The following is a 72089-nucleotide window of genomic DNA, read 5'->3' as shown; positions in this document are numbered from 1 at the left end:
AGTGCCTGAAAATGTTCTCAGATTGGAAAACATCTTAAAGATAAAACTTCTTATTTAAGCTTGAAACAAACAAACAAAATGGTTAAAAGAAAGTCTCTCTCTACTTTTTCCAACCTGTTGGTTAATTGACAAAATGAGTTGGACACAGTCACTTCCTCCATGACACTTCGAATGAGAAACGCGCTGAGAACTTTGAGAGGATATGGGTGGGGGAAGGGCCTCTAGGATGGGGGAAACGCTGTTTTCTGATTTGAGCAGTGAGTACAGGCATATTTCAATATAATTCATTGATCTTCTGCATTCATGTTTTTGGCACCATCCCAGGAATGTGTGAGATTCCCATAAAAGTGGTATTTAAACTGGTTGCTGGTGGCTCTCACCCGTAATCCTAACTACTTGGGAGGTTGAGATCAGGAAGGAGGATCACAGTTCAAGGTTAGCCTGGACAGGTAGTTCATGAGCCCCCATCTCCAAAATAACTGGAACAAAATGGACTGGAGGTATGGCTCAAGTGGTAGAGCACCTGTTTTGCAAGGGCAAAGCCCTGAATTCAAATCCCAGTCTCATCAAAGAAAAATGTTACTTAAAACACTAAACACAGCTGAACTTTCAGAGTTACTCTGTGCTTTTGTTAAGGTCAATCACTTAATGGCAGCCAAGTTCTTTCTGATTAATATTTCCAGTTTTTAGATGTGGATTTACAAGAGTAGGAACAATTAGAAGTTGTGCCTAGAATGCAAAAGATACTACGGCCTGTGGCAGTTCCTGGTCCATGGGAGATCCATACAGAGGCCCAGGGATGGAGCCTCAGACTGCAAAGCAGATCTGACCAAGTTTCAGTCAACTCAAATGGAGGCCAAGGGCAAAGACTGTCCACTGGAGGAGTCCTACTCAGAGCAGCAATGGCCAGCTCCAGGCTCCAGTGTGTGCCATCATAGGCTGTGGGACCTGGGGGAGTATGAAGCCATTCTAGTCATAGTTTTAGCAGCTGAGTGGCCATTATTCCTTGTGATACAAAATACAAAATGGCACAGCTTCATGATTGTCATCAACACTCTATAATGGGCGAGGAGCACTCTTTTTGTAGGGGAGGGGATTGGCCAGTAAGCCTCTTTGCCAGAGTAGTGGAGGCTAGATTTGAACTTGACCCCTGTGCCGTGTTGACCTGACTTCCCTCAGGTGCTGAGCTGCCTTTCACTGTCCTGAGAGGTCCCCTTGCCCCATGTCTCTGGGCCACTGTGAAACCATATAAATTTTATTCTCCAGCACTCACTTTTTTTTTTTTCTAATGAAAAAGTTCCATTTTTTGTGTATGGAATTTTAGTCCATGTGGTTTGGTTGGACCTCCCCATCTCCACCACTTCAGCTCCCCTAGCCAGGGAGAAGATTTCAGCTCTGGGCACATGCCCAACCAGAAATTTCTGTTTGGCGTGAAGGGGAAGAGAAAAGAGGCAGGGCTGGAACTGTGCAGCCATCTTGCTACCATGAGGGGAAAGTCTGAAGCAATTAGGGCTATTGTGGAAAGCATGAAGGTGAAGCTGACATAGTAGAAGGCAGGGCCTAGAGATGGAAAGAAACAGTCTAGTGTCTGTGCTTGAAATCTATACCTGAACCCAGACCTGAGCTCCTCAGATATATCTGTCCAAAAAATTCCTTTTTTCCTAAAGCCAGCTTGTGTTGGTTTCAGTCCCATCCAACTGAATGTGTCCTAACTAAAGTCCAGCCATCAGACTCAAAACACACTCGATTTGGAAATATTTATTCTCTTTTTATTTATCAGGTCTCTTGAGTTAACCATCAAATCTGACCCAAATGATTTATTTATACTAGCCAAGCGCTTTTAAAGTGAAAAGTAGTATTTTTGTTTTAATTAAATCCACATAAAGTTCCTCTTTCCTATAACCCCACCGTAACCTCCAACAATCTCTCTCTCAATCTCTAGCACAATTTTTTTCTCTCTCCTCCCTCTCTCTCCCTCTCTCCCTCTCTCACCATTTCAGAACTGAGTGTTTTAACTGAGTTCTCCCTTGGAGAAACCTAGTAACAAAACTATTTTTAAGTCTACTTTCCAAATGGACTCTGTCTGACTCCTTGAAGGCAGGGATTGGAGTATCTCATGGTCCCAGAGCCCAGCACAGACCAGGGCAGGAAGGGCAGTTTGTGTGACTTACACTTGACAATGCCCAGCTGGTACCCAGCTGGGAACGAGAAGGCAGACCCCTTCCCATGCCCTGTCTGGCTGCTTGTGACTCACTGGGTTCCTGCAGAGAGAAGTCTGGTCAGGACCACCTAGAACTAAGTCAGCAGTATGGGGGGCAAGCCCCAGGTCACCTGGCCTGGCCTCCTCAGCTGCAGGCCCCTCTCCTCTGTTAGTGCCCCCACCATTTCTCATTCCAGCTGCTCCTCTTCCACTGCTGCTGCTTTCTTTTCTTTTCTTCCTCCTCCCACTCTTGCCCTGTGCCTCTGCTGTAAACATGGGGTTCCTCCACAGGCCTTGTGCACTCTCATAACGGTCCCCAGGTGATGCAAGTCCTGTTCCACAAGTCAAGACATGTGACCAAGCAATTCCAAGTGAGACAGATTTCATGAGCAAGAACCCTTTGATCTTGAAAACAAAGACTAAAAAGTGACATTCATGAAAAGTGTGATAGGTTAGCAGTTCTTTGATTCTGTGAAATGAATTTCTCCAAAATTTAAGACTTAAAACAACAATAATTATTATTACTTCTCATTTTGGTGGTAGATGGGGGTGGAGGGAGAGTCAGGAATCTGAATAAGGCACAATGGGACAGCTTGTCCCTAACCCATGATGTCTGGGGCCTCTGCTAGGAAACTCCAAAGATGGTGGCTGGACTCATCTGATGGCATGAGATGGTTTGCTCACATGGTTGATGTTGACGCAGGCTGTGAGCAGAAACTTTAGTTGGAGAAATTTTGGGGAACATCTGAGTATTGCTTCTTCAAGTGGCTTGGGCTTCCTGAGAGACAGAGAGAGAGAGAGAGAGAGAGAGAGAGAGAGAGAGAGAGAGAGCTAAGCACCTTGCTAGGCACCAGTCCTAGCTCTGCACCTTGGCCAGTAGTTTACCACGGACACATGGACAGACCCCTCAGGCCCCCTACAAGGCAGTACCTCTGGAGCCAGGTTTGTTGTGGGCACAATGAGACAGCCCTGGCTGTGTCACAGAGGCCCTCAGATCCTGAATTGAAATTTGGGTTCTCTTTCATGGCTGTGACTTTAGAAGAGTCATTTGAGTTCACTTGGTCCCAGTTTCCTCATTTGTAAAATGGGTGATCATCATAATACTTCTTCCTGTGGGTATTAAAGAATTTTAAAACACTTTGGAAATAGCAAACTACTACCTAAACATTGGCTGTTATTACCCATTTTAAATAATGATTTGAAAGTAAGTTTTCAGAAATAATTAAATCGTAGGAAAAATATTAAAGTGTGATCATTCCCAATCAAAATGTGATTGTTCCTAATCAAACCCTGTATTTGGGCTGGGTTGGTGGTACACACCTGTTATCCCAACACTCGGGAAAACATTGCAGGAGGATGGAAAGTTCAAGGCCATCCTGGGCTACATAACAAGACCCTGTCTCAAAGAAACCAAAATAAATAAATAAATAACTCAACCCTCTGTTTGCTCACTTCCTTCCTAAAAAGTACAAAGAAGGGCATACTAATCCCAAAAGAAAGAATGGAAAGAGTTCTTGGGGAGAGAAAGGAACACCCCCACATACACCATGGAAGCATTTGGGGTATAAAGAGAAAGAAGTTTATGATACTGTGGACTCAATCTTTGCTCTCTAACAGATGCAAATACAGGATTTTAGTTTTATTTTGCATATTAGACTATGAATGTAACAGTGTTCTTAGCCTGGACCACATGGCTCTCCAAATGTATAAGGGAAAATGACAACCAATTCCAACAGTAGTAATAATCTTGGTAACGTGATAGGAAAGTCCTACCACCCAGCTCATCATGCTCAAAGTCAAATCTGCGATGAGATGGGATGAGTTATCTATGACAGAGTGACGGTCTCCGGGAGTTTTGCTGGGTGAAGCGGTAGGGCCCGTGACCATGCAGGGCTAAAGTGAAATCCTCACTCCTCTGTCCATCTGGGCCCTTCCCCTGTCCCTGAGAACTCTTGAGGTACAGTTGAGATAAACACAACTTAAGCTTTTGAAAAAAAATACAATGTATGGCAATGACGGAAAATTTTTAAAGGAAAATAAACCATCACACTGCTCTGTTTCCATGGCATTTTGCCACTGTGAACAAAATTTGGACATTCTTCTGGCTGAACTGAGAACCAAGACTGGATGTCTTCAGTCTTCAGTTTGGGTGGAGAGGAAGAGAACTGGCCGGGAGCGACCTCTCAGCTGTCCTTGGATGAGCTCTGACTCTGCGGGCTCTTGCCTTTGCCCTTTATCAGCAGAGAAGGTCACAAAGCAGCTCTGCTGCTGGCCACAGAGAGCATGTGCTGACTGTGCAGGCCCTGTGAAGGGAAAGAGGTTATTTCCTCAGAATTTTAATGGCACCATCTCAGCTGATAGACATTAGAGCAAACCCTTAGAGGAAGTCTGCTTTTGATGAAACATCTTCATAATTTTGGTGAAGTCTTTGGTTTCTTGTCATCAACAGTATAAGCAACTTCATAATCCCATTGCTTCAAACTTGGGATGTACTCAGACTGACATGAGATCACTCTGAATTTCTATCCAGTCTCCTAAATTTGCCCCTCTTTCTGGGTCTCCCTCCTGGTCAATGGTGCTTTGCAAAAGCCCTGGTCAGTATCAAATCCTCACTCCATCCAATCTGGTGCCGAGGCTGCTCATTCTACCAATGAAGTAGTCCCCACTTCCAGCCTCACCTTGCCACCCTCACAGCTCTGGTTCAGTCTCTCACTCTCGTCAGTGACTGCCACAGGACCTCCAGTCTCCAAGGTCATCTTTCTCCAAGCCACAGGCACTGCTGTGGAGTCCATATACTGTCTCTGCTAGGAACCTTCCCTGCCTCTCTACTGTCCCTGAAAGCCCCTCCCAGCTCTTGCCCAGTTCAGCCTCCATCCTGTGTCTTGAATCCCATGTAGTTTCTTAAACATACATGTAACTTCCCACCTATGGCCTTGGGTTTGATTTTTCTCCCTATTGGGATGAATTCCACCCCACACTCGTTATTCTTTCCCTTGGCAAATGTGACTCCTTCAATGTCCAACTTTACAACTATCTACTCCAGTTTGAATTTGTCTCTCCTTGCTCTATGGTTCCAAAAGCAACCACTTCCCTGGCATTCTTTATAGCATTTATAATTAGTAACTTACATATGGAGAGAACTTTATAGCCTGCATTTCCAAATAACTCAACTCATTTGATTATAACCGAATGAGATGTATGTTTTACAAACAATGAAACAGCCTGAACCGTGACCAGAGTGGACAAGGAGCTGAGCAGTCAGGCAAGGAGAGGAGAAGCCAGCTGCCTCCACTCCAACCCCATTCCTATTGTAGATCACAGTCTGAAGGTGGCCTGAGCTATACCAAGTCTGGAATTTATTGACATCTTGGTCAGAGCATTCTAATTGCAGAATGTAGACTCCATTTGAGACTGACATTGTAATCAAACGTGAGTGGGAGAAGACAAGAAACCTGATAGAATCGGCTAGGGAAGTTCCCTCTACTGGATAAAGTTGAAAGGGCTGTGGGAGTCAAAAAGTAAAGGTGTGTTTTGTTCAATCAGGAGAAATGTTCATCCTCACTCTTCTTAAGAACATGTATCCCAGCAAAGTTTAGAAAAACCTTTCCCGGGTACATTAATGGCTGTGCTGAGAACAAAAGGTTTTCCCCTAGCTTGTTTATTTAGCCATTAAACAAGATCAAAGTGGCCCCTTTATCATAAGACATCAGAGCTTTTACTATGCTAATGCGCGCTTGGACCTCCAGGAGGAAGACTTCATAGACAGCACATCCCTGCTCATCTGATTACACACATTCTTAGAATCTGGAATGTGCTGCCCCATAACACAGCAGTGGAAGTGGTGTCTCTATTTGGTGGGTGAAGGATGCCTTTGTTGCATCTTTTGTTTTGAAAAGAGCAGAGACAGGTCCAGGTCACTTTAGAAGATGAAGATTTTTTAAACGGATAAATGTGGAAATAAGGAAGTCAAGAGTCTCAAGCAGAGGGGTCAAGCCCCATGGGGACTGGAACAAAATCTAAGAATTGAAAAGTCATTCAAGACACAATATCGCTTTTCAGCAATGATTTATTGGATATGACACCAAAAGCACAGACAAAAAAGCAAAAATAGATAAGTTGAACTACATCAAAATTAAAAGCTTCCATGCATCAAAGGATACAATCGACAGACTGCAAAAAGGCAATCTACAAAGTGAGAGAAAATATTTGCAAGTCATATATCAGGTAAGGAACTTTTATCCAGGATACATAAAGAATACTGACGACTCAATAAGAAAAAGATGAATGACCCAATTTCAAAAATGGGCAGAGGATCCAAACAGACATTTCTCCAAAGAAGATATCAAATGGCCAACAAGCAAAGAGACTCAGCATCATTAGACATGAGGGAGACAACTACCTAAATCATAGTGAGATATGACTTCACATCCAGTGCAATAACAAAGGCAAATACTAACGTGCTGGTAAGGACGCAGAGATAATAGAACTCTTATGCACTGCTGGTGGTGAGGCAGGCTAAAATTAGGGAAGGCTTGGGACTCATAGAAACTTAATATTGCATTTCAGATTGACCACGCTCTGGCTCAGGGACCACCCATGCCCCGCCCCACTCATTGATTGTTGGAGAGGAACCATCTGGTTCCTCCCTTCCCATAGGTTGTCGTAGGTTTTAAAAGCACCTGGAGAAGAGAAGTACCCCACCATGCTCCCTTTTGTATTTTGCTTCTCTAACTTTTAGTAAACTCCATTTATACCCACATGTCCTACCATGGATTCTTCCCTGTGGGACACAAAGAATTTGGAAGTCTTCTGATCACAGACTCCACCACTGCCGGCAACAGTGGGAATGTAAAATAGTGGAGCTCCTTTGGAAAACAGGCTGACTGTTCATCAAAAGGTTACCATAAGCCAGGCACCAATGACTCATACCTGTAATCCTAGCTACTTGGGAAGATCATGGTTCAAGGCAAGCCTGAGCAAATAGTTCTCAAGTCTCCATCTCCAAAATAACTAGAGCAAAATGGACTGGAGGAGCAGCTCAAGTGGTAGAGTGCCTGCTTTGCAAGTACAAGCCCTGAGTTCAAACCCCAGTCTCACCAAAAGAAAAAAAGGTGGTGGGGGTGGGGGTTACTCATAGAGTTACCATATGTCTCAGAAATTCCACTCCTAGATATTGACCCAAGAGAAATGAAAACACACGTTCACACAAAAACTTGTGCACAAATGTCCATAGCAGTGTTACTGTCACATCCCCAAAGTAGAAACAGGTCTGAGTAACTAATTGAGGCAAATCTATAGAATGGAGCATCAGTGAAAAACAAGTGGGAATGATGTGTTTTCTGACACAAGCCACTGTGGAGGGACTTCCATCACACTAAGTAAAAGAAGCCAGTTACAAAGGACCACAGTGTGACTCTGATCTATTTATATGGCATGTCCAGTGTCAGTAGTGACTGCCTGAGATTGGAGAAGAAGAGGGGAATGAGGTGTTGGTAGGGGAATGGTTAAAGTGTTCCTAGGATTTCTTTTGGGATAATGAAAATGTTATAAAGTTGACTGTGTATTGAGTACACAGCTATGTGAATATAAAAGTCATTGAATCATGCATGTTAAGTGAGTGAATTGTAGGGTATGTAAGTTGTATTTCAATCAAACATTTTAAAAATGACTAGTTTTTAAATGGCTAGTGACTAGTGGCTACTGTTCTCTTCTTCCCTAACAAGGAGGTAGGCTACAAATAGAAAAAGACAGAGACTTAAACATATAGGACGTAACATTTTGTATTTCAGATTGAACATTTCTTTCTCTCTGAACCTCCTGTTCAGAGTGATCCACCACCCGAGCCCAGAGACAGCCAAACCCTAGTTGGGGAACCACCCAAACCTCTCCCCACTTGCCTATTATTGGTGATCAAAAACTGCCCAGGCCTTTCCTCTCCCACAGGTTCTGGCAGTTTAAGAATGCCTTGAAATAGAAAGAGCTCGCTCTCTCTCTGCTTCCAGCTTCCACCTGGCCCCCCATGGCCTTTTGTCACTATGTTCCCTAACCTTTAAAAAACTCTTGTTATCACCCCCACTGAGGCTCAAGTGGTAGAGAACCTGCCTTGTAAGTGTGAGGCCCTGAGTTCAAACCCCAGGACGCCAAAAGAAAAAAAAAAATCACCCTTATTACATCTCCTTATCTTGCCTGGATGTATCCACATAGGATATAAGAATCTGGAATTTTCTATTTGCCAGTGACCACAACAATAACACAACACTCACTTGACTCCATGTGTTCCACTAATAACCACTAAATGTGGCCATGTTCTTAGTTTTGACCAACTAAATGTAAGCAGATTTTTGTGGAACTTTCTAAAAGGTTACATAAAGGGAACAGTCTGTTAGAACACTTGCACTTTGGTCCTCTTTTTCTTTCTTCTTGTGAGAAATACACTCATCTGTCCAAACTCAAAGGATAGATGCAGAGACATGTGGAGTACAGTGAAAGTGAGACTTTAGTGATGGCCTGACACCTGAGCAGAGGCACCCGAAGCTGTTACAGTAAGCATTGTATTATCTAGTGGATAGCCCCTCCCCCACTTCCTCATTGGCTGAGTATTATGGGGTGTACATTCCTTTCCATGGGCATCACTTGATTCCTACTGGGTTATTTATAAAATATGCCTCTTGGGATTGCTCAACTATTAGAGGCAGGCTTTAGGTGGTTATCTGCCATGTGATATGTGTTTTCTGGCATGTGACCCATTCCCTCACTCTATTGTGATTTTCCCCACCTAGTTTAAGTTACCTTACAGTTGCCCCTCCCCCAACATCTGCAAGCTGATATGCAAGTAAGGGGCTAGGGCTAAATGCCTTGAAAATGGACCGCCACTGATTTTATTCCTAACATTCTGAAGTTGGCTTAAAACTCAAATATGATGCCCAATGACTATTTGGAATCTTGAGTTGACCTTGAGGAGCTAGAAGCACATGCTGAAAATGGAAAAAGGAAAATTAGGTCCTGGTGACCTCCGTCGAGCCATACCCTATCAGTCTTGGATTGTTCATCTCTGGACTTCTTTTATGTGAATGAGAAACAAACTTCTGTCTTGTTGAAGTTTTTGTGTTGCCAATTTTCCTCTAGTCCTGACAGCCTAATCCCATTTAGCTGAGCCAAGGTTGCTCTCAGCACAGCCAGTATCCAAAGGCCTTCCCCCTTTCTTCTCTAGCAAGTAGTATTGACCTTGACTCTTGACGTGGTCTAGAGCAAAGTCTGGGTCTGTCTCCCAGCCTCTGCTTATGGCCACTCAATCACAATGCCTTCTTCTAGGCCAGGCCAATTGTCCTTCACCTTCAGTGGTGGGGACCCAGGTTCCTCAGGGGTCCAATTTGGCTTCTGTCTACTTACTTCTCTAGGTTGTATCTCTGTAGGTTGAATGACTTATGGTTCACAAATGAAGAAATCATTTCATGAGTTTAGAAGACAAGGTTGCCTGAAATTAAAACCTCCTATGAGAAAGAAGTAAGAAAGGATAGGGGAGGGGCAGGATAGGGACAGATGGCAGAGGCTCAAAAGCTGTGTTTTTACTTCATTCTGCAGGTAAAGAGCCACGGAATAGCAGGGTGGAGGGAATGCTTAGGAAAGATTAATCTGTACACATGTTGTACTAAGTAGTTAGATTGAGGCAAGCTGAATTTTCCCAGTGGGAGAAGAGAAAACAAATGTAGTAATGAGCTAGACATTAACTGTTCCAGACACAGAGATTAAATCGCAGCCAACTGTCCTCCAGTAGACTTGGCGAGAATCCTCAAAGAAGGCAATGTGATCAAAACATTTGTTTACACAAATGTGGAGAGACAGGTTTCTCATGAGATGAAATGAAGATTTCTCTCAGCTCATCACCATCATTGTCTCATGGGATGTCCTAGAACATATCTGTCACATCACAGTTTTCTGTTTTGACTCTCTGCATGTCCCAGAAACCTAGAAATTTGTGTAGGTTATCTAAAGTAAAGTTGAATCTTCCTATTACTTCTTTTTTTCCTCCTTGCCTTCAAGACCCAGGTTTTATCAGCTGATTAAGTTCTTATAACTTTCCTGTAAAGTGGATGCAGCTAAAGGGTATGCCCATTTCTCAAAGGGTTTAGTGTTTACATCGATTCTTTGGCATGGCTTAGAGTGAAATCTAGATCTGTCTCCCCAGCCTTTGCCTATGGTCACTGAATCACAATGCCTTCTTCTCAGGCCAGGACAATTGTGCTTCACCCTTAGTGTTGGGGACCTGGGTTCCAGAGGAGCTCAATTTGTCTTTTGTTTCCTTATCCTCTGGGTTGGGTCTCTATACCTCCTTTTTATTGCTCCTGTATAATAATTTTGTGCTTTCTCAAGCCCATCTGCAAACTAAAAAGGCCATGGTGACTGGTGTCAGATTACTGAGAATATTGAGTTATATGGCTTATTTTGTTAAAGAAACATGGGGTTGTGTGAGCTCTGGCATCAGCCCAATCTGACAAGTCAGCCCAGTGACTCATATGCCTGGGTTTCCCCACTTACAAAAACTAGGCTTTAAATGCTGTTAAATGTAGGCCATCATAATGATTAAGTGAGGAGTTGGGGATTTAGCTCAGTGGAAGAGCACTTGCCTGGAAAGTGCAAGGCCCCGAGTTCAGTCCCCAGCACCGGAAAAAAAAAAAAAAGGAAAAATAGAAAAAAAAAGCAAAACAAAAGCAAAAAACCAAAAAAACCAAGGCAACCGCATAATGATTAAGTGAGCATAGGTATGTCAAGCAGCACAGCCCTTGTCTTCAGTGAGTATTAGGTAAGAGGGAGGGGAGAGGGAATGTGAAAGCAGTCTTCAGATATGTAAATGGTGACAGAGGAAGGAGACACAAATTCTGTGTGCCACAACAAAAACCAGAGATTTCTTCTCCAAACAAAGAATATTTGTAGCCAGTGGAGATGTCTAGGCATGGAATCAGTCAACGAGAGAGAAAGAGAACGAAACCCAGACCTCAAAGTATTCAAGCTCTCCATGCCATGGCAGGAATGCTAGCCGGAACCAGAAAAATGGACCATACTTCCAAAGGTCTTTCTGCCAATCAAGGGCCAATTTCAATAGAAAAGCAAGCTTCCAAAGGCTTTTCCTCCCCACTCCAACTTAGAGAACCATTAAGGCAGAGAAAGGCCACCCTTGGAAAGGGGAGAAAATTCAGATGTGAATGGAAAGGGTTCTCTTTGAAGCTTACAAAAGGTCTGACCCTCCCTGCCATTCATCAACTCCTATCCAAAGAAGCCCAGCCACTGCCAGCCTCTGGGAGAGCACTACATCTACTCCCCTTGGCAGCGCCCAGCTCTGAGGATCATAAAAGGTGCACTGGCTTTCCATGCGTTCACAGCCAGCACTAGAGCTTGTGACAACTTGGAGCTGTCTGTCCTAGCCAGCCACATTGTCAGACCAAGAGAAGTTGTTCAAAAAGAAAAAGTGAAGACACAGAATATACCAGGGGCTTGATTTGATGTATTTTTGGTTCTATCATCTGTGAAGATATGTTTTCTTGGTCTGACTGGCTCTTCAGTCACCAGGGGGAGAGGGGAGGATCACCTCTCTCACTGGCCTGTTGGGACTGCCAATCACAACATCTTCACACCTCCCTGTCCCATGAGTAGGCCCTGGCCTTTCCTAGAACTCCTTTTCCTGCCTCCAGTGATTGCTCCAAGAGGAGTGCACTCTATCCACTCAGGACCCATCAGAACCTTCCACGGACATTGTGATAATGGGAACCCTGAGAGACTGTGCTTATTTTCTGGGATGGTGGGTGATTTGGGTCCTGGAAGGCAAGTGCTGCTAGAGATTATTTTTCCCACCTCACAGGGAGAAGAACTTCCCAGAAGGAAGGCAGAATTGAGAGCTGGAAAGAGAATGACAGAGCCCTGTCTCCACCGTGCCCACTATGTATGCACTTAGCTCCAGTTATAACTAAAGTAGCTTGACTCTTGTACTTCTCCTTTACATGAACTAGAAAAACTATCACTTGCAACCCAGATAGTCCTAACTAATACAAAGTCCAGACAAAACAAGGTGTCAGGTCACATATGTCCAAGAAACTCAAGAGGTTTTTTGCTTTTTGGTTTTTTTTCACAATGTCATTGCAAGGGAATGTCAGGTCAACTCGGAACTGGAAAAACATTTGGTGAAAGGTAAATCATAAACACACACAAAAAAGGCTTTTGTTTCTTTCTCTGTCATTCTTGCAAGCTACCTGGGATCAGGATAACTGCAAAAAATCAGATTCTAGCCCAGGTTGGGTGCAAACTAGGTCTCCTGGTATCATATAACTGAGCTAATTTTGAAGGCATAGGCTCTCCTTAATTCTTAAAATAAAAAGCCCCCACACTTGTGTCAATCATGCAGCCAATTAAGAGACCTCAGAATGACAAACCACTGGATTGTCAAGGTACATTAAAGGCAAAGAGGATGTTGGTGGTTGGGATAATTAGATTGTCATCTGCTGCCTGGCGCATTCTGCTTGCCAGAGGGAGGGGTGTGGAGGGGGCAGAAGCATTGTAACGTGGTTTAGGGCGCAAACTACCCTGAGCTCTTACCTGCTAGATCCAGAGCAGAAATTGGTATGCCAGAGTAGGGGTGTGTGTGTGTGTGTGTGTGTGTGTGTGTGTGTGTGTGTGTGTGTGTGTGTCTGTGTGTTCCTGACATCTAAAAATGGCCAAGGTGATCGTTCATCAAGCAACCCATCTGTTTGCAAACCTGAAGCTCCTTCCACAGCACATCTGTTCCCAAGGGACTTAATTTGAGATGGCATTCATTTGCTTCCTTCTCTTTCCGCAGAGTCCCCACAACCAGATTTGAACCTTTGAATGCATGTATCAAATGCACTGAACTCCTCCCAACCCTGGCCTCTTCCTAGGCAGCCCACAGAAATCTCCATGATTACCTTCTTCATCCCAGATACCAAGAAAGCCAAATGAAAGACATCACTGGGCTCCCCTAGACCAAGTAGAGGAACGGTTCCTAATTCAGAGAATTGGGCCCTTCCCACCCACACCCTTCTTGGGGGAGTTGCAAAGCTAAAGTTATAAAGACCCCTATAAAAACATGGGGTCCCCAAAGGCAGTCTACAAGAGTCAATAAAAAATTCTGGAAACACAGTGAGATGAAGAAAATGCTATTTATTGGCACCTGCTTAGAGAGACCTTTGGAGGTTGGGAGAAATATTTTAGCATGCTGCTTGTAACCTATGAGAACATTGTAAGCTACCTTCCTAAGAATGTGGGCCAGCAAGCAAGAAGGCTTTTCTCCTGCAGGGTGCAGTGTGCAAGGTACAGGCCTGGGCTGGAGGAAGATCGCTTTACATGATTGACGAGGAGGTGGGGGTGGGAGACAGGCCTTCCCTCCTGTATTGGTTGCTTATTGCTGCCATAGAAAATGATCAACATAGTAGCTTACAACAAAAATGTATTCTTTTACACTTCTAAAGATCCTAAATGACCTTACAGGGCTGACACCGATATGCACATGTTGGCAGAGCTGTGCTTCTAAAGATTCTAGGAGAGAATCTGTTGCTATACTTTTTATAAATTCTTGTGCTGCATTCCTTGGCTCATGGCCCCACTTTCCAGCTTCAAGTCCTGCTGCATCTTCTCTCTCTGACTGGTTCCTTCTGTTCCCATCACAGGACCTTCTTTTCTTCTGATGGTGCCAAATTTCTCTGTCTCCTTCTTGTAAGTGTTAGAGTGAACAGTAAGGGCAGCCATGTTAAGATCAGATCCTTTCCCCCTCGCAGGTGGCTTTCTGGAAACTCCCCACCGAACCCTCAAAACTGACAAAGGAACAGTTATTAACCTTTACCTCCAGGTGGGTGCCGAGGACAGTTGATCAGACGAGTGACCTAACCACAACTTACCTTCCTTGGTTGCCCAGTAATAGCATTTTTTAGTGACCCAAAGAACATTTTCCCATCCGGTAACCTTCCCGGTACTTTTCCACCAGCTCCCCCCATCTATCCCGAGCCTATAGTGGCAGTGGGCTCTATCTCTGTTGCTGGAGACCCCCTCTGCAGGCTCTCTTTCCCAAAAAAAAAACCGTCTGTGCTGATGTTGAGCTGCCTCCTGCCTTTCCTTCCATGCCTCTCTTCAGTCTAAAAATAAGAACACTGGTGCTTACATTGGGCCCACTTGGATAATTTCCCCATCTCAGAGTATCTCATTTAATAACATTTACAGAGCATGCACCACTTATTTTATAGCATGCACCACTGACAGGTTGCAGAGATTGGGACTGGCATCTTTGGGATCATTGCTCAGCCTGTGACACTTGCTAATACAGGTTGGACAATTATGTCATGTTTATCAATCAGGAGAAGCAGGAGCTCTCAGCCTAGTGGCAAGAGTTCGCATTGATGCACGACAAGTTGGCAATCTCTATCAAGAGAAAAAAAATATACATATATATTTTTGGTGGGACTGGGGTTTGAACTCAGGGCTTCATGCTTGCAAAGCAGGCACCCTACCAGTTTAGTCACTCCCCCAGTCCATTTTGTTCTGATGATATTTGGAGACAAGTTCTCACAAACTAGTTACCTGGGCTGGCCTCGAACTGCAATCCTCTCATTCTCAGCCTTCTAAGTAAATAGGATTGTAGGCATGAGTCACCAGTGCCCAATAAGAAAAATATTTTTTCTTCTTCCTAGTAGTTTCTTCTAGGAATTCATCATAGATATATATTTGAATTGGATGTGTAAAGTTGTTTTTCCAGCATTATTTGCAACAGCTAAATTTATAAACAGCCTCATGGACCCTAGCTATGGGGGCTGAATGGAGTCATTAAGGAACATCTATTGCATGAAATACCGTGTAAGGGAGAACAAGACAGGTCAATATGAGCTGATGTTAGATGAGCCTTCAAGATAAGGGAATGCAGTAAGGTTCAAGACACTGTGCAGAGGATGGAGACCAGAGAAGTGTGTGTGTGTGTGCCTGTGTGTGTACCTGCAACATTGCAAAAGGAGACAAAAAACAGGCTGTCCTTCTGTAGAGAGTGATTGACAGGTTGAAGTATGGAGTAGAAGTGGCTTTTAGTTTTTTTACCATGACCATTTATTACTTTATCAATTAAAAAAATTAATGAAAAAAGAGAGAGTGAAAACATTCATTTGGAAGAACTAGCAAAGTTCTAGAAAGATATGGGCTCAAGGCACCCATAATTTTTAGTCTTGTCTTCCCAATACCAAGGATCTCCCTCCAACACCCTCACAAGCTCTTCTCATTGGCACCTTCCAGGTCCCAGTGGGTATCCTTGGAAGTCAAATCAATTTCACCAAGTTACCACAGGGATGTGAGGTAGGGATTGAGGATAGAAGGAGGATATCAATTTTTTCCTTGGCTGCCAACCAAAGCTGGAAGGGAGGGGTTACAAGAAAAGACTCTCAACCTAGAGTCAAGCAATCTGCAGTTCAAATTCTGGTTTTGTGTCCTTGACCAAATGTGGCACCATTCTGAACCTCAATTTCCTCACCTGAAAGACATGCTTAATCCTGTAAACTCACGCTTGTGGTGAAAATCAAAACAAAAACATGACAATAGAAGAGGTAGTCCTTTGGGAGTGAAGCTCTCATGCACACCCCAAGTGGACGCCCTCCCTGGAGATGGTCCTGATCCCACACTTGGACTCTGTAGGTGGGTAGAAGGTATAGGTCTGAGGAGAGCACACCTCCAGGGTTGGTGTCCAAGACAACAGGACAGGATCTGCAGAGCTCATCAATGTTGTTACCCAGGGTCTGTGTGCCTGACTCTAGTCTATAAAACAGAACTCATGAGATGTAAAGTTAATAGACAAGGCAGTGCAGGATTTTAATTAACTTTATGGTACATGAAGAATCTCTTCATAAACCCAGAGTCTCCCGATTCTAATGCTGAACCCACAGTATAGCTTCAGCTCGAACAAAACCAATGCTTTTTGGCTTGAACAAAACCAGTGCTTTTTGGTTTACACAAAAGCATTGCAAAATGGCATGGCCAGAGTCAGGAGGAGAATGACTACAAAGACAATCACAAGTGTGCACATCAGCTGGGCTGAGATGCCTGGCTGCTGGGGAGTGACCTGGAGCCCAAGCACAGCCACAGGCCTGTGGGCAGGTGACCCTGGCAGCTGGGCCTGGTCTGGCGTAGATCTGGGATGCCAGAGCCTCTCACCACAATACCTTGTCCCCTCCTCGATAGAATGGCCAAGCAGCCAGAGATGTCTGCCGGCTCTAAAGGAGGACAGCAGGGTCCATCTGCGTGTCAAAACCACTCACCATGTGACCTTACAAAGATCAATTTTGTTCAGGTTTCTCAGATCAATTTGAAGTGAAGAATAGTGATGGCCTGAGTCCCGGCCTTGAAAAAGTTATGAACGCTCTAAGACTTAATTTCTTTTTTTACAAAATGGGTATAATACCAAATTTCCTAAATTCCAAGATGGCACTTTGCAACATCGCTGAAATCATGCTGGGCCTAATGATTAAAGTGTATATTTAATTTGCTATTGCTTCTTTTATTCCCATAGGATCTTGTAAGATCACTGACATTTTTAATAGCTTTATTAACTAATGTTCACAGCTTTATTCATATAAATTTAAATGACTCATCAATTTACATAACAGAGTTCAATGGTTTTTAGTATATTCACAAATGGTTTATCTATCACTATAATCACTTGTAGAATATCCCTCCCCTCAAAAACAAAAAACAAACAAACGAAACAAGACCCTTTGACTGTTGCCCTTAGTCTTTCTTAGACTTGCCTTCTGTGGACATTTCATACAAATGGAATCACATGGTTTCTTTCACTTAGCATCACGTTTGCAAGGTCCATCCATGTGATAGCATGTATCAGTACATTCTACTGATTGGAGAAATACCTGCATTTCTTTTTTGGCTGAATTCATAGTCTATTGTACAAATATGCTATGTTTTATTTATCCTTTCATCAGTTGAATGTCGTTTCTGTCTTTTGTCTGTGACAAAAGTTTCTATGAGCATTTGTGTGCAGGTTTTTGTGAGGATGTATGTTTTTCTTTCTCTGGGGTATTTAGCTAGGAGTGGAATTGCTAGGTCATATGTTAATTTGAAAACTATGTTTAACTTCATGCAAAATGGCCAGGCTGTTTTCTTGCGTGGCTGTACCATCTAACCTTCCCATCAGAAGTGTATGATGGTTCTAATTTCTTCATATCTTTTCCAATACTTGTTATTACCTGACTTTTTAATGATAGCATCTTGCAATTTTGGTTTTCATTTTCTTGATGACTAGTGATGTGGAGCATCTTTGCCCAACATTTGTGCCATTTGTGCATCTTCTTTGGAGAAATGTCTATTGGAACACTTTGCTCATTTTTAAATTGAATTGTCTTCTTTATTACTTAGTTATAAGATTATTAATACATTCTAGAAGTAAGTTCCTTCAGATACAGGATTGCAAATGTTCCATCCTATTGTGTGGGCTGTCTGTTCATTTTCTTAATGGTGTCCTTTGAATCACAAATGCTAATTTTAAGGAAGTCCAATTTATCTCTTTTTCTGTTCTTTGCTTGTGCCTTTAGTGTCATAACTAAGAAACGATTTACTAACCCAAGTTCATGACATTTTTTTTCCCTAATAGTCTTAGTGTTTACATTTAGATTTATGATTGTTTTGGAGTTATTTTTGTATATATTGTGAGGTAGGGGGTCCAACTTCCTTCTTTTGTAGTGGATATCCAGTTGTCCTGGACTGTTTATTGGAAAGACTACTCTTTCTCCATTGAATTTTCTTGGGACTGTTCTTGACAATCAATTGGCCCTAAATGTGAGGGTTTATTTTTGACCACTGATTATGTTCCACTGTTCTGTGGGTCTATCCTCATGGAGAAAGTCCCACACTCTAACTGGTTACTGTAGCCTATAATACCAGGAAATGCAAGTCTTTCAACTTTATTCTTTTTCAAGATTATTTGGCTATTCTGGGTTCCTTGCTTTTCCAGGTGGAATTCAGGATCAGTCTGTTAATATCTGCAAAAAAGACATCTGGGATTTGATAGGAAATATGTAAAGTCTGTAGATCAATTTAGGAAGTCTTGCCATCTTAACAGAAATAAGTCTTCCAATACAGAAAATATCCCACTTCTCTAGATCTTCTGCAATTTCTTTCAACAATGATTCTTATGAGGATATATGTTTATACTTTTTTATACAGTGGATAAGGTTTATACTTTTATTGAACTTATTCCTATTTTATTCTTCTTATGCTATCATAAATGGCAGAATTGCCATAATTTCATTTTCAATGTTCACTGCTAGTATATAGAACTCAATATTCTTCATATTGATCTTGTACACTGCACACCTGATGAACTTGCTTGTTCTAATAATTTCCAGTGGTTCCTTAGGACTTTCTGTCTTCAAGCTCATGTCATATGCATCCTTCTTATCACCAGCAATCATTCACTCATTGGATTTTGCCAAATGTTTTTTCTGTAGACATGATAGCAGAGTTTTCTAGTGCACTTTCCATTGTTTTGCTTAGGAAAAAAATGTCTCTAGGCCACTTTGCTCATTTTGGCACCAGCCCCAAGCAAGGAGCACCTAAGTTCTGTCTAGTTGCTGACTTTGGAAGATCTAAGAGGAGATAAGCAGCCTGTTCCATCAGACCGTTAGCTCCTGCTGACTTCCACTTGGAACCTAAAAAAAAGGTTGGCGCCTTAAAACAAAGGCTCAAGGGCTGATTTCTATCACTGTGAGTGATCAGGGCATGGGAGAACAAGAGCTAAATTTCCTGAGAAAGCACATCAGATTCTTTTTTTGCCTTTTGGGGAATGGGGACCAGAATGGGAAGTTGCTTTTTTCTCACCTTGTGCATCATTTTTCTCTAATTTATACTCATGGATGTTTGAACCTGAGCATAAGAGATACCGTCGACTCAACTGTTCTTATAAAATTTTCATAGATTTTTATTTTACCTATGCAGACAAGGACTAAATTCTTTCAGGGCAGAGACCAAGCTTCAAATTTCTCTTGAACATTTCACAGAACCAGATAAAATGTCCCAAACCATAGACTTGATAAACATACGTTACTGGCAATGCCCACTGTTTAGCAAAATTGTCACATGTGAGACTTGACTGACTGTCCACCATTCAGTTCCAAGTGTTTGGAGGATGTGGAGCAGCTGGAGGACTGAGTGATACCAACATTCAGATAAGACAAGAAACTGAAGACGTACAGTCCTGAGGTCATCTGGATACCTGGTTTCAGCTGTCCTGTGTTGCTTGATAGTTTCCTATGTACAAGATGACAGGAGGGTTTAAATAAATGAATTGAATGTGGTGTTGAAAGAGAAGAGACACTGCCATGGTGACACTCACTCAAAACTTCATGAGAAAAGTGAGGCTGATCCAAGAGACGTTGTCAGAACCTCATGTCACAATGCAGATCATTCTTCACAGTATTGCCTGTCCTCCCCTGGGCAGTTTGAAAAGAGATATTGGTAAAGCACAGCATGATGACATCATTAGATGACACTGTCACAAGTGCCCCCCAGGGTATGACAAATACCACCCTGGGCTCAGAGGAGCTGCTCTGCCAGGAGGCTTTTTCTCACCAGTGAGTTAAGACAATGGATCTTCTCCTTCAAATCTCCCCACCCCCACCGCAGGGAAATTCTGATGTCAGGCACCATTAACAGAAATCATAACATGCTGAACAGAAACAACAGCCTGTTTTAGTCAAACTTAAATCTATGTAAATAACTTAGCACACACTAAATGTGCCGCACACATTTACCCTGCTTCCTCCTCTTCCTCCTTCCAGTACTTGCTAGGCAGGCAGTTTACCACTTCAGTCACTTCACCAGCCCTTTTTGCCTTGGTTATTTTTGAAATAGGATCTTGCTTTATGTTTGGGTCAGCCTGGACCACAATTGTCCTATTTGTTCATCCTGGCATAGCTAAGATGGCATATTCACACCACCATGCCCAGACATTGACTGAGATGGGGATCTTGTGAACTTTTTGCTCAAGTTGGCCTCAAACTGAGATCCTCCTGATCACAACTTCCTGAGTAGCTAGGATGACAGGGGTGAGCCAGGGCCTAGCTTGATCTATTATTGTGCTTAATGGAGCTTCCGGGGTGTCTATGTGTGCATTTAAATTCTCAAGCTGCACAGTCCTTTGGGCTGGGTTTCTTCCATAAAGTGAGTGGGGAATTTGTGGGTATGTTTTACAGAAATAAGTGGACACCTGTGAGCCATTTTGCACAAACAGTGCCATTATGCATGCAGGTGAAATTAGTTGCTCATCAGACCTAATGGGCATGTACGTAGCTCAGGAGCACGAGCAAAGCAGGTGCTAATCAAGATTTGCTTCTGAGAAGACTGGGCATAACACATCAGGTGTGGCTCTAGGTGTTGGGAATACAAATGAGCAGAGTCCAGGCTCTTCCTCAGAGTCCACAACCAGCAGAGGAGAGGGTGGGGGCTTGTTGATGCCCTACTAGAGCGGGATGTGAACCACACTGAGTTCTGGGGTCGACAAGACGGTTTCCCAAATGGGTCACATTGGAGTAGATCTACAAGGGTGAATAACTTACCAGACAAAGAGAGACACTTTCAGACTCTCTCTCCCCACCCCCTTCCTTCCTTCTTTTTTTCTATTGTTCAATCCTGGGGTTTGAGCTTGGGGCTTCAAGTTTACTTGAGAAGTGCTCCACCACTTGACCCACATCCCCAGTCATTTTTGTTTTTAGTTTATTTTTCCGATAGGGTTTTCCACTAACTTTGTCCCAGATGGCCTCCAACCATGATGCTTTTACCTTTGCCTCCTGAGTAGCTGGGACCACAGGCATGTGCCAGCATGACTGGCCTGGAATCTGTCTATCTATAATTTAAGTATAAAAAGAACAGCTTTGTCCCAGGAGGTAGAACAGTCTAATGGCCAAGGGTGTGAATTGTAATAACTTCGGGTTCACTCTTGCCCTGTCATCAAGATTTGGGAGAAATAGCTGGGGTGGGGAAGGGGCTGAGGCAGGACAGGAGGATTGCAAGTTTGAGGCTAGCCTAGGTTACATCATGAGACCCTGTCTCAAAAAAAAAAAAGAGGACTTTAGGAAATTAATAATAGTAACAACATTAGCAACTAGCTTTTAAGCCAAATTAGATTTTGCAGTTTTTGTCTGCAAAAGAAGGGACAATAATAGGACACGTGTAGAGCATTTGATACGATGCTTGGTACATATGATGCCCTCAGTCCATGATCATCCATCGCTATCACAGGGAATTTGTGAGGACCAAATCTCTGAGATTGTCACACCAGTTAGGGGCACCACCTCAAGTGAGGGCAGGGAAGCTCGAGAAGCTGGTGCTGGGAATTGAGCCAACTCTGCCACTGAGCCACACCCCCAGTCCTCCGTTATTCCTTAAAGGAAAAGTCCTCGAATGTGGTAGGAAGAAAGGTGTGTGATGGGAAGGGAGGGTGTTTGAATTGAATGATAAAGCCCTCAGAGACCAAAGATCATGTTTTAATTAATCAGTTATGTAATCAAGCATGTGAAGCACACATTGTTAGATGTGGGTGATATTTTTTTCTTTTTGGTGGTACTTGGGTTTGAACTTAGGGCTTCACACTTGACAGGCAAGTGCTTTACTGCTTGAGCCATACCTTCAGCCCATTTTGCTGTGGTTATTTTGCAGATAGGGTCTCACTTTTTGCCCAGACTGGCCTCAAACCATGATCCTCTCTGATTCAGCCTCCTAGGAGATAGGATTACAGACATGAGCCCTATGTGCCAACTATGGTTAACTCATTTTTATTGCTCTATCTTACCCTCTTTGAGGTTTAGACTTAGTTCTAACAATTCTACCTGTAGATACCTCCCTTGAGCAACCTTCTGGTATGGTTAGAAGGCGATATGCCTGAAGAAGTTCACTGCAGAACAGATCTTAATTGTAAAAAGAGATTTGAGAACCTATTTCTGATCATCTACTGCTGTGTACAAACCTCCCAAACATAGTGGATTAAATATATGATGACCATTTATTTATTCTGGTCCTGAATCTCAACATGGGCAGAGCTTGGCTGGGACCACTCAGCTCTGTTCCCTGGAGTAGCTGAAAAGTTGGGGGCTTGAATCATCTGGAGAGTTGCTTGCTTCCATATCTGGGGGCTGATGGCTACCACCTGGGACTTCAGCTGGACTATTGACAGGTGCATCTACATGTGGCCTTTCCATGCGGCTCTCTGAATTCCTCACAGCATGGTGGCTGAATTCCAGGAGCAAGTGTCACAAGAAAGCAAGGCAGGTGGGCATCACATTTTTACAATCTAGCCTCTGGGGTCATGTACCATCACTTCCATCCCTCTCAGCTGGTAGAGGCAGTCACAAAGGTCTACCAGGTTCAAGAGTGCCACAGTTGCATTTGAAGAGGACCATATGGGATGAGATGTATTTGGGTGGCCACTTTTGAAAAATATAATCTGTTATACACCTAACAGTCCATGGTATGGAACACATAAATACACCAAATTTTTAATTTATCTGCTATTGCCATTTTAAAAGCCGTAGAAGAGTAGGTATCTTTCCTCAAGACATAAATATAATTCCAAGCAGAATAAAAAGGATGAAGCATTTGAGAGAGTATCACAGAGACTTCTCATTAGCCTCTGTGTGCAATGAGTGAATACTTCTTCCAGGCACAGAGAACTTCTTCCTCCCATGGAGAACTCTCTGGAACAAGCACAAGAGAATATCTTTTTAAAGTTTTTTTTTCTTCTTTCTCTTAAATAGCATGGATAAAATCCAGTTCTATAATCTCAGGACTTTGATAGAAAGTTGCAAAACTGTATTTCCTTAAGGGTATATTTTTATCCTCTTTGGGCTCCAGAAAACCACTGAGAGGCCCTGGATCTCTTGTCCTCATAAGCAGCACTGCAGTTGAAGGGGCAGCTGGAGCCAAGAAGGTTTGGGGTTTAAATGCTGGCTCTGCCACATTGGCTCTTTGTGACCTCCGTGTAACTGTAGGGAAGCTACTTCACTTTGCTTCGGTTTCCTTGTGGCAGCAATAAGACCAATGATACCATTCAGAATGTTTTTGTGAACAATAAATTGTTAATTCACGAGGTGCTTTAAAATCAGCAGTTGTTATTAGTAACTGCAAGACAGAATCGAGGCAGAAAGCTGGAAGAAACTTAAGCCAAGTCCAGATTTACTCAGGAGCACTGTATCCCAGGAGCACCTGCAGAATCCTCCCAGCAGGGCAGACAAATAAGGTTGGGCTCTCAGTGGAAACCTGTCTGTCTCTATGCCTTCCTCAGGACAATTGGAATTGTCAAGATGGGAAGCTTAGGACAGGATGCATGTCACAGAAAGGTGCCAGGAACATTCCTGGGCTCCTATTTTGCAGACAGGGAAGCAACTGAGAGCCTGTCAAGGGACCCCATGGCAGTTGAGAAGACTTGCTCTGATTAGATGAGTTCTCTTCCCAAATCTCCAGCTTTCCCTGGACCAGTTTAATAGGACCGGCTTTCCCTAGTCGGGGAAGACTGAGGGTGGAGAAGCAAAAGAAACCCAAAGGCCACCTCTCCTTTTAATGGTGAAGGACTTGAAGCAGAGTCCCTCCTGCTACTTATTAACCAGGTGACCTTGGGCAAATTACTTCATCTTTTTGGCCTCATTTCCTCAGGTATAAATTGTCAGAGGGTCTATAACGTTCTTTTTTCAGGGGAGATTAGCACAATACCTGACCCCGATGAGGGGTTTTAACAGTAACAGGGTGCTAGGGATGTTCTAGATTATTGTCCCTCTTCCAGCATCCCTGACCTCACCGGCAAATTCCCAAGTCTAGAGAATGCTTAGCTCTGTCCAGTAGGATGACTTTTGGAATTGCGGACCTGGGACACGGTGCCACAGTAGGTGGCCCTTGTGGCAGAAGGCAGGCTCAGGTCTGACAACTCAAGGGATGCTCTGCTGTCCATCGCTTGCAACTCTGTCCATCCCGGCACCCTCCGGGGGGACCTGCCAGCTATTCCTCCTTCCTCTATGGGGTCCAAGAGTAAATGTAGAATCTGGACCCCGGGATAGGATGATGCCGTAGCCAGAGAAGAAAATGGGCATAACCCCTGTTTTGTTTTGTTTTGTTTTAAACAAGATCAGAGCTCTCTGACAGCTGAGATCCCGACCGTGGCCTCTGACATTAGGGTGTGTGCAGCCAGCGTCACCTGCCGCCACCTAGTCCTGATGTCCCCCTCTGGAGCGCGGTACCCTCTGCACCTTGGCCACACAGAGCAGGGAGGGGACCTCGCCATGCTCCGCCCTCTCTGCACCTGGTAACAAGAACAGCTCCTCCAGGGACAGTGCAAGAACAACGGGAAGGGACGGGACAAGCTGCCCTCTCCACCGCCCTCTCCGGACGTGAGTCGCCTCCCAGGCCACCCGGTTGGTGCAAGATACAGGAGCGCGCCCGCCGCGGCGCTTTGATGTCGCGCGGCCACACGGTGGCGCTGCCGCACCGCCCTGTGGCGGTGTGGCGGACCTAGGGGTCTGGCGGGGACACACCGTGGGGGCTCGTCCCGGCACCAGGCAAGGTGGGGGGCACTGCTCTCCCTCCCCCCACGTTCATTCACGCCTCGAGGACGTTCCCTCACGCCTGCGAGGTCTTCTAGGCAAACATGGCATCCTTTTCAGGTACAGGGCATGAGGCTCCAAAGAACTGGAGTTTAGCTTCAGCTGAGAAGCCTCAGGCAAGGAGAAGAAAGGGGGCAGACTAAGAAGAAGGCAAGGAGCCATAGGAATTTATTCCCAAAAGGGCCATGGAAATCCCTGTAGCCCAGGAGAACGAAGTTAACCCTTTTTTCATGGGACAAGGGGCTCAATATTGGTCCCAACACACTGATCCAAGGTGGTGGCCACCTCAGGGCTTGTATGCAGTCCAATCTGTGAATTTCCCCTCTTCCCCCCAGCCTCTGGGACTTTCAGTCACCTTTATTGGGTTTTGGCAAGTGACCAAGAGTGAGAGCTGTGTTTTGCGTCTCTACCCCATACACATCCATGTAAACGGAATAAAACAGTCTTCCTTAGTGTGACTCTTTGCACTTTCTTTTTGAACCTTATACTATGTATTTTCTACCTTTCTTTCAATGAGATCTTCTAAAATGATATCACTATTCACTAATGGATCCTTAGTCACAGTTTGAAAAACATCATCACAGGTGCTGTCTGGGAAGTTACTTTGTAAGTCCACGATCCTTTGGCCTACTGTTTTGGGGTCTGTGGTGAGGCAGTACTTTATGGTGGGAGCCAGTGGCAGAAGAGACCTGTTCACCTCCTGGCAGCCAAGGAGCAAAAGGAGAGAGAAAGGGATAGGGACCCCAATATCCCCTTCAAAGGCACCCTTCCCAATGACCTAACTACCTCTTAAAGATATCTTTCAATAGTGTTGCAGTCTGGGGACCAAGCCTTTAACACAAGGGCCTGTGGGGGAAAGTTCAGATCCAAGTTACAACAGGGTATATCTGTTACAGCAGCATACCCTGATTTATTTAGGTTCATGTGAGGTAAATGCAACAGTATTCTAATGGCAGAATCGACTCACTTCTGCATCTGATTGGGTAAGAGAATCCTCTGGGAGCAGGGAAGTTGGGGGGAGGAAAGAGAGGTAGAATATTAGATTCTGATGCTGCCTTTCTGCAAGCATGGAGATGTGCCTGTATAGATCTCTCTAGCCATCCACATACCCATTTAGCACCATCTGTTTCACCAAAAAAAAAAATACTTATAGGAGTTCTTAATGAACACACTCTCTGGGGAAGTCTTAGAAAGCTTAAGATCCTTCATGTTTATCTCCCCATGCCTTGGATATTACTCAAAGTTATCCTGCATGCACACATACCTCCTACAGCTACGCTGAGGTATTTTATAATTTTCTTCATTACATTAAAGAGATTTGGCTCCCACCCCCAACACTTGTAAGCCCCTGTGGGGACCCATCATATCCTTGTCACCACCTACTACCCTCCCTGCCACTTCTCACTTCTCCTGACTTCTTGGCTCTACGTTAGAGCCCATGCTTCATGGTGGTTCTCACCCTTTGACTCAATCAACACTGAAGTCATTTGCAGTGGGCTGGGGAGGGACTACATTGTAGGGTGGTGCTGCTAATAATTTAAACATTTAACATTGGTTAGCACTATTTTCAGGAGGCTTTCAGCCATCCTCACTCCAGGATGTGAGGAGACACAGATAGGCAGTGCCAATCCACTGTGTGTCTTCTTAGTTGGATTGTCTCACCTCCTAGCTGGCTTCTTTCTCTTTCTCCCTCTCTCTTTCCCTCTCCCCTCCCTCTTTTTCTGGCTGCATATATCTTATGACTTCTCTCCCTCATCCCTAGCCCTCACTAGTAGAAAACCAAGCACGCCCTATTTATTAACAAATGTCTACAGCCCACTGCCCTTCCCTGTCCTGTACATTGCTCCAGGGTCCATCTTTCTGTATGACCAGTGCTCTGGGGGAGTTCTGCTTAACACATTACACAGAAAGTTCCTTATTGTCCAGGAAGCTCCTTTCCCCTCCGAAGCACACGCAAGTGGGATCCAGGTATTCCTGTGTGCTGAAATCTCTGAGCAACTCTGCTGGCCTGTGCATATCACCATTGCTATGGTTACTGGGTCCTTGGAGACCTGCCCCTGCCCCCTCCATTTCCACTAATCCACGCTTGTCCACAATGCCTCCCCTGCCATCCCTACCCAGCCACCGAGTGTCCTCTGAGTGAGCCCAGCTTGGAACCTTGACTTCACCTTCACACTCCGGCTCTCCTTGCTTGTGATGCCTGGAGGGCCTTTCCCTTTATTTGGTGGCAGGCTGGGAGCTCTCCCTGACTTCTCATGCTGGGGGAAGGGCTCCCATAAACCCTCCAGACTGTCTATTCTAGTACTTCAAATTCATCTTGGGGTTTTAGCTTTACTTTATTTGTCTTTCCCTTAAGGGCAGCAATCCATGCAGTGCAGTTTTGAGTCTCTAGCCAAGCATACAGGAGACAGGCATGTTGCATGTTTGTTAAATGACTGAATGAAAGTGTGAGGCCTGTCACTTGCCTGATGAGGTAAAAACTGACTAAGGGACAGTGTGGGGTCTGGGGGCGTAGCTCAGTGGTAGAGCATATGAGACCTGAGTTCAATCTCCAGCATCACAAAAAGCAAGCAAACAACCATCCTTCCGAAAACAGTTTGGAAGTGGCAAAGAAAGGGACAGAAGTCTTGTTAAGCAGCACGTAGCTATAGCGTTACAGAGGAAGAGGGACGGCTGAGCAGCAGGTTCGCGGCCAATCAAGACACCCACTGGGCTGCCCATTTGTCCATCAGCCAGCCAGGACGTTGGCACTGAGGATTCAGGCTTCCACGCGCTTTGACAGAACCTCACTGAAAGGTTTCCTGTGATTTTGTGTTGGTGCACTTGTTGTCTCTCTGAGGTGACAGTCCTCTATTCTCTATAAACTTACTGAGACTCCAGGAGTGATTTGGAGAAGGCTGGTATCTTCCAGAACGCAGTGGTTTGGGAATGTAAAGAACTTCTTTGGCTTATTTTGCTTAACATGATGATCTCCAGTTCCATCCATTTACCCACAAGCAACATAATTTGATTCTTCTTTATGGCTAATATTACATATATATATATATGTGTGTGTGTGCATATCTATATCTATATCTCACATTTTCTTAATCACATTCATCAGTTGTTTCCAAAGCTTGCTATTGTGAACAGTGCTGCAATAAACATGGGTGTGCAAGTGCCTCTATTGTATCCTGCCTCACATTCTTCATAAGCCAAGCTCAAAAGGTCAAAGGTTGCATATTTTCCCACAAATGTGGAAGTTAGACTTTTAAGATACATATAAATACATATATGATCTTATATACATATATATAGAGAGAGATAGAGAGAACATGACTGTATTAGTGGGTCTGTCTGAGGGGTCTTTGTGGAGAGATAGGAGAGGGAAAGAAAATGTTAGAGAGTAAAAAATATTGAAACACATTTCGTCTGCATATGAATGCACTGTAGGCTGTTAAATAATAGGGAACCAGGTGATAGAGAAAGAGTAATAGGGAGGTTATTCTGATTTAAGTACCATATATACATGTCTGAAACACCAAGGTGAAAACCCCTTGAACAATCAATCTACACTTAAAAAATGAAGGACAGGAAGGTAAAGCAGGTCCCATCCAGGAGTGAGTACCAGTGGGGAGGCGGGAAGGAAGATGAGAGGGGGAAGGAGGGAGAATATGGTGGATGTGCTTTATATTCACATATGAAAATAGAAGAATAAAGCCTGTTGAAATTGTTCTAAGATGGGGAGGGCTGAGGTGGGAAGGAGAATAAGGGAAGAGGGGGTGAGCCTAATTAAGGCTTATAGGCACGTATGTAAATGTCGCAATGTATCCCATACAACTATTTATATGCTAATACTGAAAAAAAGAACTTCTTTGGTGAGGATAGGTAAGACACCTAAAAAACTAGCTAGCATTTGTTGCCCTTAACGCAGAGAAACTAAAGCAGATACCTTAAAGCAATGAGGCCAATAGGAAAAGGGGAACAGGTACTAGAGAAAAGGTTAGATCAAAAAGAATTAACCTAGAAGGTAACACCCACGCACAGGAAATCAATGTGAGTCAATGCCCTGTATAGCTATCCTTATCTCAACCAGCAAAACCCCTTGTTCCTTCCTATTATTGCTTATACTCTCTCTACAACAAAATTAGAGATAAGGGCAAAATAGTTTCTGCTGGGTATTGAGGGGGGGGAGCGGGAGGGGGTGGGGGCAGGGGGGAGAAATGAACCAAGCCTTGTATGCACATATGAATAATAAAAGAAAAATGAAAAAAAAAATAAAATAAAAGTAAATTAGTTTAAAAAGGAATCTATTTTTAATGCATGATGTCATACATGTATTTTAAATAAAGAAAATAGTTTAATTTTTTGAACTTTGAAAAGAAGATGATACAAAAAAAAAAGAAAAAGAAAAGAACTTCTTTGGATTGAACTCCACAGAAGTTTGTCATTGACCTGTGCTACTGCACTTTGAAACCCAAACACGTGAGTAAAGAATAGTGTCTCTTCATAAAGAAGCAGTTGACAAATACCATGTTGTGTGTGTGTTTTTTGGGGTGCTGGGGAGACAATTGTGACTCTAAACCTTTAACTTTCTTCAACACCAGTAAACTAGTCCTCGTTCTCCCTTTTTGGGACAGTCTGGGTGTCTTCTCCCACTTCCCCCCCAACACCTCACTTCTCAGCACTGTCTATGCCTGCCTTCCATGGATGGGCTGAACAATGGGATGGGCACTGGGAGTGGGGTTGTCCTGACCTTGGGCTTCAGTTTCCCAGACAGGGACCCCTAACATCTTTAGTGATCATTAAAGGGGATGCCTTAGCAGAGAGGGCAGGGCACCCCAGGGTTTCTGAAAATCTGTCGAGAGATATTACTTTCCTGCCCCTCTTCCAAACCTGTCCGTATCAAAAAGACTATGTCTTCTCTGGATGGAATGACTACATCCATTCAGTTAGGCTCGGTCGCATCCTGGTACCAACATCTCTGGGACAAGATTTTAAACCACAATGACATAATGCTTGTGTCTCCTATGACATGCTTTCTGTGAGCCAGCAGAAAGGCTTTGATCATTGTCATTACTCAAGGGCTCAGACTGTGAGGACAGTCACTACCTCAAGCGAGTTCTTCAAAGAGCGTTCTGCAGGGTCCTGGGCTGGCAATTAAGTGCTCTGCCCTAGAGGGAACCACTCCATGTCTATTCACAGCTCATTGGCTGGAACGAGCCACATGGTCTGACCCAACCACCTGGGGGCCAGGAAGTGTAATTTTGCAGAAGAGACGGGGACTAGACTCCTTAAACCCAGCAATAATGATTACTTAGAGAGTGAGCAAACGAGAGTCTAAAATATAGAAATAAAAGGAAATGGAGGCTTTTCAGAAAATTAGGTAAGTCTGATGCTCCAACTCTTGGCCAGCCTTAACCAGAGAAGCCAACCACAGGTGTGAATCCAGGCTGAAGGAATACCAAGAAAGAAAGATGCTCAAGAGGACTCACCCTGCATTCCCTTCCCCAAACACCTCACTGCTTGGTCTTCCAAACTCTAGCCCGCCTCAAAGGACCCAACCACTCCCTATAACTTATCCTTGGTTGCTATAGTCAGCAGCAGCCTCTCCTTTTCCTTTTTCCCATGGCATAGGGACTGGCTGTCACTCAACATTTACCAGGTCCTCAAAATGTTCTTTACTCTAGAAGGTAAAAACCAACACACACACACAAAGTGAATGCACAGGAGAGACCTAAGAATGAGAAAGATACAGTCCTTGTTTAGTCTATCAAAATGTCCAATAAATGTGAAAATTGAATCAAATCATCTTGCTGTTACCAAAGTCAGTTATGGAAGCTCATCCCATGGAAAAACCGATGTCTGAGAGATGAGTATTGGGAAGAAAGTAAAGTTTTCTAGGAGGCCAAAGAAAGGAGAAGAGGGAGCTTTGCTTACAAGTCAACTTCTAAACTCCAGAGAATTGAGGAGTTAGAGAGTTGTCACAGATATAGGACAGGAATGGCACAGGAGAGAGGCAGTCTAATAAAGAGGAGGGATATTCATGTTCTTTCTGGAGATAGATAGGGAACTTTCAGGAACTCGGGGGCCACCTCTTTTCACTCCTTTCGTAGTCTGGTGTCTGGTAGGTGTCATTAGCCTGCAAGAAAGAAAAGAGAAACTAGGTAAGTCTAGGTCAAGTTAACCCTGTATTTCAGACAAAACATTTCTCAAATGATCAACTGTCTATGAGCAGAGCTGAACTGAATCTGACCCAAAGGTAAAGGCAGAAGAGGAGATACGAAGACAGAGATACCAGGCCCTCTTGTCTAGTTGCAGTCACCCACTGATGTCTGCGGGCCTAGGTGAAGAGTCAGTTCTCTCAGCAAAAGGTCCTTCAAGTGCCTGAAAAAGAACCTAGGCAGCTAGCTGTTCTCATCATGACCTGTACATCAGGGGTGTTACCTATAGCAAAGCTAGTGGCAACCTCTGTGACCTCCAAAATTAGTGACTTTTAAGTCAGCTAAGAGCAAGTGAAGCTGGAAGGGTTATTTAGGTTTTTCCTCAGTAACACTGGGACATACAAAACAACATTGTCCATTTCCTTTATAACAATGCTATCAACCCTTTTTAAGTGATGGATTCACAAACATGACTCCGTCCAGTGTCCTCCATCTCTGCACTGGCCAGTATGGAGGCCTCTAGTCACATGTGGCTATTGAGTATTTGAAATACGGCCACTGAGATGGAGGACATGGATTTGTAACTGCACCAAAACATACTGAAAACATACATCAGATTTCATACATTCATACATCAGATTACAAAACATACATCAGATTTCAAAGATACTGCATGAAGAGAAGAATGTAAACTATCCCATCAATGTTTTTCTGCTGATTACTATTTTGAAATAAATCACAGTGTTTCAGGTATATTGCATTGACTGAAATTTATTATTAAAATAATTTTACTACCTCTTGTGACGTTTTAAAAATATGGTTACTGAGAAATTTAAGATTCTCAGATTTCTATTGAGTAGCACAGTTCTAGAAAGCCCAAGATAAGATTTGGGTAAGGTTAGCTGCTTTCAAATTTTCATGAACAAAAAAGCAAATTATAACATTTGGTCAAATCCTATTTGGGAAAAATTCTCACAAAGTTGGCATTTGAAGTTTGGACTGTTTACTTTTCATTCTCTTTATTTACTTTTCTACTTTTCTCACCAAACTAAACTAAACTAAAAGCATCTTTAGAAATTTTGGGGGGTATTGGGGATGGAACCCAGGGCCTCAGCATATTAAGCACATGTTCTACCACTGAGTCACATCCCCAGCCCAAAAAGCACCCAATTTATTCCATAAATTGATCTCCGAATCTTAACCAAATAAGCAACTGCTGCTCTGCATTTCACACAAACACACACACACACACACACACACACACGCACACACACACGCACACATGCCCCTTGAGGGACCAACATTTTCCCATGTGTAAAACAACATGTCTGATTGCTAGATTAAGCAATGGAAATTAATTATTACAGTAATTACCCGGCCACTAAGTATTTGAATGCTAGACCTGACATAGCTGTCCCAGGAGCCACCTTCAGCTTCCTGAATGCATTACCGTTGACAAGAAAGCTCATGCCAGTGGATTTTTTTAGATCTTATCTCAGGCAGCACTGTGCCACTGTGAGCCAGGTGCATTTGCTGTGGTCACCAGAAGGCTGTATACCTTAGGCCACAAGAAAAAAGACCTTGGCTTCTGGCATTCATCTCTCCAGGCCTGAAATCAGATGCCTGGAAATTAGATCCTTAGGTTTTCAGGGTGGTCATTCAGTGGAGTGTCAAAGTTCCCATTTGGGTGATGGTAAAAACTAGCTGCTAGCGTGGGCTTGTGCTCACATCACTGGACCTGCAGGAAGGGAGATGTCACCTGAGAATCCCAAACATGGGCGAAGCCATGCTCAGAGGGCTATGGTAGACGCACTGATTCTCTGTAAGTCAACACACTTGTTTTCTCTCTCCAGCAGATCCTGGCCACACAGGCCCCTAGGGGCCAGCACCTGACTTCTTTTACTGAGGCCAAGTCTGTTCATAGTAGAGATGAAATTGCCTTTAGTGACTATATCCAGGTCAAGGCTAAAGCTTTCAAAAAAGCAGCTGTACATTATGGGCCTTATCTAGAAGAAAACATGAAGTTTCTCCTGTTTGTTACTCACTTCTGTTTTTCTGCTGTGGGCTCTGTCCTCAGTACAGAGGCTGCAGAATGGTTGTAGAAGTCATTCACTGGATGGAAAATACTTCGGCCTCTTATTCTTTTTGCACTTTGGGGTCAGGTTTCAGTTCAAACCATGGGGGTGTCTGCATAATTTTTTGCAATTGCTCTTCATGGACTCCCCTAGTTAAACCACTATTTTAGGAGGTCTGGAGTTGTAATTCTTTCTGATGCAATCCCATTCTTCCAGCTTTAAAACTCAGTTCAACTCAGAAAATGATCAGGGAATGTCAGAGAACATTAAAGGCAGTGGCTTCACTCAGTGCCAAATGAGAAATTCCAATGTGCCCAGATGTCTGAAAGGCTGGCCTGTCTCCTCTAGTGCTCACTCCCCAACCCCTGTAGGTCAAAGCCAGAATTATTTCCACCTTCTCTAATCAATGACTCCCCTAAGCAGGTACACAAACCTAAAGGTTACAAATTTACCACAAACAGTCCTGCTCCTCTTGAAATGTATCATTGCCTATTAATCGAGAAATAGAAGACTTAATAAAGAGAAGTTAACAATAATAAAAGCAACATCTGGCATTTATTTTTAGGTTCTATGTTAAGCATTTTAGAATATTACTTTATTTAATCTTTACATATTAATTCAAGTGACTATGAACTTCATAAGACACCCCCCCTTCAGGGGAGTCCCATTCCACTTTATAACCATGGAAATATTGGGGGCAGACACCTAAGTGCCTGAGCCTCCTCTGCCCACCTCTCACTCCAACTGCTGTGGAGATGGACAGCTTGCCCTCCAGTGTCCTCTGCTGTGGAGATGGACAGCTTGCCCTCCAGTGTCCTCTGCTGTCCATCCCACCAGCAGCTGCAGCCTGGAAGAGCAGAGGAGTTTGCCTTGAAGGATGGGGATGAAGAGGGAAGAGAAGTTTCTGGTCTTTTACACTTCACACAGACAATACTGAGACATGTTCCACACCATTCCTCCAGAGCTCCCGACAGGAGTGACACCCACTTGGCTGGCAGGACTAACAGCACCCTTTACGGGATTTTTCTCCTTCTCTGTCTCACTCTCAAGGCTGCTTCCCTTCTGCATCACTTCCCAAATAACCTCCCCGCCCCACATTCACGTTCTTGCCTCAGGCTCTTTTTTAGGAGAAGTCAAACTGGATTACAATCCAACTTTACAGATGTGGACATAACAAATTTCCTTGAAGTGTCACAGCCAAAAGTAGCAGAACCAGGACACCTGCATCAGTTTGTGTGACCACAGAGCCCATGGAATTACATCTAGGTAACACTGCGTCTCACCACCAAATGCTTGTTGCTGCCCCAAGGGAACTGGAATTTACATCGAGGAGCTGCTGAGCCTGACTGGTTCTTTTTAGGCTAGCCCTGTCGCTTACTAGGTACTTCTGGTGATTAGGAACCTCTGACTGGCACTCCCATATCCACACCCAGGAGGCCTACTCATATATTTTTCCTCGTCAGCAAACATCTACAGATCAGTGTTCCAGGATGACACTGTGCTGGGTCCTCGGGCACAGCTGCACAGACAGATGTGTCCCTTTGTTCACAGAGTACCCTACCTAGGATGGAAAGCACCGTGTGGGTAGAGGTGGGCAGAGTGTTATGGGTGCTGGGAGTGGGCACCTCTCCAGCAAGCTGTCCTCTGCACAAACCTAGAATAGGAAGGAGTAAAATGCTCCCTTACCCTCTTGACAGCCTTGGCTGCAGACGTGTCCCCAAATCGTCTGTTCTTCGTGTCTGTCAGCCTTTGGATGGGCTTTTATGGCAGAACGTAGCCCACACTCCTGGTGAGCTCAAATGAGAAACCAATGCAGATCGTCCTCCCCTGAAGAAGAGTCCCCAACCTCAACAGGGGTGTCTGGGGAAATCATGACTGAGGTCTTGAACCTGTCTCCAAGCTCTTCAGAAGACCCTGTAGATGTTTCCTGCTTCTGAGTCATTCAAACCCCACTCCCTGGCCCTCGGTCCACCAGGGAGCCAACATCAGTATCAGATTCCATTTTCCCTTGTGTTGCAACTGATACATGAGGTAGTAATTTACAAGGCCAATTAGTGGGTAGAAGTCTTTGGAGTCTGCCTTATAAAAAAAATAGGCTTGTGAAACTGCTAGACTTGTTTGCGTTTTAGTTTTCAGATGTCCCATGGCAAAGCAACATATTGTTTGGCAATTAGGTTGCTGTGGCAGGCTAGAATAGCTCAATGCAACCACAAAAGCCCAGAACGGTGACCTATTTTTATATGACTTTCCCAGCAACGTGAATAGATGCTCAAAGTTTGACTTCTTTCCCTCCAATCTATTCAGGTCTCATTTGGATTTTTCTTCTGAAAATTACATATTAGGAAATGGAATTCTAGACACTTATCCCTGGCAGTCTTGGAAAGCCAACCCTCAGATTCTTGGGAAATAAAAATAAGATTCTCTCTTTCCCTCTCTGTGGTCAGTCTCATCTTCCCCTCACCCATTCTCTTGCCCAATTACACCAAATACACAGGTTTAATCTATTCCACTATGACTGTCAAAGGGTGAAAATCAACTTGAATCTTTGAAAGTTCCTTCCACTCATTCACTCATCCAATCCATCCACCCATCTTCTTTCTCTCCATTTATTAATTTATTCAATAAATGTTAAGCTCCCATTCCATGATAGGAAATTTGCTGAGGCTGTGCTAAGGCCTTAAAATACTGCAGCAGAGAAAATCTTATCTCCTCTCTTGAGCCTTCCATACTAACAGGGAATAGGTATTTTGCAAATAATTTTTACAAATAATTAGTTACAGTGGCAATAGGTGCCCTCAAAGAGAGTCTAAGGTGCTATGTGTGTTTCCTGGGGAGGTGGCATGCAAGCTGAGAGATGGTAGGTGTGGGAAAAGGGGAGAAGAAAAGGAGAGGAAGACGGGACCAGAGGGAAGCTGAGGCTACTTAAGGAAGGACTTAAGAGAAAAAGGAGAAGCCTTGGGGGAAAGAAGCATTTGAGAATGGAGTCACTTGTGTTCAAAAAGTCCTGACTGCTGTTTGGAGAGGAGACTCCAGTGCAGAGGAAGGCAGGAGGGCTGTTAGGAGGCTACCTCTCTATCTCTAGGGAGAAAGGACCATGGATGAAACTAGAATGGGGAAGTAGTGAAGAAAAGAAGCAAAAAAAGTCCATTCAGTTAATAATGGGGACAGGGTCATCACCCTATAATATCAGGGATGCTGAAAATCATGTGCAATCTCACCTCCATCCTGTTCTTTCCCATCAGCCTTCTGCTCAGCTGTGAGGCTCTCCAAACTAAGAAAGTAGCAGATGAGAACACCAAGTTCATCAGATCTTACAAAACTTGGAAAGCTATGGGGAAAAAAAATCAGAGTATCAGTTCAGTCCCTGAAGACAAGGATGCTTAGTAACAGCATGAAAAGGCACAATGGCTCAGCTTCTTATGTACAATACACTCTTATCTCCTCGTGCACCACTCCTCCGTCTGTGCTCACGACAGACATCACTAACCAATAGTGATGTCTCCAGCTGGACTTTCAGGAACACTCTCACTACAGTCCTTGAGGCTCCTCAGCTGACCAATGCTGCACAGATTATGAAATCCATTTGCCAGCCCTGTGCTTGAGTCTCTACTCAAAATGGTCAACCTGGGAAGACTGTATAAGTACCTGTTTGTTTGAGGACCAAAATTGGTTCACAGGCAGACTTCCCAGTTATTTTCACTGGGTGGCTGTCGATTCTTCTTTATAAGCCTCTGTAACTCCTGACACCCAAACATATTCCAATGCCCTTCCTGCCTTAGAGTCCCATGACAACTGGTTCATTTTTTCATTTATCTGAACTCTCCCCTGCCTGCTTTTCGGAGAAAAAAGAAGACAAAAAGAAAAAGAAGTACAGAGTTACCCGGAACTTGCTGTTCAAAGCTCCATGGCCTTTCGTATTTGTCTGTTGTTTGGGGATTGTTGTCCTAGGGTGTCTCAATACCCAAGAGAAATGAGTACACATTTTAAAAATAGAAGCAAAACAAACAACCTTGAACTTTCAGAGTGTCTCATTTTATAATATGGACCCCTGATTAGGCTTCTGCACATATCAATCACAATACAGGGTGGCTTTCTGGCTTCTCAGTGTGCGCTTAGGGTATCTTGACTGCTTGGTCTTCATTTCTGTCGGTAATGGAGGCATAAAGAGCCTTTTGCCCCACACCAAGCAGAAGAGGGATTAGAGTCAGAGGAAAGTGTGGGAAAGAACTCAAGAAAAGCAATTTCCTAAGTCAGGAACTGAATAGGGAGTGCAAATGTGGTTTTGTTACCTGCTCCAGACTTCATGGAATTAGACTTACTCTTCCCCAACCCCACTCCTGGCTTGGCCTCTCCCACACACAGCTTGGAATGGTTTTTGGCTCCCTGTCCACTAGGGGGTGCAAGCAGGCTTATTTTTCGGCATGGCCCTAAGAAATCTGCAGCTAAAGGAAAAGACAGGAGGACTTCCAGGAGCCACTCTCCCTGGACAAAGTGCTGAGGGTGGAAGGGTGCTGTGGAATGGGGTCTAAAAGCAAGAGCAACATCTGCATTAATTGCTTGAAGCTGTTTTCTACTGTGTCTTCAGAGCAACCTTGGCCCTGAGAGCTGGGATAAGGGCAAGTTGCATCAGGTGCTGGGCAGCTCCTGGCTGGGCTGGTGGCCTCTCAGCAGCTGGCTGAGTCAATACCTGGGAGGTGGCATCCAAGGCTGGCTCTTTTAAGCTGACCGAGACCATTTCACTGGGGCCACTGTTTGATGTATTCCTGAGCCAGAGAGGCGGGAGCTGACCCAAGGAGGGTCATGCCCTGAGTCCATGGAAAGAGCTGGCCCAGAAAACAAGGTCATGCTCTGCTCCAGGGAATAAATAGCAAAGGCTCATGTCACCCACCAGACTACTGAAAGCACCACTGGCCCGCTTTCCTCATGGGGTGGAAGGAAGCCAGTTCAGGAGCACAGGACCTTCCTCTCCATCCAGAACCTTCAACAGGGGCCTTGTTCTCCCGAGCTGGGGAACTCCAAATGGTGACCAGCCTGTCCAGGGGAAATGAGTGTAGGAAATCAGCACTGGGTTTTTATTGCCAAATATTGATGACACATTCAAATCGCTGTGTGGAGATTGGAGTTAGGCCAGCCATAAACTATCTTAATGAACACTAATAAAGAACTGCAATTATTGTTGACTCCAAATGAAGCAAGAACTTTCAACAGTGATCCCTATCAGCCGGTGAGGCCGGTATGGATGTCAGGTGCTGCCTCTTGTCACTGGAGGTAGAGGTAGGAGAACGAGTTTTATTGGATTGAATAAGTATGAAATTAGTTTATTCTTTCTCACTTGGAGGAGGCACTTGGCAGCAAAAGAATCACTTGGAAGAGGGGCGTTTCAGGGGCTGGGGGTGGCTTCCTTTCTTGTTATCTCAGTCAATCCTAATGGCCTTGTGTTTTCCTCCACAGATAAAGTTTGAACTTTTGCAGGGAGGGTCCCTCCCAAACTATCATTACAGAAAATATCCACAAATATAGACTTGTAAGAGGAGGGCAGAAATTAGGATGAGGAGAGTGAGGTCTTGGGAGCAAAATTTAAGGAGTTGGCTGCAAAAAACTTAGTAGTCAGGGTAACTAATAGTTTAATGCAATATTAAATGTGGACATCTTTAGAGCTCATTATTTAGCCTACTGTACTTGGCATTGGATTAAAGCATATGTGTTGGTTAGGTCAAAACATGGTTGCAAAAAATCAAAATAGGCACATAAAAATCTACAGGGAAAAAATATCAAAATTTTAAAAGAAAATAGAATCAGGGTCAGTAGTTTCCCCTTGGCCTCAGGCTCCAGTATGACATCGTATGACACAATCTCATACTTTCCTCCTGCCTCACACACATTCACAACACAAGGGAATGTTGTCACTATGGAGTCGGGCGTCTTGTAGCTGGACAGAGGAATTTCCTTACTCTGTAGGAAGTATCTCTTTCTTCGGTCCTTTAGTTGACTTCTGACACAGCAGGGAGGTAAGTGGCTTTGGTGAGGGGAACCTAGCTATGCATGTGGGGTAGGACACCGGAAGTACTAAAATACTAAAGACCTAGGCTCTGCTAACACTTGTGATCAGCTGAAAACTTCCTGACGCATTGTAAAACAAGAAGTCAGGACTGGGGCAGGCAGTTTTTGACAAAATCATGCCTTTCCCCTTTTCTTTCTCTCTCTTTTTTTCTTTCTTCTTTCTTTGAAACAGGGTCTCATAGCTTAGGCTAGCCTCAAACTCTCTATCTTCCTGCCTTAACTTCCTGGGTGCTAGGATTGCAAGCATGCACCACCATGGCCCGCTTCCCTTTTCTCTTTAGTATTCATAGTAACTCATGTATATTGAGAAACCTGTGGAATCATACAGAATTGCCAATATTGAACCCTTTTTGACCTACCAAATCAACACATATGGTTTAATCTAGTGCATCCCAAGTAGAATAGGCTGAATAAGGGACCCAAGGATGTCCACATCATAATCCTTAGAACCTAAGAATACAGCCTTATGAGGCAAAAGGACTTTACAGATGAGATTAAGTTAAAGATTTTGAGATGAAGGGATTACCCTGGGCTATTCTGCTGGATGTAATCATTAACAAAGGTCCTTGTGTAGAGGGAAGGAAAAGTTACAACAGAGCAGAAAAAGATTTGAAGATACTATGCTACTGACTTTGAAAATGGAGGCGAGGGCAATAAACCAAGGATGATTGGTGACCTCTAACAGCTGGAAGAGGCAAGAATCAGATTCTCCCCTGGAGCCTTCAGAAGGAATGCACTCCTGGAGACACTTTGACTTTAGTCCAGTGACACTGACTATAGACTTCTTACTTCCAGAACTGCAAGAGGATAAATCTGTGTTGTTTTAAGGCACTAAATTCATACGGGCAGCACTAGGAAACTAATGAACTAGGCATTATGTTAAGTATTTTATATTTTCAAGAAATATATCAAAATCCACACTCGGCCTTCTTCAGGACTCCTGTGGTTAGGCTGCTTCTCCTCTTGCATCCTCAATTCTTCCTTAATGGATCTTTTCCATGGACATATATATATATATATATATATTCTCATATAGAGATGTACATTATATATACTATAATATATATTACATATTCATAATTATATATGTTACTGATGCACAGATGAAACACACAGTAATTTCAGGTGCTCAGGGTTCTCGAGCCCGCTCTGAGAATGAAAGCACAAGCAGACTCCAGCAACAGAGGTCAGAAAGATTTTATTTGTAGAGAAGAGAAGAGAAAGACTGCATAGTGGGGAATGCAGGGGGACCTGGAAACTAGTAGTCCCGTGGGTCAGGGTGGGGATTGGGTTTTTATAGCTTTTTTGAGTATTGCCTGAGGACGGAGATGTCTCTCAGGTGCAGATAGAAGTTTCCTGAGAAGGAGAGGTGTCTCCTTGACCACTTATCACCTTTTGGGACCTCCTGCAGTCCATCCTTCATTACCTTAAGGAATAAAAATAAGAACCTTAGTATCATCCACTAATCATTTTAGAAACACACAAGAGTTTCTTTAACCTAATGCTAAATATCTCTCAACAGTCCATTATAAACATCATAAAGGTTAAAAGTTTTTAAGAATTTCCACTTACATTCAATAGTACACTGAAGGTACAATTCAGTGTAATAAAATAAGAAAAGGAAGAAGGTACAAAGATTGGAATCAAAGAAGCAAAACAGATATTAATTAAAGATGACATAAGTATTTTCATAGAAAAATTCCAATAATTCTATGAATAAATTATAAGAATTAATAAGAAAGTCTAGTAAGGTTGAAAGATAAAAGAACAATATTAAAAGCAAGTGATTTCGTATTATTGAGAAGAGTTAGAAAGTACAATTTAAAACACAATTTCTATCAAATATCATCAAATAGGTGTACTGGAGTAGGACAAACTTAGGAGTAGAAATTTAACCAAAAATGAACTAGCCTTTCCTGGAAAAAATATGAAATTTATCAAAAGGCATAAATAAATAGCCAAAAGATTCAGTACAGGTCCAGTCAATATTCCAATAAGCTTTTTCATGGAATTAAAAAAGCTATTTCTATAATTAACATTAAAAAAGCCAACCACCAAAAGAGCCAACACTCAATGTGGGGACACTTGACTGTTAGATGTCAGACCTACTTCACAGTCATAATAATTAAGATGATATGGTATTTATATAGATCAATGAACAGATCAGAAGAATGAAGAGACCAGAAACAAATGGACCCATTATATAGAAGCCTGATTTTGTCCAGCACTCACATTACAGATCAATGTGGGTAGGGATAAATTAATCAATGAAAGGAAAAGGAAAGTATTATATGCAACATAAAGAAACAAATTCTGATCGACCAAAGACAAAAAAGTTAAAGAAAAAAAGTTAAAATTTTTAGAAAATGTGATTTACAAGTTTGTAACATTAATTTCATAGACCTCTTCCAATGGGTTGGTGGGTAGAATTCATAAATATGGAGAGGAAAAAGTTAATGTTTATTTTCACTAACTTCTAAATTAGAGATTCAATAATTAACACAGACAACAGGCTACAGTACATGTGACTATCACTAATAAAAATACAGATATTTTCATATCACATTACAGTTTTTGCAGGCATGTAATGTTATTTATTCTTATCAGCATTTGGAAATTTATAGCAGTTATTATTCCACTATATCTTGTTATTTAATTCATTAAAAAGAAGCACACTTATGATATATTACAATTTATAATATTTTGATATTATTAACTGTATTATTATTAACTATATTTCAGCATAATTGGTTTTCTTTAGAATTCTGTGAACTTTATTTTATGCATTTAAAAACATGACCAAGGGCCTATGGCATAAAAATGTTTTAAGACTCATACTATAAATGACCCCAGCACAAAAGTGCAAGCCAAAGAAGAGTGATATATTTGACTAGATTAAAATTATACTTTTTCCCATCAAGATATACTGTAAAGAAACTAAAAGATATACCACAAACTGAGAAACAATAGCTGCCTTATCTACTTAATAAAGGAAAAGTATCCAGAATATCTAAAGGCTCTTACAAATCAATAAATAAAAGACATTTAATTTAGCCAGGCACTAGTGGCTCATGCCTGTAATCCTAGCTTCTGAGTAAGCTGAGCTCAGGAGAATCATGGTTCATGGCCAGCCCAGGCAAAAAGTTTGTGAGATTCCCATATCAACAGAGTATGTAGAGTGTGCTTAAATAAATAAGCATAAATAGGAAGAATGTTGGCAAAAAGGGACATCTTATCCCAAAAATAACCAGAGTGAAAAGGGCTGGAGGCCTGGTTCAAGTGGTAGAGCAAATCTGCCTAACAAGTGCAAAGCCCTGAGTTGAAACTCAGTACCACCAAAAAAAAAAAAAAAAGGTTGAACAAACTGAGAAAAACAACTGTTTGTCTTATATCCATAGAGGAATTGAGGGCACAGGCAAACTGTTACCCACTAAATGGAGATTTGGATGGCAGGATAAAGTGAATCATAAAATTTCAGAACAGAAACTTCTATGAGAACCAGTGCTGAATACATTACAAATGTTATCATGACAAAATTGCAAGGTATATTAGTAGGCAAAAACACAGTTTGAGACGATAGAGCAAAAGTCAGAACCAGACATTACAGGAATATTGAAACCATCAGAAAGGAAACTTTTATAAAAAAAGCACCATAACATAAAAGAAGAATGCCTTTGATAGAGTCATCAGTAGACTAGACAGGGCTGAAGAAAGAATTTCTAAGTTTGAAATAGTTGGTCCCCCATATCAATGGGTTTTCTGTGCCCATGGATTCAACCAACTGTAAACTGAAAATAACATCAGAACTGAACATGTAATTGTCATTATTTCCTAAATAATATGATGTAACTTTTTTTTTTTGGTGGTAGTATAGGCGATTGAACTCAGGGCCTTGCACTTGCTAGGTAAGTGCGCTACCATTTGAGCCACACCCCCAGTCTTCTTGCATTTAGGGTCTTTGGTTTTCACATAGGGTCTTATGCGTTTGTCTAGGCTGACATCAGATTACCATCCTCTTACCTCCACCTCCCAAATAGCTGGGATTACAGGTGTGTGCCATGATGGCTAGCTTGTTTTTAGTTAGGGTCTGGCTAATTTTTGCCTAGGCTGTTCTCAAACTGTGACCCACCTATCTCCACCTCTCAAGTAGCTGGGATTACAGTGCCAAGTATAACAACGATTCCAGAGCATTTATTAGGTACTATCAGTCATGTAGAGAGGATGTCAAGTATGCAAGAGGAAGTACAGCAGTTACATGCAAATACTGTGCATCTGCAGATTCCTGCAACCAATGTTCCATAGGTACAGAGGGACAATTATATACTAATAGAAATCCCTAACACTGAAAAGCCAAGAAAACAAAGAATAGGAGCCAAAAGAACAGCATGTCCAAGATCTATGGGATAACTACAAAAGTTTTAACATAAGCTTACTGGAAACAAGATCCAGGAAGCTTGGCGAATATCAAACAAAACAAAAGAAACAAACGACAGCAACAAAAACTCTCTACACTTAGGTATATCATTTTCCAACTACAGAAAATCAAAGATAAAGAAAAAATCTTCAAAGAAAATGGAGGTAAAAACACTTTATTTATAGAGGAGCAAAGATAAAAGTTACATGTGACCTTGTCAGAAACTGTATAAGTAAGAAGAAAGCAGAGTGAAATAGTGCAACCATTGAAAGAAAGGAAAAAACAAACATCTAAAATTCTGTATCCTATGAAATTAACCTTTAAGAGTAAAGAAAAAAATAAAGACTTTCTCAGAGAAAAATTTGGGGAATTTGTTGCCAATATTACTACTTTCCAAGAAATGTTGTACAAGATCTTGAGAAAGGCAAAATAGTTCAGAAGCACAGATCTACATTAAGAAAGGAAGAGCATCAAAGGATAGTGAAGGTAAAATTAAACTTTTGTCATAATTATTCTTAGTTAGCCATATAATTCATTCATTCATGCAACAATGTATTCAACTATGTATGCTTATGTATGTATCTTACATGGTACAGATATATAAATCCAACTAAATCAATAATTACTTTTAATGTTAATAGTTTAAATGCATCAATTAAAAGACAGAGATTATCAGAATGGATTTTAAAATGATCCAACTGTATGTTGCCTACAGGAAACCTACTTTAAACATAACAAAATACAGATTAAAAGTAAATTGGTTAAGAAAGATATCATGTTAACATTAATCAAAGAAAAGGGGAGTAGCTATGTTAAATCCAGACAAACCAAATTTCAAAGAAAGAAAAGTTATCAGTTAGAGAAGAATGTATCACACAATTATAAAGGGCTCAATTCTCCAAAACACATAGCAATCTCTAATGTGCATGCATATAGCAACAGAATATCAAAATACATATGGTAAAACCTAATAGAACTTCAAGAAGAAATAGACAAATCCACTATTTATAGCTGAAGACTTTATCAACTTTCTTTCAGAAATGGATAGATACAGAAGGCAAATGAAAAGTAAGGATGGATTTAAAGGCAAGAACCCCAGCTATATGTGATGTGTATCTATAGACAACTTCCTCCAACAACAGCAGAATGTACATTCTTCCCAAGATCATGTGGAACATTTAACAAGGTAGATCACATTCTGAACCATAAAACACACATTAACAGTTAAAAAAAATAGATCATACAATGTCTGCTCTTGGAACATCATTGAGTTAAAGTAGAACTCAATAAGAGAAACTTCCAAAAATACATGGACAGCAAACATCACATTACTAATTAACACAGGGATTTAGGAAGAAATCTCAAAAGAAAAAAAGAAAACCTTTCTTACAAAAATAAAATGAGAACAGAATTTACCAAAACTGTAGGGAGTATTAAAAGTAGTGCTTGAGGAAAATTTCCAGCATGGGATAGATTTGTTAGATTCAAGTATGATATATTTGATGCATTGTAAGAACCTTTGTAAATTCCATAATGTACCCCTTCCAGCACAAATATAAAGGAAAAAATGAAGAAAAATCTAAAACCTATGCTTCCACCTCGGGAAACTAGAAAAAGCAAAGCAAATTAAATCTGAAGTAGGCAGAAGCAAAGAAATAATAACAGAAACTAGAGAAGAATCAGGAAAGCAATAGAGAAAGTCAATGACTCCCAAACTCATTGAAAATATCAATGAATTTTGTCAGTCTCTAAGCAGCTCAATTAAAAAAGAGAAGGGACACAATTTACTAATAGCAGAAGTGAAAGAAAGGACATCACTACAGATCCCATGGACACTGAAATATCAGTGCAACAGGAGTATCAATAAATTTGATAATCTAGATGAAATGGACCAAATCATCAAAAGATACAATCTGTCAAAATTCAAAACAGAGGAAAATTCCAAGATGGCGGCTAGAGGTAGGAAGCAGAAAGCGACCCTCCTATAGTGAAATCTTGGAGAGACGCTGGAGACACACTTTGCAGGCATAATCACCGAGAAAAGGCATAACTTTGACTCCTCCACATCTCCAGCCGGCGCAGAGAATCTCCACTTCACGTTAAACGGAGAACCGAGGAGGGCCCCCGGGGCTGCCAGTGGCCGGCGCCCATACGGCTTGGGAAGATGCGGACCAGGTGAGCTTCGCGGTACCGCGGTTCCCCCACAGACAAGCCTGGGCCAGAGCAGCATAGCCCCCTGGACAGACTGACCCCCACCCGGGAAAAAAAGAGAAACTGAGTACTAAGCAATAAGAACAGTTAAGACACGCTGGAAAGAGGGTGGGGCGCCCTGAGCGCTGAAGATTGGGGGAAGGGAAGCCTTCCCGGGACTGTAAATAAACGAGCCGGGCGGGCCGGAGAGGCTCTGGCGGGAGCGGGGCGTGCCCAGCAACCAGGAGCGGGGACGCTTGTGAGAGGAGGGAAGACCCACTTCCCACGTGAACTGTAAATAAACACGCAGGCCTGACAACGCGGGGCAGTGTCACCTTTCCCAGTGCTTGGAAAGGGAAAAGCCTGTAGCAGAGGCTCCCTCACAGGAGAACTCTGAGCAAACAAAGCCTGTGGGACCAGGTGAGTGCTAGCTCACCCCAGAGATCTGCATAAATAACGCCGCCAGCTACAGGTGGAGAGCAGCAGGCAGGCAAGCCACAGTTGCAGATACCACTCTCAGAACTGCCTCCAGACGCTTTTTTTTCTTTTTCTCCCTACCTTTGATGAGAGAACAACCGAATTACACCTGCAAGCCGAAAAACTTACTGAAACTGTATTGCATTTGAACTGGGGACACTTGGTGGGTTTTTTTTTTTTTTAATCCTCTGTGTGTGTGTGAGTGTGTAGTTTTGTTCTACTTTATGCATCCCCTTTGATGAGACAACTACAGAACAACATCTGAGGCACCAACTCCAGGACTGGAGATTGAGACGGACATCCAAATTATTAAGACTGAAACTGCATTGCATATAAACTTGGAAGTTTTTGGTTTTTTGTTTTTTTTTTTTTTTAATTTTCTATTTTCCATTTTATTTTAATTCATTTTTATAAATAGATATTACTTTCATATACTTATTTTTTATTTTTTTTATCTTTGATTTTCAATCCTCTCTCTGTCTCTCTATTGTCTGTTCAGCTTACTGTCGATTAGTACACTAACACTCCCTGTTTATACCTTTGAAACTCTCTTGTCTGATACCTTGTTCTGCTTTCTCCCTCTTGTCTGTATATTTGTTTTCCCCTTTTCTTTAACTTCTTGCTTTCCATCTCAGCTCACTCTTCCATTCTCAATATTACCATTGTTATTATTACAAGCTAGAAAATACTTAATTGCACACAGTACAGGGACAGTAACAACACCAAGGACAATGACAGGAAGACAGAAAAAGCAAGGAAACCAGTTTCCCCACAGCAAAAAATTAGTACAGGAACCAGAGGGGAATGAAGAGAACAGAAACTCAGAGCCAGACTCCAACAAAATGAAGATAAACTATGCCAAAGGACCCAATGAAGCCCACAAGAATAATTTAAAAGAAGACATACTACAAGTACTCAATGAGAATTTTATAGAGATGATACTGGATAGGGTCAACCAAAATGTACAGGAGATACTCAATAAAAATAAGACAATAAAAATAGAGAATTTGAAAAAGCAAAAGAAGAAATAAAGGAAACCATAGAAGCACTGTATAAACACCAAAGTGAAAGAGAGAACACAATGAATAAATGGATAAATGAACTCAGGACAAAAATAGACAACAATAAAGAAGAAAACAGCCAGGATATGGAAAACCTCAGAAAAAAGAACGAAACAGAACTGCAAAACAAAACGGAAGGCCAATCCAGCAGAATAGAACAAACAGAAGACAGAATCTCAGAACTTGAAGATGAAATGGTAATTAAAGGAAAAACTGAAGAACTATTAATTAAACAACTCAAGACCTGTGAAAAGAAAATGCAAGAACTCACTGACTCCATCAAAAGACCAAACTTGAGAATCATGGGCATCGAAGAAGGAGAAGAGGTGCAAGCAAAGGGAATGCGTAATATATTCAACAAAATAATAACGGAAAATTTCCCAAATCTAGAGAAAGATATTCCCATACACATGCAAGAGGCCTCCAGGACACCAAACAGACCAGATCAAAATAGAACTACTCCACGACATATCATCATTAAAACAACAAGTTCAGAAACTAAGGAAAGAATATTGAAGGCTGTAAGAGAGAAAAAACAAGTAACATACAAAGGTAAACCCATCAAAATCACAGCAGACTTCTCAACAGAAACATTAAAAGCAAGAAGAGCATGGGGTGAGATCTTCCGGGCACTGAATGAAAATAACTTCAACCCCAGGATATTTTACCCAGCAAAGCTATCATTCAAAATAGATGGAGCAATAAAAGTCTTCCATGATAAGCAGAAACTAAAACAATATGTGACCACAAAGCCACCATTACAAAAGATTCTGCAAGGGATCCTGCACACAGAAAGTGACACCCAACTTAACCATGAAAAGGCAGGCAGCACCAAACCACAGGATAAGAAAAAGCAAGACAGAAGAGAGTAACATCAAGTTAGGTACACACAATCAAACCTTCAAACAACTAAGATAACTAAATGGCAGGAATCACCACATACCTATCAGTACTAACACTTAATGTTAATGGACTTAATTCACCCATCAAAAGACACCGTTTGACAAAATGGATTAAAAAAGAAGATCCAACAATTTGTTGCTTACAGGAGACTCATCTCACCGACAGAAATAAGCATATGCTTAGGATGAAAGGCTGGAAGAAGATTTACCAAGCCAATGGCCCCCGAAAACAAGCAGGAGTAGCAATACTTATCTCTGACAAAGTAGACTTCAAACCTACATTGATCAAACGAGATAAAGAAGGACATTCCATACTAATAAAAGGGGAAATAGACCAAAAGGAAATAATAATCATCAATCTGTATGCACCCAATGTCAACGCACCCAATTTCATCAAACATACCCTGAAAGACCTAAAAGCATATATAAACGCCAACACAGTGGTTGTGGGAGACTTTAACACTCCATTAGCATCAATAGATAGGTCATCCAAACAAAAACTCAATAAAGAAATCCAAGATCTAAAATATGCAATAGATCAAGTGGACCTAGTAGATGTCTACAGAACATTTCATCCAACCTCTACACAATATACATTCTTCTCAGCAGCCCATGGAACCTTCTCCAAAATAGATCATATCCTAGGGCACAAAGCAAGCCTCAGCAAATATAAGAAAATAGAAATAATACCATGCATACTATCTGACCACAATGCAGTAAAAGTAGAACTCAACAACAAAAGTAAAGACAAAAAACATGCAAACAGCTGGAAACTAAATAACTCATTACTTAATGAAGAATGGATCATCGATGCAATAAAAGAGGAAATTAAAATGTTCCTGGAAGTCAATGAAAATGAAAACACAACCTACCGGAACCTATGGGACACAGAAGAGGCAGTCTTGAGAGGAAAGTTTATAGCCATGAGTGCATATATTAAAAAGATTGAAAGATCCCAAATCAATGACCTAATGATACATCTCAAACTCCTAGAAAAACAAGAACAAGCAAATCCCAAAACAAATAGAAGGAGAGAAATAATAAAAATAAGAGCTGAAATCAACGAAATAGAAACCAAAAAAACCATACAAAGAATTAATGAAACAAAAAGTTGGTTCTTTGAAAAAATAAACAAGATCGATAGACCCCTGGCAAACCTGACTAAAATGAGGAGAGAAAAAACCCAAATTAGTAGAATTAGGAATGCAAAAGGGGAGATAACAACAAACACCATAGAAGTCCAGGAAATCATCAGAGACTACTTTGAGAACCTATATTCAAATAAATTTGAAAATCTAAAAGAAATGGACAGATTTCTAGATACATATGATCATCCAAAACTGAACCAAGAGGAAATTAATCACCTGAATAGACCTATAACACAAAATGAAATTGAAGCAGCAATCAAGAGTCTCCCCAAAAAGAAAAGTTCAGGACCTGATGGATTCTCTGCTGAATTCTATCAGACCTTTAAAGAAGAACTGATACCAACCCTCCTTAAACTGTTCCATGAAATAGAAAGGGAAGGAAAACTGCCAAACACATTTTATGAAGCCAGTATTACACTTATCCCAAAACCAGGCAAAGACACCTCCAAAAAGGAGAACTATAGGCCAATCTCCCTAATGAACATTGATGCAAAAATCCTCAACAAAATAATGGCAAATCGAATTCAGCAACACATCAAAAAGATTATTCACCACGACCAGGTAGGCTTCATCCCAGGGATGCAGGGGTGGTTCAACATACGAAAATCAATAAACGTTATAAACCACATTAACAGAAGCAAAGACAAAAACCACTTGATCATTTCAATAGATGCAGAAAAAGCCTCTGATAAGATCCAACATCATTTCATGATAAAAGCTCTAAGAAAACTAGGAATAGAAGGAAAGTTCCTCAACATTATAAAAGCTATATATGACAAACCTACAGCCAGCATTATACTTAATGGAGAAAAATTAAAACCATTCCCTCTAAAATCAGGAACCAGACAAGGATGCCCACTATCTCCACTCCTATTCAACATAGTACTGGAATTCCTAGCCAGAGCAATTAGGCAAGAAGAAGGAATAAAAGGAATACAAATAGGTAAAGAAACTGTCAAAATATCCCTATTTGCAGACGACATGATCCTATACCTTAAAGACCCAAAAAACTCTACTCAGAAGCTTCTAGACATCATCAATAGCTATAGCAAGGTAGCAGGATATAAAATCAACATAGAAAAATCATTAGCATTTCTATACACTAACAATGAGCAAACGGAAAAAGAATGTATGAAAACAATTCCATTTACAATAGCCTCAAAAAAAATCAAATACCTAGGTGTAAACCTAACAAAAGATGTGAAAGACCTCTACAAGGAAAACTATACACTTCTGAAGAAAGAGATTGAGGAAGACTATAGAAAGTGGAGAGATCTCCCATGCTCATGGATTGGTAGAATCAACATAGTAAAAATGTCGATACTCCCCAAAGTAATCTACATGTTTAATGCAATTCCCATCAAAATTCCAATGACATTCATTAAAGAGATTGAAAAATCTACTGTGAAATTTATATGGAAACACAAGAGGCCACGAATAGCCAAGGCAATACTCAGTCAAAAGAACTATGCAGGAGGTATCACAATACCTGACTTCAAACTATATTACAAAGCAATAACAATAAAAACAGCATGGTACTGGCACAAAAACAGACATGAAGACCAGTGGAACAGAATAGAGGATCCAGATATGAAGCCACACAACTATGAGCAACTTATCTTTGACAAAGGAGCTAAAAATATACGATGGAGAAATAGCAGCCTCTTCAACAAAAACTGCTGGGAAAACTGGTTAGCAGTCTGCAAAAAACTGAAACTAGATCCATGTATATCACCCTATACCAAGATTAACTCAAAATGGATCAAGGATCTTAATATCAGACCCCAAACTCTTAAGTTGATACAATAAAGAATAGGAAATACTCTGGAGTTAGTAGGTATAGGTAAGAACTTTCTCAATGAAACCCCAGCAGCACAGCAACTAAGAGATAGCATAGATAAATGGGACCTCATAAAACTAAAAAGCTTCTGTTCATCAAAAGAAATGGTCTCTAAACTGAAGAGAACACCCACAGAGTGGGAGAAAATATTTGCCAACTATACATCAGACAAAGGACTGATAACCAGAATATACAGGGAACTTAAAAAACTAAATTCTCCCAAAACTAATGAACCAATAAAGAAATGGGCATGTGAACTAAACAGAACTTTCTCAAAAGAAGAAATTCAAATGGCCAGAAAACACATGAAAAAATGCTCACCATCTCTAGCAATAAAGGAAATGCAAATTAAAACCACACTAAGATTCCACCTCACCCCTGTTAGAATAGCCATCATCAGCAACACCGCCAACAACAGGTGTTGGCGAGGATGCGGGGAAAAAGGAACCCTCTTACACTGTTGGTGGGAATGTAAACTAGTACAACCACTCTGGAAAAAAATTTGGAGGCTACTTAAAAAGCTGGACATCGATCTACCATTTGATCCAGCAGTACCACTCTTGGGGATATACCCAAAAGACTGTTACTCCAGAGGCACCTGCACATCCATGTTTATTGCGGCACTATTCACAATAGCCAAGTTATGGAAACAGCCAAGATGCCCCAGCACTGACGAATGGATTAAGAAAATGTGGTATCTATACACAATGGAATTCTATGCAGCCATGAAGAAGAACGAAATGTTATCATTCGCTGGTAAATGGATGGAACTGGAGAACATCATTCTGAGTGAGGTTAGCCTGGCCCAAAAGACCAAAAATCGTATGTTCTCCCTCATATGTGGACATTAGATCAAGGGCAAACACAACAAGGGGATTGGACTATGAGCACATGATAAACGCGAGAGCACACAAGGGAGGGGTGAGGATAGGTAAGACACCTAAAAAACTAGCTAGCATTTGTTGCCCTTAATGCAGAGAAACTACAGCAGATACCTTAAAAGCAACTGAGGCCAATAGGAAAAGGGGAACAGGTACTAGAGAAAAGGTTAGATCAAAAAGAATTAACCTAGAAGGTAACACCCACGCACAGGAAATCAATGTGAGTCAATGCCCTGTATAGCTATCCTTATCTCAACCAGCAAAACCCCTTGTTCCTTCCTATTAATGCTTATACTGTCTCTACAACAAAATTAGAGATAAGGGGAAAATAGTTTCTGCTGGGTATTGAGGGGGGGGAGCGGGAGGGGGTGGAGTGGGTGGTAAGGGAGGGGGTGGGGGCAGGGGGGAGAAATGAACCAAGCCTTGTATGCACATATGAATAATAAAAGAAAAAAAAAATTCAAAACAGAAGAAACAGACAACCTAAGTAGATCTATACCTATTAAGTAAATTGAATTAATAATATTTCAAAGCAGAAAGCACCAAGTCCAGACAGACTCATTCATTAATTCTACAAAACATTTAAGGAAGAAATTGTTCCAGTTCTTTACAATCTATTTCAAAAGACAGAAGAACAACAGGGATTATTTCTTAACTTATTTTGTGAGGCTAGCATCACCTTAATACCAAAACAAGAACAAGGCATTATGAAAGAAAGAAAGAGAGAGAGACAGAGAGATAGAAAGAAAGAAAACTGTATACCAGTATCATTCATGAACACAGATAAAAGAATTGCCAACCTAATATTGGCAAATCCAATCCAACATTGTGTAAAATGAATAATATGTCACAACCAACTGAAATGTATCATATTTATACAAGACTGGTTCAACTTTTGAAAATTAATATAATCTATCACATCAACAGGTCAAAGAAGAAAAAAATCACATGACCATGTTAATAGATTCAGAAGAAGCATTTGACAAAATCCAATACTATTTACTATGATAAAAAAAAAAAAACCTTCCCAGTGAATTAGGAATACAGGATAACAGTATCTACAAAAAACCCTACAATTAGCACCATAATTAGTGGTGAGAAACCACAAGCTTTCCCACTAAGATTAAGGGAGTTCCTTTTCAACATCAAACTGGAAATTTTGGCTAATGCAGTAATATTAGGAAGGAAAATAAAAGCCACATGGATTGGGAAGAAAGAAATACCATCCTCATTTATAGGTGACTTTGTTGTCTACGTAGAAAATTCAAAAGAATTGACAACAAAACTGGAATTAATAAGCAATTATAGTAAGGTTACAAGACAGAAGGTTAAGTGAAGAGGACTCAGAAGGTTGAGTGTAGAAATGAACCAGTTGGGGTTGTGATACACATATGCATGGAAACAACAACAAGGAATCTCCCTGTGTCGCTATCTTTATCTCAAACTAGCAATAATGCTATGTTTCTCTTTTTATCTTTTATGTTTTTTCTTCTACAAAATTGGTGAACAGGAGAGTATGGGTTCTGTGGGGGAGGTGGCGGGGGAGGCGGCAGTGGTGAGAGGAGGGAGGAGGTGGTGAAAGAGGTAGCAGGATGAATATGGTGCAGATAATGTATATACATGTATGTAAATGCAAAAAATTATGCCTGTTGAAACTGTTTCAGGAACCAGGGAAGAGCAGATGAAAGAGAGCAGTGGAGGGGATGAATTCAAGTATGATATATTTGATACACTGTGAGAACCTTTGTAAATGCCACAATGTTCACAGCACAGCAATTTAGAAAAGAATTTTTGCAGATGTGTTCATCAAGGAGACTGGTTCATAGTTTTCTTTTTTGTTGTTGTGTCCTTATCTGGTTTTGGTTATAAGAGTAATACTCACTTGGTAGAATGAGTTTGGTAGCATTCCTTCCCTTCCTATTTTATAGAATAGTATGAGGAACATTGGTGTTAGTTCTTTAGTGGTCTGGTAGAATTCTGTAGTGAGTCCATCCAGTCCTTGGCTCTTCTTTGTTGGGAAACTCTTTATTACTGCTTTAATCTTATTTCTTGTTATAAAATGGTTTAAGTTGTTTATATCCTCTTGATTGAACTTTGGTGTGTCATATGTGTCTAGAAGTTTATCCATTTATTCTAGATTTTCTAATTTATTTGTAAGTTTTCAAAATATTCCCTAATGATTCTGTGGGTTTCCTTCATATCTACCATAATATCCCCTCTTTCATCTCTGATTTTATTAATTTGGGTATTCTCTCTTTTTCTTTTTGTTAGTTTGGCTAAGGATTTGTTAATGTTGTTTATCTTTTTGAAGAACCAACTTTTTGTTTCATTGATTCTTTGTATTGTTCTTTTAGGCTGCATTTCATTAATTTCTGCCCTGATCTGAGACAGTTTTCAGAATGGTAGAAAATCTTTGCCAACTATTCATCTGATGAGGGATTAATATCCAGAATATGCAAAAACCACAAAATATTAAATAATAAAAGAACAAATAACCCAAGTAATAAATGGGCAAATAATTGGACAGTTCTCAAAAGAAGAAGTACAAATGGCAAATAAATACATGGGAAAATGTTCATCATCCTTAGCCATGTAGGAAATACAAACCAAAATTACACTGAGATATCATTTCATACCAGTCAGAGTGGCTATCATCACAAAAACAGCAACAATAAATGCTGGTGAGGATGTGGGAAAAGAGATCCCTTATATACTGTTGATGGGATTATATATATGTATACATACATATGTATATAAATATATGTATACATACACACATATACAATGGAGTATTATTTAGCCATAAAAAAAGAGGAAATTATATCATTTTCAGGAAAATGGATGGAACTGAAGAGCTTTTCATGTCAAGTGACATTAACACTACTCAGAAAGGCAAACATCACATGTTTTCTCTCATATGAAGAGTCTAGATTTTTTTTCAAAGACATGGAAGTAGAAGGGGGACTATTTGGGAAGAGGAGGATGAACATAATTAAAGTCCATTTTATACATATGTGAAAATATCATAAGCAACCCATTATTTTGTACAATTAATTTATAAATAAAAGTTGATCATTTTTATATAGACCAGCAATAAATAGGTTGGAATTTGAAATTTAAAACATAATGCTAGTCATTAACACCACCAAAAAATGAAATACCTGTGTGTAAATTTAACAAAGTATGTACAAGTTCCTTATGAGGAAAATTACAAAATTCTGATGAATGAAATCAAAGGAGAACTAGATAAATGGAAAGATGTCCCACATCCTGGATTGGAGGATCCAACATGGCCAAGATGTCAGTCCTTCCTAACACAGACCATAGATTCATTGCAACCCAACTGAATTCCCAGCAAGTTAGTTTGGAGATACCCATAACTGATTCTAAAAGTTTAGATGGAGAGCAAGAAGGACCCATAATAGCCAACACAATAGTGAAGGAAAAGAATAAAGTTGGAGGACTGGCATTACCTCACTTCAAGATTTACTATAAAGCTATAGTAATTAAGACAGTGATATGGTGGGAGGGGAATAGACAAATGCATTCATGAAACAGAACAGAGGCTCCAGAAACAGATCTGCATAAATAAAGTCAACTAATCTTTGACAAAGGAGCAAAGACAACACTATGCAGAAAGAATACTCTCTTCACCAAATGTGCTAGAATAATTAGATATCCTTATCCAAAATGAACTAAGCACAGACCTTACTGCACCCTTGACAAAATTAACTCAAAATGGCTTTCATATTTACATACAAAATGCAGAACTATAAACTAGAACATAGCATAGGATAAAATCAAGCTGACCTTGGGTATGGCAAAGACTTTTTAGAAACAAACCAAAGGTACCATCCATGAAAGAAAGAATGGTTAAGTAGGACTTCCTTAAAACTAAAAAAATTTTGTGAAAGGTGCTGTCAAGGGAATGAAAAGACAAGTCACAAGCTGGAAGAAAACCATTTGCAAAAGATATCTAATAAAACACTAGTAAGCAAATATGCAGAGAAAGCTGAAAGTTCAATAATAAGAACAAAATAACCCAACTTAAAAATGGACCAAAGAAGACACTATACAGATGGCAAATAGACATATGATAAGATGCTTTACATCATATGCCATCAAGGAAATATAAATTAAAATAACAATGGGATACCAATACACACTGATTAGAATGGCCAAGATTCAAATCACTGACAACAGCAAGTGCGTGCAAGGATTGGAGCAATAGGAGCTCTTGGTCATTGTTGGTGGGAATGGTAGAGTTACTTGGGAAGACAGTAGCATGACAGACTAAACAATGCAATTCAATAATCATGCTCCTTGGTATTTATCCAAGATCCAAGAGTTGAAAATTTATTGTACATGGATGTTTATGGTAGCTTTGTTCATAATCGCCAAACTTTGGATGCAACCATGATGTCCTTCAGTAGGAGAACTGATTACCTTGCACACCCAGATGATGGATGTATGAAGAAATGATCTAAAGAAATGAGTTACAAGTCATGAAAAGACATGGAGAAAACTTAAACTCGTATTACTAAGTGAAAGAAGTCAAGGTGAAAAGGCTACACATTCTCTCAGTACAACTATATGATGTTCTAGAAAAGGCACAGTAAAAAGATCAGTGGTTGCCAGGACTCAGAGCAAGGGGAGGATGAGTAGACAGAGCAGAGAGCATGTTTAGGGCAATAAAATTAGTCTGCATGGGACTATAATGGTGGGCACATGTCATTATACATTTGCCCAAAACCCATAGGATGTTCAACACTAAGAGTGAATGCTAATGAAAGCTAAGGACTTTGGTGATAATAATTCAGTGGCAGTCCACTTGTAACAGGTGTACCACTCCGGTGTGCAGCACTGATCATGGAGAAGGCTATGCATGTGTGAAGAAAGGGGTAAAACTAGTATCTGTGACCCTTCCTCTCAATTTTGCTGTGAACTTAAAACCCCCCTTTAAAAATAATTCTAATATTATTGAGGTAAACAAGAAGTGTGTAAAATTTTAAGTAAAGATAAGAGAATTATAAATACAGTCTTACGGTATCAGTCGCCCTTTGGGATAGAGATGGGATACCACAGGGTCTTTGCTACTTAGGAGGGGCCTGCAATAGTTGTCCTGGGGTGGTGGGGTACTTGATTGTTCACTAGAGTGTAAGCCTGCTGATCCATGAACCTGGACCCCAGGTCAGGCAGTAAATATGCCACATTGCCATTGTGGGCTTTTGACTTATATAGATGGAGTGCCCATCGTGTATTGGGCCCTGAATCCTGTGCCTGTGCCTACCAGTCTGCACCACAATGGCTCTGTGCACTAAGGAAAGCTGTGATATGGAAGTACCCCTCTCTCACCATGACTCAGCCACCCTTTGGGGAACAGGGTAGGCACATGTGGTCAGCTTCTCTTCCTCAGCTTACAGGTGAAGATTCTGTATGAGTTTCTCAAAGTTGCCACCATAAATTGTCACAATCTGCTGGTGTCCAGGAAGCTACAAGTCCAATCCAAAATCAAGGTCAGCAGGGCCACGCTGCCTCTGAAAGTGAAAGAGAAGACTCCTCCCTGGCCTCTTCATAGCTTTTGGTGCTGGCCATCAATCCTTGGTGGTCTTGCTGCTATAGTTTGTATCTGAAATGCCTCAAAAGGCCCATGTGTTAAAGGCTTGGTTCCTGGTACTATTGGGAGGTGGTGAAACCTTTAGAAAGTAAGGCCTAGGAGAAGCAAGTTAGGTCATTGACTTCCCTTGAAGGGCATTTTCAGACCTTGGCCCAATATTTTCTCTCTCTCTCTCTCTTCACTCCCCCACTACCAATGAGGTAAGCAGCCCCTCCAGTGTTGCCAAAGGACCAAAGCCACAGAGCCAAGGAAACCTAGACTGAAACCTCTGATATGTGGAACACTTTTATGACTGGACCATGGCACCATCCACACCAGGTATGTGCAACTGAAGCATCTGAAAATGAGTTAAATTAAACCTTTGTCTTTATTAAGTTGATTTTGTCAGGTATTTTGTCATAGCAACAAGAAGGCTGACTGACATGCTTGGCTTATAACTGCATCACTCCACCTCTGTTATAAAGTAGCTGTCTGCCCTGTGGTTCTGCATCTGAATCTCCCTTTCTTTTATAAAGACACTAGCCATTAGGGCCTACTCCAATCCAATAAGGTCTCATCTTAACTAACTGCCTTTGTAAAGTCCCTATTTCCAATCCGGTCACATTCTGAGGTTCTGGGTAGACATGGATTTGGAGATGACATTGCATTCCACTACAGATCCTAAAGTGGGAAGAGAAACTCTCCCACATCACAGAGTGAAATAAAGGACTGGGATTCAAGCCCAGGCCTACCTCACTCGAAACATGGGCTGTCTATTACCACCCTTCACTGCTTCTCAGTTGTCTGCATTTGTGGAATTGAATCAGAGTTTTATTACCTTCAAATTGCTGGAGACAAGCATCCTAACAGCATTTCAGGGACCAGGGCCCTAGAAATCTCATTTCTGCTGGTCCAAGCCCTCCAGGGATCAATGCTATTCACAGTCTTCTCCACATGCTTGAGACTGGGCTTTGAAGCCACTCGCTGCCTTGGAAGTCTTCTTTCCATGACATTCTGTACTCACTTTCCCTGGTTCAACTTCAACTTCCCTGGTGTCTTTCTTATGCTCCTAAATACAAACAGTGCCTTATTACTGATGTAATGTATTTAACAGAAAGTTGGAAACATGGTCTAGAGGCTCAGTTATAAAATAGTGAAGAACAAAAATATGAAAAAGAAAAATCCTATAACCAGCCCTTTACATTGGCTTTTGCTTCTGCCTGGGACACTCTTCCCTTTTTGTGGCTCATTCCTCACCTCTTTCAGGTCTCTGTTCAGAAGAGCCAGCTGAGAAGAGCATCTCCTGACTGATCTGTCAAGGAAGCATGCTCCCCTATTCACAATAGCCAAGTGATGGAAACAGCCAAGATGCCCCACCACTGACGAATGGATTAAGAAAATGTGGTATCTATACACAGTGGAATTTTATGCAACCATGAAGAAGAACGAAATGTTACCATTCACTGGTAAATGGATGGAATTGGAGAACATCATTCTGAGTGAGGTTAGCCTGGCCCAAAAGACCAAAAATCCTATGTTCTCTCTCATATGCGGACATTAGATCAAGGGCAAACACAACAAGGGGATTGGACTTTGAGCACATGATAAAAGCGAGAGCACACAAGGGAGGGGTGAGGATAGGTAAGACACCTAAAAAACTAGCTAGCATTTGTTGCCCTCAACGCAGAGAAACTAAAGCAGATATTTTAAAGCAACTGAAGCCAATAGGAGAAGGGGACCAGGAACTAGAGAAAAGGTTAGTTCGAGAAGAATTAACCTAGAAGGTAACACCCACGCACAGGAAATCAATGTGAGTCAATGCCCTGTATAGCTATCCTTATCTCAACCAGCAAAAACGCTTGTTCCTTCCTATTATTGCTTATACTCTCTCTACAACAAAATTAGAGATAAGGGCAGAATAGTTTCTGCTGGGTAGCAAGGGTGTGGGGAGGAGAGGGAGGGGATTGGGGATAAGGGAGGGGGTGGGGGAAAGGGGAAGAAATGACCCCCCATATTTGTATGCAAATATGAATTTAAAAAAAATTTAAAAAAGGAAGCATGCTCCTGAGGCCCACCACTGACTCAATCCTCTCAGGCTCCCACTCAGTGGATCCTGACTTGTCAAGTATTGATTTGGTTTTGTCTGCTCTCTTAACTAGAATGCCTGCTCCCTCACATCAGGACTGTTTGGTCTATTTTGTGATATCCCCAGTGGGTAAAAATAGTAGCCAGCATGTACCAAATACTTAGTAAATATTTCTAAAATTTTAAACATAAGATCCAATATTTAAATTACTATCTCTTCGGGTATTTTCCCAAGAGAAGTGAAGGATGCACTTTTGCTTCATGCCATGAAATTTCTTCCCTTGATAACAGGGTCCTCAAGGTTTTATCCAGGGAAGTCACTCAGCCAAGGGAAAAAACTTTGACCATCAACATTTACACCAAGGGTTCTCAAAATCTGGAGGCCACGGACCCCCTTAGAGCCTGGTGCAAAGTATAAAATTTATTTGCAGAAAAATGTGCACATTTGGAACATTTTGCATAGGATGGTGTAGGGACTGTGAATATTCCCTAGCCTGCCTCCCAGGTGCCTGCCCTACACTAAATGCTGGTTGAATGAGTGAGTGACACATATTAGTCCTCAGCTCTGTACCAAATGTGTTCATTTCCTAAGGTTGCTATAACAAATTACCACAAATTTGGTGGCTTAAAACTCAGAGATTTATGATCTAACAACTCTGTAGACCAGATGTCCAAAACCAATGCCTCTGGAGCAAAGTCAAGAGGTTAGCAGTGGTGGACTCCCTCTGGAGGCTCTAGGGGAGAATCCATTCCTTGCCTCTTCCAGGTTTGGGGGGGCTCCTGGCATTCCTTGGCTTGTTGCCACATCATTCCTGAAGGGGTGGGAAGGTGTGCTGCTGTTCCTCATCATCAGGGTCACAAGCAGCATCCTTACCACTACAGACGGCTAACAAATGGAAAGCATAGCAAATGCACTAAACCATACATTACGTGACATGGAAGGCCTCACAATGAAGACCCAAAGGCAGAACAAAATGAATATTCTATGTTTAGGTTCAAGGAAGCAGGGACAACTATGTCGAAATGTTTGGAAAAGATAGACATAATCCAAGAGGGGACACCTAGTTAAGCCTCTCTATTCAGATTCTCCTTGGCCTTTCTGTTTTAGCACTTCTTCCTCCCAAATATGGACACGATCCATCTGGAACAAGGGTCTTATGACCTACTGTCAGGTGAAATGGGCCAGAGACTTTCTTTATGATCAACTCCTAAACAGAAAGGCATGGGAAATGGGCAGAGGTTAGAGTAATAATTCTAATTTGACTGGCTTTGGGGAAAGGGTTTCTAGGCTCTATGACCCCTCTTGTTTGGTTAGTTGGTTGTTCTTCTGGTACTGGGGTTTGAACTCAGGGCCTCACACTTGCTAGACAGGCACTCTACCACTTGAGCCACTCTACCAGCCCAGATATGACCATTCTTGAGAAAGAGGAATGCTAGTGTCTATGACTCACTTTGAAGGAAAAGTGAGGGGCAAGAGACTGGAGGGCGAGAGAAGTCTGGAGAGACCTTCACTCTGAGGCTGCTTCTATGATATTCCAATGTCCCTCAGTTCAAAGTACTCAGCATGCCAAAGCTCTATACTTTGAGGTATTGTTTTCTGAGCCCCAATACTCCAGGCTCTGCTTACTCTACACAGCAGTCAAATTGTCCCCTGCCCCCTTCTTATAGCAACATCTCCCCAAAACAAGATCCTTAACCACATCCACAAAATCCTTTTTATTTTTAATCCATATAAAACAACACAACCAGGTTCCAGAATGAGGACCTGATGTCTTTGGGGTGGATTAGTAGGCTTACTATGCCAATAAAGATGAACAATGGCATAAATGAACACACACAGAGTTCTTTGAAGGTGTTCACTGTGTTTTAATCTAGGTGTAGTCAGAATGTGGAACACTGAGCCTCTGCCCTTTCACCTGGAGCTTTGTTTAGAACTGGAAGAATTTCAGGTTGCCAGAGAGCAAGCATGCATGCAAGGTAGCAGTGAGAAGTGTTTAAATGACTCTGTAACCCCAGCGTGTCAACAGGAGGTGGTGGCAAGTGTGCTTTAATGCACCAATGCCTGATTCCATTGAGACTTAACAGTACATAAAGTGTTCTGACCTTCTCTGTACCCCCAAGGCAGCACTGGAAGTAATCTACCTGCAGTGAACTTTGCTGCCCTTGACAAGGAGAAATAAGCTTTCAAGACATCTCTCTAAGGTAGCACAAGGGCCTAAGAGTGTGTCCCGACCAGGCCGATCTGGACTGTGCAGCAAGGGGTGGTTGGGATCCCACTGAGGGCTTCTCCACACTGGGCATGTTAATTGAAAAAACAATGATAGCATCATCAATCCAGGAGGGTCGGGAGTCCCTTTTACCTTCTTGGCAAGTTAATGTGGCCTAATATTTGTTTAAAGTCCACTATTCTTTTAAATAAATGTACTAAGACACTTTATCCAGCAGGGTTTTGACAAGTGTCTTACATCCTTAAGTAATAAATCAAATAACATTTTTTTTTTCTCTTCTCTCCTACAAGCAACCAACTTTCTTAAAAGAAGACTTGCTGGATGGATGAAAATCAGGATTGCTCAGTATCTCAGAGTCTGAACAGGACAGAAACACACACAGCCAGCATGGGGGATGGAACTTGCAGGTGCTTGGAATTCTGGCTTAAAAGCGATCCAAAGACAAAATTACAACAAATTTAAAGCTCTTAATTGGCCTTATTTGTGATTCTAGAATCAGGCAGCAGGGATCTTTAAATAGTCGTGTTCCACTGGGTTGACAGAAGAAGTTGGTTTTATATTTAGAAAGGGGCTAAAGAAAGAAGAAACAAAGAACAAAAGGCAGATTGATGTTCCTGTGAGGTGGAGAAGGGAGAAAAATCACTGATTGGTTGACATCAGGTCGCTGCAAGTTTCTTTCTTTCTTTTTCTCTCTTTCTTCCTTCCCTCCTTCCTTCTCTCCTTCCTTTCTTCCTTTCTGTTTTTTTTTTTTTTTTTTTTTTTGGTAGAGATTAAAGTAGAGGAAACAGGCCGACTGAAACTGGCCTGTTGGGGGAAAATTGGCTATTATTGCTCCTGACTTTTCAGAAGGCCAGATAACAACTTAGTTTTTGAGATGAATGCCTCTATTTTGATTTTTAATCTGTCTGTAGGGTCTAGTACAGGAGCCTAGTCCAAAATAATGACCTCTTATAATTTTTAGTTAATGAGCCTCAAGGCTCAGCCCCTGAGGCCCATTCTGTGCCTGTCTACCCCCTGCCCTTCTCCAGAGTACACAGGACTGGAAATATGAGGAGGTCCAAGGAAGCAATGACATGTGGTGGTCAGGGTAGCCAGAAAAATGCCACTCCATCCCCCCCAAAACTGTCTGGATCTGAATCTCTGGCACCTGGAAATAGGTTGCCTTACAACGATATAAGGACTTTGCCAGCAGTGGGGTTAAGATTAAGAAGTTTAAAGTAGGGAGGTGTCCTGGTTATTCAGGTGTCCCAATTCAGTCACATAAATCCCTAAGTTTAAGACTTATTCCTTTGGTCAGAAGGAGGTGTGACTAGGGAGGAAAGGGAAGAATGGCCACAGAGGTACACCATTGCTGGCTTCCAAGAGAGACCAGTGTGCAGGGTCCACAGCTAAGAAAGGTGGGTGGCTCCTAGATGCTGGAAAAGGTCAGGAGACAGAACTTCCTTCCCCCCTGGGCCCGCAGGGGTGCAGCTCTGCCAACACCTTGGTTTTTGTCCAGTGAGACCTATGTTAGACTTCTGAGCCACAGAAATCGAGGTTGATCAGTTTACATTGTTTTACATTAAACTACGGAAGCTTGTGTAGTTTGTTATAGCAACAACAGAAATTTGATCCATGAGATCTGAAGGTGAAAAGAGCATTTTGGATTTCCAAGGAGATACCCTCTTCCCAGCCAAATAGGGGCCTAGAGAATGGATCCTGGTGACTAGACTGAGAGAAGCATCCAGAAAGGCCCAGGCTTCAAAGGTACCACAGGGCCAAACACAGGAAGATAATTCTTTGGAGAAACTGATGTGTCCCCAGAGTCTGGGTGACACGACCATGAGCCTGGTGCTGGAGGTGGTAATGGTAGAGGACTGGCAGGAGCCGTGCCAAGGGATAGGGACAGGAAGAGGAGAGAAGGCAGCTGTGAAAGGCAGGGCCCAGGGCTCCCTGAGAGGAGGTGTCTTGTAAGGTACCTTCTCAAGGCTGCTGCCCAGGGAGGGGCTCTCACCCTAAATGTCCTGGGGGATATTTATGATATGTATAACTATAGGGAGTGCTGGAGATTTGTGTGTGGAGATGTCTTAACCTGGTGCACTGTATGTGGTCAGAAAGTTTCCAGAACATCCACAAATGAGCTGCAAAGATCACCTGTCTTTTCTGTCCCCCACCTCACCTTACCCACCTCTGGACGAGCCAGCAAGAGGGAGGAAGGAAGGGGAAGAGGGACCAGGAGGAAGAATGAGCCAGGTCATTTTCTTATGCCCAAAGCATCCAGGAACTGCTGGCCTGAACTGGGAGGAGAGGTTCGTGGAACCAGAATGAGATGGTAGTTTTGATCCTTTTACCCCCAAACGAAACTATTCTCATAGGTGACGTTAAGGACAGTTTTCTGGCTGGAAGAATTTCCAGTGGTATTCATTTTCTCTTAATATTCTGTATACAATTAGAATTTTTCTAATGAATATATTTTTCTTTTCTTTTTAAAAACATTTTTATTAGGATATATTTGTAACATAGTGGGGTTTCATTGTAGCACATATGTTTACATTCATCCATCATTCTCCTCCATCCCTGTCACTTCTTCTAATGAATATATTTTTCTTTAAAAACAAAAAATATGTGGGTTAGCTGAGCACAAGAGTGTACAGCTGTAATCCCAGCCACCTGGGAGACAGAGATAGGAGGATCTCTGTACACAGCCAACCCAGGCAAAAAGTTAGCAAGACCTTATCTCAAAGAACATATCAGGTATGGTGATGTATGCCTGTAATCCCAGCTACCTGGGAGGTGAAGGTAAGAGGATCTTGGTCTAAGAGGGTCTTTGCCCAGTGCAAAAAGTGCAAAAGTCAATATAAGAAATAACTAAAGTAAAAAAAGGCAGGGGGGATAGTTGAGGGTATGGTTCAAGTAGAGTAGAGTGCTTGCCTAACAAACATGAGGTCCTGAGTTCAAACCCTGATTCAGCCAAACCAAAAAGGTGGGAAAGTAGCAGCTTACTCTTAAGTTATCAGTGGGAATCCCAACAGGCAACTTAGCAATACCAGAAGCTGTGAGATAAGACATCCATTTGAACCAACAACTTTACTCCCAGGGGTATGTCCTCATCCTAATTTCCTATCATCACAATCACACTTCCGAATTTACAAAATTGCCTTATTAAGAGTTAGCTCAATGATCGATAAGAAAAAGGAGGTGTGCAGATATGAAAAATCTTCATAATCCCAATAAAAAAAAGGTATTTCATCCTGCAGGAAATTTAATAATAAAATATATTTAAATGTATGTGCATTTTTATTATTGCAAAATAAAGCATTTGATCTAAATTGGCCCTCCCCTCAATCTGAAATCACTCAGCAAATGTGAACAGAGAAAACAGGCGATCAAAACAAGTCCAGTTCAAGCTGGAACACACAGAACCACCGGGAGCTTTGTAAAAACACTGGTGCTGAGCCCTGGGCCCAGGGACCCTGATTTAGTTGATCTGGAGTGGAGCCCCTTGTCAGTATTTTTAAAACACATCCCCAGACAATTCTAATGGACAACCTGAGTTGAAAACCACCAGGCCATTGAAATAAATTGCTGCCCAGCACATAATTCATAACTGTCTTTTATAGCTGCAGTGCCAACCGAGCAATCCGTACTCAAGAGTCACTGTGTTCCCTCGCTGCCAGCTCAACAAGTTCCTTTTAATTTTTATTGAAGTAAAATAGCCACACAGAGGCATGGACAAAAAGCTCAATAGTGGGAAGAAGGGAGGCACTGACCATGTGCCTACAATGGTGTATTGCAATAGTTAAAATGAATGAACTAGATACACAACAGCCCAAAGTAAACCTCACAAATTGGTGAGTGAAAAAAAGTTAGCTTCAGAAAGTAAATCCAGAGTGACGCTATTTATCTTAAATGTTAAAAAAAAAACTCTGAAGGAGGAAAATGGGCAATAATCAAAATGAATGCAAAAGTACACTATTTATAATGCTTATTATAGTAATTTCCTTGGGGACAATGAAGAAAGGTAGTAGAGAGGAAAACAAAAAGGCAGCAATTTTATCAGTAATATTTTATTACAAAGAAACAGAAGCAAATATGCCAAAATGGTCATGTTATTTCCAAGCAGTGGATACATAAGAGTTGTTAGGTTAGCCTCTCCAGTTTTCTATGGTTTATACCCTTTTCAAATTAAAAAATCTACATTAGATGAATTACTTAATATAATGCATAGAACTAGAGTACATTGATAGACTGGAATATTGAGGCAAGCAATCCACCCAGAACATAGTACAAAATCTAAGAATTGAAATGTAGAAGATAAAAAAGTGAGCAATGAAAGTCAGAAGCAGGAGTGCCAACCTCTGTCTCAAAATATATTCACAAGGTAATGGATACAGAAAATAATCATATCAATTATATTTAAAAATTTCAAAACTAAAAGCTATAACTCTTCAGATGAAAAAAGACCACAAAGTACTGAACAGAAATATGGGAGGTGTTGAGAGGGTTCAGCAGTAGATACACTTATAAAATAAAGAGTAGAAATAATAAAAGGAAATAAGAATAAAAAATTCAGAAAGAAAAATCTCAATAGTTTAACTTCAAAGGAACAAAAAATAGACATCAAACATTTTTTTAAATTACTATTAGTTTTATTTATTTTTCTTTTTTTGTTTTATTTTTTTTTCCTTTTTCTTTTATTATTCATATGTGCATACAAGGCTTGGTTCATTTCTCCCCCTTGCTCCCACCCTCTCCCTTACCACCCACTCCGCCCCCTCCCTCTCCTCCCCACCCCCTCAATACCCAGCAGAAACTATTTTGCCCTTATCTCTAATTTTGTTGAAGAGAGAGTATAAGCAATAATAGGAAGGAACAAGGGTTTTTGCTGGTTGAGATAAGGATAGCTATACAGGGCATTGACTCACATTGATTTCCTGTGCGTGGGTGTTACCTTCTAGGTTAATTCTGTTTGATCTAACCTTTTCTCTAGTACCTGTTCCCCTTTTCCTATTGGCCTCAGTTGCTTTTAAGGTATCCGCTTTAGTTTCTCTGTGTTAAGGGCAACAAATGCTAGCTAATTTTTCAGGTGTCTTACCTATCGTCACCCCTTCCTTGTGTGCTCTCGCTTTTATCAGGTGCTCAAAGTCCAATCCCCTTGTTGTGTTTGCCCTTGATCTAATGTCCACATATGAGGGAGAACATACGATTTTTGGTCTTTTGGGCCAGGCTAACCTCACTCAGAATGATGTTCTCCAATTCCATCCATTTACCAGCAAATGATAACATTTCGTTCTTCTTCATGGCTGCATAAAATCCCATTGTGTATAAATACCACATTTTCTTAATCCATTCGTCAGTGCTGGGGCATCTTGGCTGTTTCCATCACTTGGCTATTGTGAATAGTGCCAAAATAAACATGGATGTGTAGGTGCCTCTGGAGTAACAGTCTTTTGGGTATATCCCCAAGAGTGGTACTGCTGGATCAAATGGTAGATCGATGTCTAGCTTTTTAAGTAGCCTCCAAATTTTTTTCCAGAGTGGTTGTACTAGTTTACATTCCCACCAGCAGTGTAAGAGGGTTCCTTTTTCCCCGCATCCTCGCCAACATCTGTTGTTGGTGGTGTTGCTGATAGACATCAAACATTTCAAATGCAATAAATATAAAAATCTATAAGATATAGTGTCACAAGGTTCTACAGAAAAAAGTTCTAATGTAGAGTTCTATAGTCAGGCAAAAAAAATGATCAAGATGCAAAATAAAAATTATTTTTAGTTGGACAAGGACTCAGGAAGTTTTGCTCCACAAATCTTTTTTGGGGTTTGAACTCAGGGCCTTGCACTCACTAGGCAAGTGGTCTGCCACTTGAGCCACTCCACCAGCCATCCTTGAACCCTTTTTGAAAGATTCTCTCCAACAATAGGAAAAATGAATTTAAGAAAGAGGAAAACAGGATTCAAGTGACAACAGTGTACAAATAAACAAGTAAAGCCTGAGTCCACATGACCACTGGGAAGCTTAAGGAACTGGTAGAAACGAATTTCTTCTGTAAAATTCCAGAAAGTTTCAACAAAATTAGGGACTAGATGGAAGGAGTTGGCACATGGAGACAAGAAAGATCCAATAAAGTGGCAAGGGCTACCTTCCTAACAGGGACAGCTAATAAGTACTGGTTGACTCTCAACGCTGATAGACAAATAAGCATTCCAGTATGTTGAGAAAAACGTTTTTTAATGCTTGAAGGAAGAATAAAAGCAGAATATATATTGTTTCAAACTATAAAAAGAAAAAAAAGAGACTAGTCAGTCCAACTAAAGAAGAAATAGTAAAGGAAATCAAGGAAGCATAATAAAAGACAAAACAAGATAACAGAAATTATGACCAAGTACATCACTAAATACAGCTATGACTATTAAAAGAGAGGCTAAAAATTCAGTCAAATGCTATAACAAAGGGATAAGAATAGTTTGAGCATAGAGAATGGGAAAAATATATAGATGTTCCTCAATTAACAATTGGGCTATGTTCCAATAAGCAGATTGCAAGTTAAATATATTGTAAATTAAAATGCATGCAATATATCTAACCCATTGAACACAGTAGCTTAGCCTGGCCCACCTCAAATGTGCTCAGAACACTTAATATTAGCCTACAGTTGGGTGAAACCATCGAACTTTAAATTGATTTGTAAGAAAGTGTTGCATAGCTCATGTAATTTATTGAGTAGTGTACTGAAAGTAAAAAAAGAATGATTGTAATGTCAACATTGTACAGTTAAAAATATCACAAATCTAACCATGGTAAGTCAGGAACCAGCTTATAGGAAGATGCTAGCTAAGAGGAAATAGAGACTGGGCACAGTGGCTTACACATATAATCCTAGCTATTCAGGAGGCAAAGATCTGGAGCATTCCAATGTGAGCCAGCTCAGCAAAAAAGTCAATGGAGATCCCATCTCAACCAAAAAAAAAAAAAAGCTGGACATGGTGGTTCATGCCTATAATCCCAGCTACTGCAGAGGTATAAGTAAAAAAGATTATCACAAGGAAACTCCCTGTACGGGTATGTTAAACAAACAAAAATGTCAATTTTTTTTTTTTTTAGATTTTTTTCCCTGCATTATTTTTTTTTTCATTTTTCTTTTATTATTCATATGTGCATACAAGGCTTGGGTCATTTCTCCCCCCTGCCCCCGCCCCCTCCCTTACCACCCACTCCGCCCAATCCATCTCCCCCCCCTCAATACCCAGCAGAAACTATTTTCCCCTTATCTCTAATTTTGTTGTAGAGAGAGTATAAGCAATAATAGGAAGGAACAAGGGGTTTTGCTGGTTGAGATAAGGATAGCTATACAGGGCATTGACTCACATTGATTTCCTGTGCGTGGGTGTTACCTTCTAGGTTAATTCTTTTTGATCTAACCTTTTCTCTAGTTCCGGGTCCCCTTTTTCCTATTGGCCTCAGTTGCTTTTAAGGTATCTGCTTTAGTTTCTCTGCATTAAGGGCAACAAATGCTAGCTAGTTTTTTAGGTGTCTTACCTATCCTCACCCCTCCCTTGTGTGCTCTCGCTTTTATCATGTGCTCAAAGTCCAATCCCCTTGTTGTGTTTGCCCTTGATCTAATGTCCACATATGAGGGAGAACATACGATTTTTGGTCTTTTGGGCCAGGCTAACCTCACTCAGAATGAAGTTCTCCAATTCCATCCATTTACCAGCGAATGATAACATTTCGTTCTTCTTCATGGCTGCATCAAATTCCATTGTGTATAGATACCACATTTTCTTAATCCATTCGTCAGTGCTGGGGCATCTTGGCTGTTTCCATAACTTGGCTATTGTGAATAGTGCTGCAATAAACATGGGTGTGCAGGTGCCTCTGGAGTAACAGTCTTTTGGGTATATCCCCAAGAGTGGTACTGCTGGATCAAATGGTAGATCGATGTCCAGCTTTTTAAGTAGCCTCCAAATTTTTTTCCAGAGTGGTTGTACTAGTCTACATTCCCACCAACAGTGTAAGAGGGTTCCTTTTTCCCCGCATCCTCGCCAACACCTGTTGTTGGTGGTGTTGCTGATGATGGCTATTCTAACAGGGGTGAGGTGGAATCTTAGCGTGGTTTTAATTTGCATTTCCTTTATTGCTAGAGATGGTGAGCATTTTTTCATGTGTTTTCTGGCCATTTGAATTTCTTCTTTTGAGAAAGTTCTCTTTAGTTCACTTGCCCATTTCTTTATTGGTTCATTAGTTTTGGGAGAATTTAGTTTTTTAAGTTCCCTGTATATTCTGGTTATCAGTCCTTTGTCTGATGTATAATTGGCAAATATTTTCTCCCACTCTGTGGGTGTTCTCTTCAGTTTAGAGACCATTTCTTTTGATGTACAGAAGCTTTTTAGTTTTATGAGGTCCCATTTATCTATGCTATCTCTTAGTTGCTGTGCTGCTGGGGTTTCATTGAGAAAGTTCTTACCTATACCTACTAACTCCAGAGTATTTCCTACTCTTTCTTGTATCAACTTAAGAGTTTGGGGTCTGATATTAAGATCCTTGATCCATTTTGAGTTAATCTTGGTATAGGGTGATATACATGGATCTAGTTTCAGTTTTTTGCAGACTGCTAACCAGTTTTCCCAGCAGTTTTTGTTGAAGAGGCTGCTATTTCTCCATCGTATATTTTTAGCTCCTTTGTCAAAGATAAGTTGCTCATAGTTGTGTGGCTTCATATCTGGATCCTCTATTCTGTTCCACTGGTCTTCATGTCTGTTTTTGTGCCAGTACCATGCTGTTTTTATTGTTATTGCTTTGTAATATAGTTTGAAGTCAGGTATTGTGATACCTCCTGCATTGTTCTTTTGACTGAGTATTGCCTTGGCTATTCGTGGCCTCTTGTGTTTCCATATAAATTTCACAGTAGATTTTTCAATCTCTTTAATGAATGTCATTGGAATTTTGATGGGAATTGCATTAAACATGTAGATTACTTTGGGGAGTATCGACATTTTTACTATGTTGATTCTACCAATCCATGAGCATGGGAGATCTCTCCACTTTCTACAGTCTTCCTCAATCTCTTTCTTCAGAAGTGTATAGTTTTCCTTGTAGAGGTCTTTCACATCTTTTGTTAGGTTTACACCTAGGTATTTGATTTTTTTTGAGGCTATTGTAAATGGAATTGTTTTCATACATTCTTTTTCCGTTTGCTCATTGTTAGTGTATAGAAATGCTAATGATTTTTCTATGTTGATTTTATATCCTGCTACCTTGCTATAGCTATTGATGATGTCTAGAAGCTTCTGAGTAGAGTTTTTTGGGTCTTTAAGGTATAGGATCATGTCGTCTGCAAATAGGGATATTTTGACAGTTTCTTTACCTATTTGTATTCCTTTTATTCCTTCTTCTTGCCTAATTGCTCTGGCTAGGAATTCCAGTACTATGTTGAATAGGAGTGGAGATAGTGGGCATCCTTGTCTGGTTCCTGATTTTAGAGGGAATGGTTTTACTTTTTCTCCGTTAAGTATAATGCTGGCTGTAGGTTTGTCATATATAGCTTTTATAATGTTGAGGAACTTTCCTTCTATTCCTAGTTTTCTTAGAGCTTTTATCATGAAATGATGTTGGATCTTATCAAAGGCTTTTTCTGCATCTATTGAGATGATCAAGTGGTTTTTGTCTTTGCTTCTGTTAATGTGGTTTATTACGTTTATTGATTTTCGTATGTTGAACCACCCCTGCATCCCTGGGATGAAGCCTACCTGGTTGTGGTGAATAATCTTTTTGATGTGTTGCTGAATTCGATTTGCCATTATTTTGTTGAGGATTTTTGCATCAATGTTCATTTAGGAGATTGGCCTATAGTTCTCCTTTTTGGAGGTGTCTTTGCCTGGTTTTGGGATAAGTGTAATACTGGTTTCATAAAATGTGTTTGGCAGTTTTCCTTCCCTTTCTATTTCATGGAACAGTTTAAGGAGGGTTGGTATCAGTTCTTCTTTAAAGGTCTGATAGAATTCAGCAGAGAATCCATCAGGTCCTGGACTTTTCTTTTTGGGGAGACTCTTGATTGCTGCTTCAATTTCATTTTGTGTTATAGGTCTATTCAGGTGATTAATTTCCTCTTGGTTCAGTTTTGGATGATCATATGTATCTAGAAATCTGTCCATTTCTTTTAGATTTTCAAATTTATTTGAATA

At 41.4% G+C, this 72089-nt stretch overlaps 1 long non-coding RNA gene across 1 annotated transcript; it reads right to left on the bottom strand.

Moving 5' to 3' along the window:
• Positions 1-30549: 30549 nt before the first annotated feature.
• On the bottom strand, positions 30550-38087 carry LOC141421507 (uncharacterized). Its single transcript, XR_012446064.1, has 4 exons — positions 37935-38087; positions 36927-36999; positions 36265-36374; positions 30550-30949 (listed from the first exon to the last, which is right to left on the bottom strand). It is a non-coding gene; the product is annotated as an uncharacterized lncRNA (long non-coding RNA).
• Between the last annotated feature and the right edge of the window lie 34002 nt (positions 38088-72089).

Source organism: Castor canadensis, chromosome 3, assembly GCF_047511655.1.
Source record: "Castor canadensis chromosome 3, mCasCan1.hap1v2, whole genome shotgun sequence".
In the NCBI taxonomy this organism is placed as follows: domain Eukaryota; kingdom Metazoa; phylum Chordata; class Mammalia; order Rodentia; family Castoridae; genus Castor; species Castor canadensis.
The sequence above is the reverse complement of the archived record's forward strand: the minus strand, read 5'-3'. Positions and strand labels throughout refer to the sequence as shown.